Source organism: Arvicola amphibius, chromosome 9, assembly GCF_903992535.2.
Source record: "Arvicola amphibius chromosome 9, mArvAmp1.2, whole genome shotgun sequence".
Lineage (NCBI taxonomy): Eukaryota > Metazoa > Chordata > Mammalia > Rodentia > Cricetidae > Arvicola > Arvicola amphibius.
Window position 1 is genome coordinate 58357933 of NC_052055.2, and position 58173 is coordinate 58416105.

The 58173-nt window shown below is 46.1% G+C and overlaps 3 protein-coding genes and 1 pseudogene across 3 annotated transcripts; 2 read left to right on the forward strand and 2 right to left on the reverse strand.

The window, feature by feature from the left end:
- Positions 1-2805: 2805 nt before the first annotated feature.
- Gpd1 (glycerol-3-phosphate dehydrogenase 1) lies at positions 2806-10393 on the forward strand. Its single transcript, XM_038343564.1, has 8 exons — positions 2806-2945; positions 3441-3618; positions 4437-4577; positions 5306-5444; positions 5980-6092; positions 7215-7448; positions 7698-7804; positions 8602-10393. The coding sequence occupies exons 1-8, from the start codon at positions 2905-2907 to the stop codon at positions 8696-8698; spliced, it is 1050 nt and encodes a 349-aa protein (XP_038199492.1). The 5' UTR covers positions 2806-2904; the 3' UTR covers positions 8699-10393.
- A 605-nt stretch (positions 10394-10998) lies between these two features.
- On the forward strand, positions 10999-13582 carry LOC119823361 (cytochrome c oxidase assembly protein COX14). Its single transcript, XM_038343326.2, has 2 exons — positions 10999-11155; positions 13169-13582. The coding sequence occupies exon 2, from the start codon at positions 13177-13179 to the stop codon at positions 13348-13350; it is 174 nt and encodes a 57-aa protein (XP_038199254.1). The 5' UTR covers positions 10999-11155; positions 13169-13176; the 3' UTR covers positions 13351-13582.
- Positions 13583-16288: 2706 nt separating this feature from the next.
- Positions 16289-24773, reverse strand: LOC119822690 (annotated as a pseudogene).
- A 1697-nt stretch (positions 24774-26470) lies between these two features.
- Cers5 (ceramide synthase 5) lies at positions 26471-55492 on the reverse strand. Its single transcript, XM_038343268.1, has 10 exons — positions 55220-55492; positions 38458-38563; positions 36770-36900; positions 36510-36567; positions 33028-33078; positions 32344-32436; positions 31006-31134; positions 30642-30748; positions 29510-29666; positions 26471-27315 (listed from the first exon to the last, which is right to left on the reverse strand). The coding sequence occupies exons 1-10, from the start codon at positions 55414-55416 to the stop codon at positions 27100-27102; spliced, it is 1245 nt and encodes a 414-aa protein (XP_038199196.1). The 5' UTR covers positions 55417-55492; the 3' UTR covers positions 26471-27099.
- Between the last annotated feature and the right edge of the window lie 2681 nt (positions 55493-58173).

Genomic DNA, 58173 nt, shown 5'->3' on the forward strand with positions numbered 1-58173 from the left:
GATAGGGATGGTCTCTGTATGTGACCAAGGTCGACCTTAAACTCACTGTCCACCTGCCTCAGCCCCCGAGTGGAGATGACAGATGTGTATTACGATGTCCAGTGTAAGAAATCTGTTCATAGCCCAGTGTGGAATGGCTGCTTTAGCCTTGTGCTGAGTAGAGGGTTGCCTGGCTGCTGCTCAGGAATCTATAGTTCTGCCTACTTTCACCTGGGGGCTCACTGCTTCCTCACTGCCCTCGTCCAGGAAGGGTGGGGAACAAATTTTACCCATTGGTGCAGCACATTGGCACACTCCTCTAATCTCAGCACTAAGGTGGGAGGATCTCTGAGTCTGAGGTCAGCCAGGACTCCATAGATCCTGTCTCACAAAAATAAAATCTTAGCCATTGAGTAGGTGGGTGGAAATGTGCCAGCCTTGTCTGTCTACTCAATCTAGAACATACTGGTTTCTCAGAGTTGAGAAGGGAAAGAGGTATAATAACTTGGGATAGAGAAATTGATGTCAAGGGCACAGAAATAACATCTTTTCTCACTCAGGCTAATTGCATGTTTAATGAGTGACTAATAAATCATGAATTTCTTTTTTATTTATTTTTATGTTCACTGGTGTTTTGCCATGGGTGTCAAGTTCCCTGGAACTGGAGTTACAGACAGTGGTAACCAGCCCATGTGGTTGCTGGGAATTGAACCTGGGTCCTCTGGAAGAGCAGTCAGTGCTCTTAACCGCTGAGCCATCACTCCAGCTCCTGAATCATGAATTTCAAGCAGGTACTCTAGAGCTGGCTCTTGGAGAAGCTTTGGCGGCACAGATAACTTCCTGTAATGAGTATCCCCTTTATTCCTGGGTAAATGGCCACGTGCTTTCTTTCTCTCCACTACCTAACAGGACTGGAGGGACAAAAAGACGGGAGCATTTAGGCCAAAGCAAGTCATTCATTTCATGCATAAATGCCCAATTCTTTAGGGTTCTGATCATATGTGCCAGGGACAGGAACATCCTTTCTTCCACCACTCATAATCAGTGCTCCCAGCTGGCAGCCTGGCACCGGAGCCTTTGTCGCGGTGCCAGTGTGATAAAGGAGTGCTCTGTGGGAGGGTAGCTCTGCATGAGAGGAACTTGTTAGAAGAAAAACAACCAACCGATTTCATGTTTCATAGGGATTGCCTGGCCATAATAATACGGTGGGCTTTTTCTGTGGAATCCCGAACTGAGAAAAGACATGCTTCCAGCCTTGACCTCCTACTCACTTATTCCTACCCCGGCTCCACCGAGACTCCCCTCTAACCTAGTGCTGATTACTGGCCAGTGGTAGCCTGGAGGATGGCAACACCCGCTTACTGGCTTGCCAAGCCAGGAGGTCTGCACATGAGCATACAGTGGTGTCTGCCCTGTGGGTCAAGGTGCAGCACTGCTCTCCAGAGTGGCTTGGAAACCCAAGCTCCTCCCCTTGGTCAAACAGCCATGGATATCATGGAGCCTAAACTGCAAGATGTGGGTTGACATCTCCCCTCCCCCAAAGTCACTTATGGGCATCGGAGGCCACAGAGCTGGAGACACGGGTACCCCTGAGCCTTAGACGGTGCTGCTCTAAGCTTGGCTTCTCTTCCCCTTTCTGGTTCTGTAAACAGCTATTTAACTTAAGGCTCCCAGTGGGCTAGGCAGAAGCAGAGAAAAGAAACTGAAGGAAACGTCAAGGCTCTCTGGGACAGCACACATACTGGCCACCACCTCTCTGCCCTTTCCTGAAGCCTGGAAGAACTGTGGGCCACGTGGCAGTGGAGGCCTACCTTTGACCTTTCTTGCCTTCCCTCTATAGACCTTCAAATGGGGATTATCTGAGGTGAAATGACTCACTGGGAGTCTCTGACGTGAACCAAGATGACTTTGTTCTCTTCGGTGTTTTCAGGACAGGGTTTCTCTGTGTAGCCCTGGCTGTCCCAGAATTCACTCTGTAGACCAGAATGGCCACAAACTCACAGAGATCCACCTGCCTCTGCTTCCCAAGGGCTGGGATTAAAAGTGTGCACCACCACTGCCAGCTTCTCCTGGAATAGTTTATACCTGGTCCGGAGTACCTAAGCCACAGCATCCCCTTATCTTGTAGGTGGAATACCCCTAGAAGTGGCTTCACATTCCCTGACCTCACCCAGTCACCACCAGGGGAATGAATGAATGCTAGAGAACAAAATTGGAGCCATGAGGATCAGGGGGAGGTGTGTGCTAGTGTGTTAGTGCTAGTGTGAGAGGTGGAGTTGCTTTTGAATAGCCCCACGGTTGTCACTAATGCTAGTTCCTTTTTTTGTTCTTGTCTTTGTTTTTTCGAGACAGGGTTTCTCTGTAGCTTTGGAGCCTGTCCTGGAACTAGCTCTTGTAGACCAGGTTGGCCTCGAACTCACAAAGATCCGCCTGCCTCTGCCTCCCGAGTGCTGGGATTAAAGGTGTGCGCCACCACCGCCCGGCTCCTTTTCTCCCCTTTCTTCCTTACTTTTTTTGAGACGGGGGTCTCACTCTGTAGACCAGGTTGGACTTGAACACACAGAGTGCATCACCATGCCCAAGTCTGCTAGTTGTGATTTATTTCAGTGCTGGGGACCAAGGATAAAGTGGGGACTGGTTCTTGGCCAGTCTCAAGATTGGCCCATAGCAAGTAGGTGGGACACTAAAGCCGAGGCAAAAGGGAAGAAACTGGCCAGCACCGTCTGCTGCAAACCCGAGAGGAAAAGCTGGTCCTGTTCCCCACCTGTCTCTACCCTTTACTCCCCTTTTTCTGGGCCAAACTCCCTATCCCTAGGCGCCAGCGTCTGGGCCACCTCAGAGGCGGAGCTTGGCTGCACCCACGTGTGGTGGAGTTAAATACTCAGAGCCTACACCCGCTGGGGCATAGAAGCTAGAAGCGGCACCATGGCTGGCAAAAAAGTCTGCATTGTCGGCTCCGGGAACTGGTAAGCGATTCTCTGAAGGGCATGGGTGAAGGGCAGGCTCCTCCAAAGGCAGAGGGGCTCCCCAGAGGGAGGCTGGGTGGGCGGGAAGCAGGCAGAAGGTAGGAAATGTGCTCCGGAGCCTGCTGGACTCCTGCTGCGATCTCCGGTGACTACGGTGCACTGTGCCCAGCCCTCCCTCGCTGTGCCTGCCTGGGCAGCTGCACCTGTTCACCATAGGAAGGTGAGCAGACAGCTCTCTGCTCCTATCCCTGCCTGAAAAGCTGCTAGAGTTTGGGGTGGGGTCAGAAAGTTGGCCCACCTCCCCAAAGGCAAAGACTAGGGTAGACTGAATCTCCTCTCTATTGCCAGTCGTGGGAGGCACGTTTGCCACAGATGGGGGCGGGGGGAGGGGTGACAAGAGGTAGGTCATAAAAAATCCAACAAGCTTTTTGAAGTCCTACCTAGAAGACTCTTTCCTCCCTTCCCCCCTACTCCCTGTGTTTCCCCTCCCAATAGGGGCTCAGCCATTGCCAAGATCGTGGGTAGCAATGCAGCTCGCCTGGCACACTTTGACCCACGGGTGACCATGTGGGTGTTTGAGGAAGACATCGGGGGCAGAAAGCTAACTGAGATCATCAACACGCAGCATGAGAATGTTAAATACCTGCCAGGGCACAAGCTGCCCGCCAATGTGGTGAGCCTCCAACTCGCTGTGAGGAAAGAGGGAGGCAAGGGAGAGTGTGAAACAGTCGACACTCACATCTGTCTTTGAGGTGTCTCCTCCGGAGAGGAGGCCACTTTAGGTGCCAGCTGGCCTGGGGGAGTATCTCAGGTGGGATGGGATGCTCTAGACCTGGAGTGCCCTCACCTCGCACAGCCTCTAAGCTGTCCCTTTGGGCTCTTTCTGGATCTGAATGTACATCCCCTTATAGATGCTTAGAATGAAAAGGAGGGGAGAGGGAGAAGTTGGTCTCCATGGCAACCAAAGGCTGGTTCTCAGGCTCCTAGACTTGGGTTCAGTCTCTCATGTCTGCCCTGAACCCTAATCCTGTTACTCATTCACTGACTATTAGCAGATTTGAAGGCCGATCATTGGACTTTCTGTCTTTGGTCAAATCTATATGGTTCTTTCCTTGCCTAGAAAAGGGGAGCAGAGAATAGGCACAAAGATGTGGGTTCTCCCTGCCAAGTTAGGGCCCCTAAGAAGCAGTGGTGAAATCTTACTTGGCCTCTTCCTCCTGCCAAGCCTAGGCTGCCTTTGGCAATCTTCACTGACCCATAGCCAAGGGCTAAGAGTAGCTGTAGCCAGGAGGGCTCCCAGAGGCCTTAAGGACCCAGGAGAGCTGGAGCGAAGGAGTCATGACAGCTGGGGACAGGGAACACAAGAAGTTCTGAGTGCCCTCCCTCCCCCAACACCATTCTTTGGCTTGAAGACTGGCTCAGCATTGAATGGAGTCCCCCTAGGGACAAGGAGAGTTCTTCTAGACACATGAGCATCTGGTGTTCCCACAGGTGGCTATCCCAGATGTGGTCCAGGCTGCAACAGGTGCTGACATCCTGATCTTCGTGGTGCCCCATCAGTTCATTGGCAAGATCTGTGACCAGCTCAAAGGTCACTTGAAGGCTAATACAATTGGCATATCTCTTATTAAGGTACCAGGGACCCCTACTGGGGATGGGGGTGGAATGCAGCTAACTGTTGTGGGGTTTGGCCAGTAAGTGAAGTAAGCAGAAAAGAATATACAGAAAGAATCCAGAGATGGGAGCGACCGGCTTTGGAGAGAGTAAAGAAAGCATTTGGGGCTGGGAGCGTGGCTTAGTGGTGGAGAATTTACCTAGCATGCATGAGGTCCTGGGTTCAATCCCCAGCACAGGAAAAAGAAGGAAGGGAGGGAGAGAGGGAGGGAGAGAAAGAAGGAGGGAGGGAAGGAGGGAGGGAGGGAGGGAGGGAGGGAGGGAGGGAGGGAGGGAGGGAGGGAGGGGAAAGAGTCAGATGCCAGGTTGCTTGAGGAAAACAACCCAGCTTTGGAGGCAGATGTGTTAGAGTTTAGCTGAGAGAGAGAGAGAAGTGAGCTGGCTTGGGAGATGAAGGAGCAGCTGGTTTGGAACAGTCCTTGGGCTGGAAGTGGGCTGGGGCATCTAGAGAGTTCTTTGGGGATGTGAGAAGTACACTACTTTGGAGAGAAAGGTTGGTTGAGAGTGTGTGGGGAGAGTCTGATGGGACTGGTTGGTCACTGCTATCTAGTGTCCTCATAGCAAGTCTGGGCTGGGTGGGGTTGGGCAGCATCTCTGGAGAGGGACACAGATAAGCAGTGGGCTTGGGAGGGAAACACTTAGCTGGGTATAAAAGACAGCTGGCCTGACCCTCATCCTATGCCCAGGGGGTAGACGAGGGCCCCAAAGGGCTGAAACTCATCTCTGAAGTGATTGGGGAGCGCCTTGGCATCCCCATGAGCGTGCTGATGGGGGCCAACATTGCCAGCGAGGTGGCCGAGGAGAAGTTCTGTGAGACCACCATTGGTGAGAACCCCTGTCCACACCACAAAGCTCTAGCTGCTTCCCAAGCTCTTCCGCTAATCCCACTGGGCAGGGAAAGAAGAAAGCAACAGAGCTGGGGGGGGAGGACGGGGATGGACACCCGGGGGGAGGGGTGCCTCTTGCTTTTGACTGGTGTGTGAGGGACATTCAAGTTTCCCTTTGCCTGGTACTTGTGCAGTGGTGTGCACCTATAGACCCAGCTACTCAGGAGACTGAAGCAGGAGGACTTCTCGAGCCCAGGAGTTCCAGGCCAGCCTGGGCAACACAGCAAGAGCCCACTTTAAAGATAAAAATAAAAAGCCTTGGGGCTGGTGAGATGGCTCAGTGGTTAAGAGCACTGACTGCTCCTCCAGAGGACCTGGGTTCAATTCCCAGCACACACATGGCAGCTTGCAGCTATCTGTAGCTCCAATTCAAGAGAATCTGACATCATTATACCAATGCGCATGAAATAAAGTTAAATAAAGTTTAAATAAAATAAAATAAAAAGCCTTAAATTACCCCCTCTCCATTTTAGGATGCAAGGATGTGGCCCAGGGACAGCTGCTGAAGGAGCTGATGCAGACGCCGAACTTCCGCATCACTGTGGTACAAGAAGTGGACACAGTGGAGATTTGTGGGGCCTTGAAGGTGAGAGGGTACAGAGGCGGTTTTGGAGTGGGGAGCTGAGGGCATAATGAAGTCCATGGCAGCCTGGAATAAAGGATAACAAATATTTATTTGGGGGGAAAACTCCCAATAAGGGTAGAGAGCCACGATTTTCTCCTCTGTGGGCGCTGGAAGCTGTGAACAAAACTCCGACCACCACCCAAGTGAACAAGCACGCCTCCATCAGTCTACATGTGGCACCTCAGACCACGCCCTAATGGGCGGTACCCAAAAGGCTATTGGCTAAAAGCCTTCCATCTACAGGGAGCCGTCCCCAGAGGGCCCAGCTCAGCTCTTCAAGGTTGCTGGGACCAACTCTTGCTCCTGGTCAATATTTCCATTTCCACATCACATCTTCCCTTACACACAGAACACCCGTAAGCAAAGCCAGGGTAACCGGGCCTACTGACCCTTCTCCAGTGGGTCTTCCTGCATTCTTATTAGTGCACCTTGAGACATACCTAGTCCTGGGTCCCTGTGATAGTCCAAGTCGAAGAGATGCCCAGGTTAATGGGAGACAAGATGTCCAGGGTACCCAAAAAGTTGATAGCCAGAACTGTGGTGGCATGTATCTTTAACCCCAGCACTTGGGAGCAGTAGGCAATTATCTGTGAGTTTGAGGCCAATAAAGGCTACATAGTGAGACACTGTCTAAAAAGAAAACAAAATAAAACAAAGCCTGGTGGTGGTGGTGGTGGTGGCGCACGCCTTTAATCCCAGCACTCGGGAGACTGAGACAGGCAGATCTCTGTGAGTTTGAGGCCAGCCTGGTCTACATAGAGAGTTCTAGGCCAGCTCATGTTCATAATGAGGCCTTGTCTGGCAAAATAATAATAAAGGTGAAAAGTGTTTGAGGAAAAGCATGTCAATCTTTGGCTTCTACACACAGACACAGATATATCTGCACAGACACACACATATACACATATATAGAGAGAGAGTGAGAGGAAAAGGCATGCTTTAGACGGGGAATCAGGAGGCAGAGGACACAGTTTAAGAAGCCACGTCATACTTCACTTTGTGGGCGTGTCGTGATTGATATGATAGCACCATGGAGCCTCTGGAGAGGAAACTTTCTCACCCCTGCCCTTCTACTCCTCAAAGAATATAGTGGCCGTCGGGGCTGGCTTCTGTGATGGGCTCGGCTTTGGTGACAACACCAAAGCAGCAGTGATCCGGCTGGGGCTCATGGAGATGATCGCCTTTGCCAGACTCTTCTGCAGTGGCTCTGTGTCCTCGGCCACCTTCCTGGAGAGCTGTGGTGTTGCTGACCTCATCACTACCTGCTATGGAGGGCGGAACCGCAAGGTGGCAGAGGCCTTTGCTCGCACTGGAAAGGTAGGCATGCGGGTATCAAGGTGTGGGTGATCAACAGGGAGGTTGAGGCAGGAGAGTGACGCCCACGAGGCCAGCCTGAGCAATGACTCAAAAGCAGGCAGGCAAGCAGAAACGGACATGGCCATAGCAGCGGTAGAGGACTTGCCCACACAGCACTGCTCGAGGGAAGGGGATCCCCGCAAGACCCCCGGACCTTCCTGCTCAGACAGACTTGCTTTCCCTTCCATCCACGTGTCATTTTCTTCACAGTCCATTGAGCAGCTGGAGAAAGAGATGCTGAATGGGCAGAAGCTCCAGGGGCCCCAGACAGCCCGGGAGCTACACAGCATCCTTCAACACAAGGGCCTTGTGGACAAGTGAGTGTTTGCCATGGCCCCTAGGGGTGGGAGCTAGAGGTTGACTGCCACTCCTCTTGGGGCATCTTCTTGAACCCCACATGACCTGTGTGAAGGACAGAGTCTGGGGCATCCTCGGCCAGCTCACCTTTTTGGAGATCATTCTGTGTTGTGTTTTTTTACAGTAGCTGTTTGAGCCCTTCTGCTCAGTCCCCACTCTCTGCGCTGTCCTCCCTGTCCCCTGCTCTAGGACAGGAAAACCCACTTGACTGTCTTACCCCTTTGTCCATTCCCCGAAAACCACCATTTCTGTCCCCCGACACCTGTCCTGGGTGCTGATTGAGGACAGGCTCTGCCTCAGAGTGCTCCTTTCCAGGGAACACAGAGAAAATCCCAGATGAAGAGGGTATGGCGCAGGTTCAGAAGGACAGCTCGTGACTTTGAGTGTAGGAAATAGCCACTCGAGGATGACAGGAAGTAATGGGCACAGTCTACTGTCACATCAAATATAAATAACTACATAGTTGCTACTTTATCATACTGGACCTATTGAACAGCCAATGGCACTGAGGTCCAGAGAGTTAAAGGGTTACTCAGTCAAACACAAAAATCTCTTAAAGCCTGGGACTCAGATAAGCAAGTACAGTATGGTAAGGATCAGGGCAGAGAGCACCCCAAATCCTATGGTTTGGAATTCAGATTCCTGGCAGGTGGTAACTGAGAGAGGGCATCTGCCTTCTGCCTGAACTCCCAGAGGCTAGGGAAGAGGTGGACTGGATGTTTGTGGAGGACTAAGCTGAGTCCCCTTCTCACTCTAGGTTTCCCTTGTTCACGGCTGTGTACAAAGTGTGCTACGAAGGTCAACCAGTGGGTGAATTCATTCACTGCCTGCAGAACCACCCAGAACACATGTGAGTGGAGCCAGGGCACAGGACAGGCAGCTCCTTTGCCCCATCGCAGACAAGCAGAAGCTTGTGACAGCTGTCGTAAGACTGAGCTCCGGGACTCCCAGCCAGCAGGGTCCTCACTGCTGACCGACACCGAGGCTGTGGGCCTCAGCTATGCACCTGGAGATACCGGATTGCTGCAGAGCCTGCGGCCCCTTCAGGATCGGTGCTTCCTCGCTGCCCTCTGGGAAGTGTAGATTCAAGCCCCAGTGCAGCCTGCTCCAGGGGTGGGATGGGGGGAAGGGAAGGTTCAGGGCAAGGGCTGCCGGTTGCTGCCTCACACACACTGGGACTTTGTCCCCAGCCCATTAAGTAACAGGAAGAACGAGGCAAAGGCTGCCAAGGGAAGGGTCTGGACACCTGAGCTGACAGAGACCCCAGAGACCCCATGGCTGACCTCGGCTAGGCCACATGCAGCATCAATGATCTCAGTGTTAGCTAGCAAAATACAAAGATCTCCAACAACTTCCTTCTAACTTCTCCTAGCAACAATTGCATTCTCAGAAGCCTCTGCTCATTCTCCTTCCCCCTCCCCAGGCTACTCTGGCACAAGAGTTGCTCCAGACTGGCATCTCTGGCCCGGGGGCTTGCCATGCTTCCCAATGACTTCCTGGTTCCTAGAGCTTTGCCAGCGCCTCCCCACCCTGTGTGACCTTTCAAAGCTTTTCCTTGCCAGTACCAGGTCACCAGCACCCTCTTTGGGGAGCAGGGATTGAATCTGCTGACCGAGCTAGCTACACTGTTTCATAGCAGGCTCAGATCACCCAGGCTCCCCTGACCTTCTTATTTGTCCCGCCCTCTTAGTCAGTAGCTCTGGCTGGGGGAAGTGTCAGCTAGCCTCTCCTACTGCTGACAAGACACCCCAACCCTATCTTTCTTCTCAGGGTCTGCCCCACAAGGCCACTTCTCTTTGGCGTCATCACTACCTTCTTGTTTAACACAACACAGAATTCATACTCAGCTCCTTCATCCATCCCATATTCTTGACTCTTTGCCTTCAGCTGTCCTCAGACTACCAGGAGCGCTAGTCAGCATCTGAAGTAGCTCAAAGGTTCAGTAGGTTTCCACAGTGGCTGGTAGCTCTTGAGTGTCCAGTGCCAGCTCTCCTTAGAAGGAGGTCCTCGTGAAGCACTGACCACACACCAGGAGCTGGGAAAGTCAAGGGAGGGACCACTGCAAACAGCTTGCCCTGGGGTGAGGGAATAACAGGATGGGGGATGGGAAGTGTGCTCTGCCAGGGCAGCCGGAGAATGTCACAGATCAGCAGCCTGGAGCCCTAGCTATAAATAGCCTCTGAGAGAGGTTTCTTCCTCCAGCAGGGGTCTCTATTTCGTGTCTGGCAGCAACTGGCACACTGTGGCTCTCGCCAGCTTTATGTTAAACTAACACACTAAAGTGCCAAGCGCTTCTCTGCTCCTAGCCCTTAAGAATTCGGTCTTACCAACGAAGGTCGGGTAAGGTGAAGAGGGGGAGCCCTTTCATCCATCGTGCTGGGCTGGAAACCTCCCACGCATTGACTGAATTCAGAGCTGCCTCCCAGGAGGCTAGGGTAGAATGTAGACATAGATTCCAACACCTGTACTCGGATCAGTCAGTCAACTGTGAATCTGAGGCCTTCTGTCAGGCCACTTGTCCACCCATTAAAGTGTGTTTTTTCCAGAAACTGGAAGAGTTGGCGAGGTTTTTGCGCCGGTGCATGTGGCAGGGTGCGGGGTCATGTATCACTGCATGCATGTTTTACTCAATGTGAAAGAAAGACCATTCTTGGATAACAGCAGGCACTCTCGGGCATCTATCAGCATTGGCATCCAGCTCTACCCCCTCCTTCTCCCGTCGCCCCCGCTTGCGCGTCCTATCCCCTCCTCCATCCAAGCTGTCACCCAGTCTTCCCCCAGAACTTCTTAGGGGCTCTGCAACGCAGCCTGCATACGAGGAGGCTGCGCACAAGGCAGAAACACTAGCGAGTCACTCCTCGTGCTGTGGCCCCATAGTGCAGGTCCGGTAGGGATCAACATGTAAAGGGCCGCTCTAAGCACTAGGGGGCGCACGGTCCGTCTCTGGAGGAGTCCGAGAGAATCTCCCTAGCTACAGTTTACGTCACAGCACCGTAAACTGGGGATTGGCTAAAAATGTTCCGGTTTTCCAAGTTTGGGGTACCAAGAAGCGCTTTTGATGGAGCAGAACCACAACCCCCAGAATTCAATGGGCCTTTCGGAAAGGAAGACGAGTCTGAGCGTGCGGAGCCAGGAAGAGAGAGACGGAAACGGAAGTTTGAAGCCGGCTCCCGCCCCAGTGGGCGGGTTTTCGCAGGGGTGCGGGGGTCACGGCCAGGGCTTCGCACCAGTTACTGAGGCGCTCGGGTGGTTTCTGCTGCCCGACTCTGACTGCAAGTGGCGGACTGACGCGGCCCAGCTGCAGCATCCAGGTAGGCCGCGGACCGGGAGGCTCCGTTCTCCCGCTCTCCCCGCTTCTTTCCCAAGCTCCCCGGCTCGCCCGCCCCCCGAATCTTCGGCCTGTGCCCTTGAGAGCGCGCGGCCCGGGTCCGCTGCACTTGCCGGGTGGCCGCGACCGCGACCGACGGGTCCCCTGACTGCCTTGGCCATACCGTTTTCCTGGCGTGACCGCGACTTGACTGCCCTCCTTCTGCTAAATCTGCCCGTCTTCCTATAAATGCAGCCCAACCCAGAGCTTCCGCCAGCTTCTCACGCAAAGCCGCGTCTCTGCGGTCTTCACCACCTGCCGATCTGACACACTATGGGGTCCCCTGCTTTCCTTTTCTGATCCGTTAGTCGCAAGCTCTTTTCTGTGGACTCCAAGTGATTTTTATTTTTGTTTGTGTTTAATTCAATTGGGCAGTGTTTCGTACCAAACCCAGAACTAGAGCGAAGGGTCTATGATGAGGGGCTCTGAACTTTCCAGAAACATGAGCCTTGAGCTCTATCACGTTTGAGCGCAGAAAGTCAGAGTCTCACAACCCTTGTGATTGCACCCTTGTGGCATTTATCATGATTATTCTTCCCGTATTTTTTTCTGTAACCTGCAGTTCATTCCTACATTTCCTAACAGCTTTTGGAAAAAAAAAATGCGCATCAGATGTCCAACAAAACGTTTTACCAATCTCAAAAGTTTCTCTTATTTCCAAAGTTGACCATTGTACCTGAGCTTCTAATTTCAGTTTTTCTGAGTTTATCCTGGATTTGCTTCTGTTTGTAGCAGCCCCTCCCCGCTTTTTTGGACAGGGTCTCATGCAGCCCATACTGGCCTGGGATTCATTAAGTAGCTAAGGCTGATCTCGAATTTAGGATCCTCCTGCCTCCACATCCTGGGAGCTGGGATTTCCTCCATTGAATTCAGTGCTGGGGATTGAACCCCCGGCTTTGTGCATGCTAGGCAGGTACTCTCCCAACTGAGCTCCATCCCATTTTAGAACATACTCAGATCTTTATCAGTGAACAAGATGGAACCAGCATGTCAGCATGGCTAGGTGACTGGTACCCCGTGATTCCAGCACTACGTGGGCAGAGAAAGGAGGATCCAGCGGCTAGCCAAGGCTACAGAGCAAGACTGTCTCGAAAAAGCCCAAGCACCTAGAATTTTCTTGATTTCGTTACCTTCCCATTCTCTTAACCCCACCATCTAAATTCTAAGAATTTTAATTCTTATCTTTGGGGTGAGGTGGCTGTGATGCTCTTAGTAACCAGTTTTTCTCTGACCTGAAAGAATACTAGACACATGGATCTTGCAGGATTTAAAGCCTGCTGGAGCCCAGTGTTTACCTAATGCCTAGAGCCCCTCTTCCAGTTCAGTGCACTAAATTGACTTCAGCCCTGGACCTGACTAGAAATAGTCTCCTGTTTATCAGGTGGTCCTAACCGACTGTCCCCTGAGGGTCGGAGCCTGTGTCCTGAAAGTCCTAATAAGTCTCAGGAAACTGAAAGAACCAGATCAATAGTGAAAAACAGAAAAAGGAGATTTATTCTGTATCACTAAACTGAGACTAGGACCCACCCTCTCCCCGCATACTTGAGTCTACCCTCGGGTCCTAACATGAGGGTAGAATCTGACTACCACAATTAAGCGGTTTGATTAAAATGTTCCGAGGATGGAGAGAGGGCTCAGCAGTTAAGAGCACTTACTGTTCTTCTCGAGGACCTGGGTTTTATTCCGAGCACAGTCTGGGTGTCTGGGTGGGCTAATCATTTTTTAAAGCACAGACAAGGAGGGCTGAGTGTTGGTTGTGACGGCATTCAGATGCACCTGCTCCTGGCCTTCTGTGTACCTCATGTGTAGCCTTTATTCACCCTCTAAGTCCGAGAGCTACACATGGGGTCACTGTCGCAGGATGCATCAATGAAGTAAAGATGTAGACGATAAAGAATGGCTCTAAGGAGGGAGATGAGGCCTGTCCTAGAAACCAACTCCAGTCTGTTTTTTGTAGGGGAAGACATGCCAACTGCCAAGCAGTTAGCTGACATTGGCTACAAGACCTTCTCTGCCTCCATGATGCTGCTCACTGTGTACGGGGGTTACCTCTGCAGTGTCCGAGCCTACCGGTATTTCCAGCTGCGCAGTGCCAGGCGCCAGGCCGCAGAAGAACAGAAGACATCGGGAGTCCTGTAGAGCTCAGTCTTTCCTTCTGAGCAGCAGGCTTGAGGCACGAGATGGAAAGACCTCCCCTGCACATCTTCCACGGCAAGAGCTAGGGCCACGATGGCTCTCCAGCCTGCTGGACTAAAGTGCTGTGGTGTGTGTGGTCCTCCCGGCTTGTGCCGTTCTGACAGGTCGCGGAGGCTGTCAGATAAATGGCGGTGTGAGGCTGAGGCTCATTACAGAGATTAAATATTTTGCCATGTTTGTGTCTTAGTGTTTTTGTGTAGCCAAAGAAAGTTTGGAGCTGGGTGCTATGGTGCACACCTTTAATCTTAGCATTTGGGAGGCAGAGATAGGTGGATCTCTGTGAGTTTGAGAACAGCCGTGGCTATACAGAGAGACTCTGTCTCAAAAAGAAATAAAAACAATGAGAAAAGAATGTTTGGATTGGAGGTAGAGCCTTGACCTTCAATTTTCTAATCATAGTCTGGTGTCTTAGTTACTTCAGTTACTTCACCTTTATTGTTGTTTAAGGCAGGGTCTCTATGCAGCCTTGGCTGTCCTGAAACTCTGTAGACCAGGCTAACTTTGAACTCAGAGATCCTCTTGCCTCTGCCTTCCAAGTGCTGGGGTTAAAGGAGTGCACCACCAAACCTGGCAGTATCTTTTCTATTGCTGTGAAGACGCCAAGGCAACTCAGAGGAGAGTTCATTTGGGCCTTACAGTTCCAGAGGGTGAGTCCATGACCATTGTGGTGGGGCGTATGGCAGCAGGCCGATAGGCATGGCGCCGAAGAAGAAGCTGAAGGCTTAACATGGGATCCACAGGCACAAGGCAGAGAAGCACCCCAGTGACACACCTCCTGAAATGGCCACACCTCCTAATCCTTTCCAAACAGTTCAGCAGTTGGGGGGTGGGTCAAGGATTCAAATATACATGTCTGTAGGGGCCGTTCTCATTCAAACCACTACACCTGGGTTGCTGGAACTCAATTGTCATCATCCATGGATTGAAAGACTCAGTTTTATCAGTATTATAGGGCTGTAGCATCTCAGAAAAAGCTGTTCCAGAATTTGTTGATTTGCTTAACTCTGGTTTTCCGAGACAGGGTTTCTCTGTGCAACGGTTCTAGCTGTCCTGAAACTAGCTCTGTAGACCAGGCTGGCCTAGAACTCAGAGATCCGCCTGCCTCTGCCTCCCAACTGCTGGGATTAAAGACGTGCGCCACCACTGCCTGGATTATTTGCTTACCTCTTGGTGAAGGGCCTTGTGCATACCGTAAGTAAACGTGCATGCTGCCTCTGAGACATAACTCCAGCCTCTGGGCAAGTGAGCAATTACTACGTCTAAGGAATGGGGCTGTTTGTCTGGACCAGGAAAGGCAGGCCCTTATCATGTAGGTCTGATGCAGCAATGTGGAAGAGCGCTAGATCATAAAGGAAGGATTGTTGGCTAGCATGTAGTAAAGCAGATCACGTGATAAGGCCAACATGGAAGAGTAGATCTTGAACCCTGCTACTTAGTGCCTCTCAGTCTGCATGTAGCTCTTGCAGAGATGGAAAGAGGATCTGAAAGAAAAGTGTACTCAAGGGAGGTGAAATAGCTTAATGGGAGCCTGCGGCCAAGCCTGATGACCTGAATTTGATCCTGGAGACCCACATGGTGGATGTGAGAACTTACCTCACAAGTCTTCTGGCCACATAGGCACCATGGCATGTGTACCCACCCCCACCACATGTCATGTGTGCCCACCCCCACCACGTGTGTACCCTGTCATGTGTGTCCACCCCCACCACGTGTGCACTGTGGCATGTGTGCCCACCCACCACATGCGCACCGTGGCATGTGTACCCACCCACCACATGTATACCGTGGCATGTATGCCCACCCCCACCACATGTACATCATGGCATGTGTGCCCACCCCCACCACATGTGCACCATAGCATGTGTGCCCCTACACCATATGTGCACCATGGCATGTGTGCCCCTGCTCCACCACATGTGCACCATGGTATGTGTGCCCCTATTCTACCACATGTATACCATGGCATGAGTGCCCCTGCTCCACCATATGTGCACCATGGTATGTGTGCCCACCCACCACATGTGCACCATGGCATGTGTGCCCTCCCCCACCACATGTGCACTATGGGATGTGTGCCCTCCCCTACCACATGTGCACCATGCATGGCATGAGTGCCCCTACTCCACCACATGTGCACCATGACATGTGTGCCCATGCCCACCACATGTGTACCATTGCACGTGTGCCCCTACTCCACACCATATGCACCATGCCATGTGTGCCCTCCCCCACCACCACATACACACCATGCCATGTTGCCCCATCCCCCACCAAGTAAAATATAAAAAGGTACATTCCAGAAAACGCTCACCAAAAGGAGAGATTCCTGCCCCCATTCCTTTTAGAACTGTGCTTAGATTGAACCATATGTTTACTTTTTGTTACTTAGTTTTTGAGACAGGTTCTCACTTAGCTGTGTGGGCCCAGCTGACCTTTCTGCCTCTGCTCCTCAGGTGTGGAGATTATAGCCTGCATCTCCACATCTCCATGCCTGCCATATATTTCTAAGTTTCTACATTACAAAAACATACCATAGTGATATTTATGTCTTTTTTTAAGTTATGAACTGATTGGCCCATTAGCTCAGGCCTCTCTCTCTCTCTCTCTCTCTCTCTCTCTCTCTCTCTATATATATATATATATATATATATATATATATATATATATATATATATATATGGCATTGCTTTGTATTTGTATTTAAACACTGAATAACGGTAGTGGTACAGAATATGCTCTTGACTGTGGGTGAAGACTATGGGCCTCCTCAACAGATGTCATTACTGTAAACACCAGAAGGACCTCTGTCTCTGACATAATCAGAACTGGATAAAGGACAACGGGCATGTTCCAGTGAAGAGTTTACCAAGTGTCTGTCCAGCTACTGAGCAAATGGGTTGGCATGAATAGTTATGTCCTTGATGTGCACATCATTGAGAGGTCTGTATGTCTTCTCATTCACTGGTAACTTCTCTAGTTCATCCAAAGTCTCCAGACCATCTATGACCTTTCCAAACACTGTGTACTTCATGTCCACATGCAGCTGCTTGCCATAGGTGATGAAGAACTGAGATCCGTTGGTATTTGGTATTTGGGCCATCATTAGCCATAGATACAACACCTCTAACATTGTGCTTCAGATACTTGCTGTACTCGTCCTCAAACTCCCTGCTTCAGATACTGCTGCCTCCCCATCCAGTGCCTGTTGGGTCTCCTGTCTGACCATGAAGCCCTTGATGTTCCTATGAAATACACAGCCATTGTAGTAATTATTGGCACAAAGAGCCAAGAAATTCTCACACGTCTTGGGTGTCCTCTCACAGAAGACTTCTATTTTGATATCTCCCACACCTGTATGCAACATCACAGACACCCTCTCTCTTGATAGCTCCAGGAAGACCTGCACAGAAAATCTGAAGATGAGTTCCTAATCCTGACATCATATTTAAAAGCGCTCAGCCGGGCGGTGGTGGCGCACTCCTTTAATCCCAGCACTCGGGAGGCAGAGGCAGGCGGACCTCTGTGAGTTCGAGGCCAGCCTGGTCTACAAGAGCTGGTTCCAGGACAGGCTCTAAAAAAGCTGCAGAGAAACCCTGTCTCGAAAAACCAAAAAAAGAAAAAAGAAAAAACAAAGCACTCTTCCCGTAGTAGCGGACACTAGTACTAGCATGCATTCTCCAGTTAAGTCCCTCTCCCGCCTGAGAGTTCGCCAAGAGCGTCCCAGAAAATAAAACGTGGGCACAGCGGGCAGTGAGTGCACGAATCAAAGGAGAAATGCTGTTACCTCACACTCGCCCACTTCGCTCAGAGCCGCCTCTGCAGAAACAGAAAAGCCTGGGATTAAAGGCGTGTGCCACTACACCCGACTACTCTCTTTTTTCTTTTCAGGACTTTAACCTTTAGCTTGCATATGTTTTTAACACACTGAAAACCATTTAGAGGTTTTCTTCGTCTTTGAATCTCTCTTTACTGTATATCTCTCTTTATCTGACCACATAGGTCTTTAATTTGCTAGGCAATATGGCTAGGATTAAAGCTGTGGCTTTGATGGCTGGATCCAGTCCATTCTTTAGCTTTCTGAGATTCCAGACTCATGGCAGAGGTACTGGCTGTAGCCATATAAATTGCCACAACTCTATGGTGTTTCAAGGTCCCTGCCAGCAAGCAAACTTCAGCAGTCTGCTTACAAACCACACTCAAATGCTCTGTACCTGGACCTCCTGTCTGAAAGAGTTCCAGGGACAAGCTTGCCAAGTGTCTGTCCAGGTATGCTGTAGCTACTGATCAAATGGGTTGGCATGAATAGTTGTCCTTGATGTGCACATCATTGAGAGGTCTGTATGTCTTCTCATTCACTGGTAACTTCTCCAGTTCATCCAAAGTCTCCAGACCATCTATGACCTTTCCAAACAGAGTTTGTGCTGGCAGGATGGCCCAGAAAGCTGGCATTTTAAAGCAGCATGGCTTTTTTTCCTGCTACAGCTGAAAACCAAAAAGCATGCGGTCAGCTTTTCATCAACACCCTTTAAGTGTTTTGTGGCAGGATCTCTTAAAAGAGCTGCAAGGTAGCCGGGCGGTAGTGGCGCACGCCTTTAATCCCAGCACTCGGGAGGCAGAGGCAGGCGGATCTCTGTGAGTTCGAGGCCAGCCTGGTCTACAAGAGCTAGTTCCAGGCCAGGCTCTAAAAAAGCTGCAGAGAAACCCTGTCTCGAAAAACCAAAAAAAAAAAAAAGAGAAAAAAAAGAAAAAGAAAAAAAAAAGATCTACAAGGTTTTACAGCTAAAGCTGAGTCAGGAAGCCTCTCTTAAATGAGAGCACTTGCCCCTAGCAAGCAGAGCCCACCTGAGAAAATGCTGTTATCAGTAAGTCATGCTTAACTCTATTTTCTGTCTAGAATTACTTCCCAAGTTCTCTCAGGCTTTATGTAGATACAGTTGTCCATGTGGGAGCCATTTGTTGACTGAGTTTTCTATCCTGCCTTGTTCCCGCAATTGCTAAGTCCCAAAGAAATCACACAGAGGTCTACATTAGTTACAAACGGGTTGGCACATTAGCTCAGGCTTCTTATTAACTCTTATATTAGCCCATCATTCTTGTCTGTGTTAGTCATGTGGCTGGATACCTTATTCAATGAGGCAGTCACATCTTGCTTCTTCTGTGGCTGGGCCAGGACTGTGGTATTTATGTCTTAATAAATAAAGCTTGCCTGAAGATCAGAGGGTAAAACTAAGTCATAGAGGCCAGGCAGTGGTGTCATACACCTTTAATGCCAGGATTTGGGAAACAGGGGCAGATGGATCTCTTGATCAAGGCCACCCAGGCTACACAAGATCAATGCAGAAACAGATCCAGATGGTGGTGGCTCACACCTTTATCTCAGTACTAAGGAGTCACATGCCTTTAATCCCAGCACTAAAGGGGAATATAAAACGGGAGGAGACAGGCTCAGGACTCAGTCTGCAGCCTTGCCCAACCTTGGTAGAGGTTAAGACTTCTCTAAGGCTTGGCTGTTTTGCTTTTCTGATCTTCATCTTGATCCCCAATATCTGTCTCTGGGTTTTTTAAATTATTATTTGTGCTACAGCACACCCCAACAATTCAAAGAAAGAGTTCTTTTTCTAGCAGAGGACCTAGGTTCAGTTCCCAGTGTTTGTGTCAATAATGAACCATCTGTAATCCAGTTATAAAGGATCTGACTTCCTCTTCTGACTATCATGGGCACTGCATGCACATGGTGCAAATATACATGCAGGCAAAAGACACACACATAAAAATAAATCTTTAGCTGGGCAATGGTGGCACACACCTTTAATCCCAGCACTTGGGAGGCAGCAGCAGGTGGAACTCTGAGTTCGAGGCCATCCTGGTCTACAGAGTGAGTTCCAGGACAGCCAGGGCTACATAGAGAAACCCTGTCTCAACACACCCAACCATACATCTTTTAAAAATTTTTAATTAGCTGGTGGTGGCATACACCTTTAATCCCAGCACTCAATAGGGAAAGGCAGGCAGATCAATCACCTTCTCTGCAGAGAATGTTCCAGTACAACCAGAGCTAAAAAAAAAAAAAAGTACAAATAAAAAAGTACAACTTTCTAAAAGTTTCGTTTTATTTGATGTTTATATGTGCAATGCCTAACCCATCAGGAAGAGGCAGGAAAAACCAGTTAGAGAGCAAATATATTAGGACCAAGGTACAGTTTGTACAGAGAACAGATGTATCAGGATGTCCTGGACCAAGGTATAAACTTGTGCATATCTAAATAGTGACATTTGCCAGGCATGGTGGCACCTGATTTTAATTCCTGTACTGAAGGAGGCAGAGATAGGGGGATCTCTGAGAGTTCCAGGCCAGCTTGGCTACACAGACTGTCTCAAAAGAAAAAAAAAAGTGACCCTATCCAGTCCTAACAATAAAGATCATGTGTGTTGACCAGGGTGAAGTAGGGCTGTCTACCAGAGGACGCAAGCAGTAAGTCATATTCATGGTTTAAACAGCAGCTTTCTGCTGTCTTCAGAATGACCATCTCAAGGAGTAAAAGATTAGTAGGATTTTAAATATGTATTTTAACATACAAAGTGACTAGGATGTGTTTATATTTCAGAGTGAAAGAAATATGATCATAATATAGAAAAGACTATATAATCTGTATATAATGTAGAGAAGTCAGAATGACCATCTTAAGGAGTAAAAGATTAGTAGGATTTTAAATACGTATTTTAACATACAAAGTGACTAGGATGTGTTTATATTTTAGAGTGAAAGAAATATGATCAAAATATAGAAAAGACTATATAATCTGTATATAAAGTAGAGAAGTTGACCTGTATCAAAGATATCTAAATTCTAAGCTTATAAAAATATGTCAAGGGACAGCAAGATGGCTCAGTGGGTAAATGTGCTTGCTGCCATTAGGTCTGACATGAGCTCAAGGACTCACATAGTGAAACGTGGATACTAATACCCACAGTTATCCTCTGGCTGCTACATGTGTGCTGTGACATGCACACACATGCAAATTTTTTAAAGCAGTATCTCAGCTAGGAAGTAGTGGTGCACTGCTTTAATCCCAACACTTGGGAGGCAGAGGCAAGTGGCCCTCTGTGAGTTCGAGGCCAACCTGGTCTACGTAGAAAGTTTCAGAACAGCCAGGGCTACACAGAAATCCTGTCTCAAAAATAAATAAATGAATAAAACTTTAAAAAGAAAAATAAGGGCCGGGCAGTGGTGGCGCACGCCTTTAATCCCAGCACTCGGAAGGCAGAGGCAGGCGGATCTCTGTGAGTTCGAGACCAGTCTGGTCTACAAGAGCTAGCTCCAGGACAGGCTCCAAAGCCACAGAGAAACCCTGTCTCGAAAAACCAAAAAAAAAAAAAAAAAAAAAAAAAAAAAAAAGAAAGAAAAGAAAAAAAAGGGACTGGAAAGAATGAATCAGTGGTTAGGAACATTGGGTTGCTTTTTCAGAGGACTGGGGTTTGAGTCCCAGCGCCCACATGGCTGCTCACAACCATTTGTAACTCCAGTTCCAGGGAATCTGATGGCCTCTTCTGGCCTCCACCAACATCAGGCAAGCACACAGTACATAGACATACATGCAAGCAAAACACCCATACATATAAATAAAATATTTAAAAAATATAAAGAGAATGTGAAGGTGGGATGTGGACGGATATACTGGGGAGTGTCCGGAGTGTTGGGAAGGGGTTCACAGAGCTCTATAAAGATGCCATATCCAAACAGCCGTCAAATACGTTTTTTAAAAATATTTATTTATTATGTATACAATATTCTGTCTGTGTGTATGTCTGCAGGCCAGAAGAGGACACCAGACCTCATTACAGAGCCACCATGTGTTTGCCGGGAATTGAACTCAGGACCTTTGGAAGAGAAGGCAATGCTCTTAATCACTGAGCCATCTCTCCAGCCCCCGTCAAATACATTTTGACAGTAAGGTCAGACAAACCACTTGGAAGAACAATGTGAGGACCAACATGAGGTTTTTAAAAATGTTTTACCAAACTTACTTATTCGTGTGGAAGTCAGAATACTCAAGAGGTTGAGGCCAGCCTAGACTACATAGTTCCATGAGAGCCAGGGCCACAGAGTGAGACCTTATCTCTGAAGACTTAATAAACAAATACTTTTCATTTATTTGTTTATAGTGTATATGTATATGCTTGCATTAGTTTATGTGTACCATGTGCATGCAGGACCTTACAGAGGCCAGAGGAGGGCATAGGATCCCCTGGGGTTAGAGTTACAGAGGTTTGTGAGCTGCCATGTGGGTGCTGAGAACCAAACCCGGTTCCTCTGCCAGAGCAGTAATTGGTCTAGCCACTTAGCCATCTCTCCAGCACCCTAAATTAAATTTAAAATAATGAAAAACAAAACAGCACTAGGACTCTGCTGGGCAGAAAAGGGGTGGAATTATGCTTAGAGTGATGTGGGAGTGTATGAAAGAAACATGTGCTGGCTTAACGCAGACTAAAGTATCCTGAGACCAGCATCCACAAACAGATGAGCTTCCAAGAAAGAGACATAAAAGACAGAATGGAAACTAAAAATAATACAGTATGACTTAACACAGCTCCTGGGGGAGGTGAGGCAAAGTAACTTAAGGGCTTTGGTTTAAGTTCAATAGACAATGGGAGATGGCTCAGTGATTAAGAGCACTGGCTGCTCTTCCAGAGGATCTGAGTTCAGTTCACAGCACCCACATAACAGCTGTTTGTAACTCCAGTTCCAGGGGACCTATTGCCCTTTTCTGGCCTCTCTGGATATCAGGCACACATGCACAAAGACATACATACAGGTAAAACACTTATACATATACAATAAAAGTAAATAAATCCAGTCAGGCATGGTGGCACTCGAGAAGCAGAGAGGAAAGCTGATCTCTGTATTCCAGGACAGCCAGGACTACACAGAGAAAACCTTCCTCCAAAAACAAAAAAATAAGTTAATTTTTAAAAAGGAAATATAATAAACAAGACTAGCTACATGAGTCGGATGGTGGTGGCTCATGCCTTTAATCCCAGCACTTGGGAGGCAGAGGCAGGCGGATCTCTGGGAGTTCGAGGCCAGCCTGGTCTACAAGAGCTAGTTCCAGGACAGGCATCAAAGCTACTAAGAAACCCTGTCTCGAAAAACCACACACACACACACACACACACACACACACACACGACTAGCTACATGGAGGGAGCTGATTACAGAGCTCTGCCAGTTAAAGTAGAGACCCTGGAAGAAAACAGTCCACTCATTCAGCAAAGAAAAAGCAAGGATGTTTGTGTACTGGGGCTGTGGAACCAGAGGCTGGAGAATTCTACACCCTGTCCCCACTTCATGTGAATTTGAAAGCTTACATGTGTTTCATGTGTAGTCTGGGAAACACCAGCTTGCCCTCTTCTGCAGACAAGTTGTACTCTCAGGGCTGGAGATGGCTCAACAGGTAAGAGCATTGGCTTCTCTTTCAGAGGACCTGCATTTGATTCCCAGCACCCACATGGTGGCTCACAACTGTCTGTAACTCCAATTCCAGGGGATCCAGCACTTTCTTCTGGCATCAGACATACATGCAGGCAAAATACCATACATCGTACGCACACACACAAAACTAATTTCAGATTACCATCTGGGATTTCTCTGGAGAAATGTGCCTGATACTGCACACAACACTGAATCTTAACCACCACTAAATTCCAAATGGCTCAGAAGGTGAAGGTGCTGGCTGATACTTGGGACCTCAGTTCAATCCCAGGGCCACACAAAAGCAGGTGAGGACCGACTCCACAAAGTTGTCCTTTGACATCTGCATACCATGCATACAAGTATGTATATACAAACATAGTAATGATAAAGCAAAGCAAACACTGGTGCCCAGAATATAGAAAACACTCTCTACCGAGGAACATTAATAACTCCGCAGGCTGGTGGGGTGGCTCAACAGGAAAGAGAACACTCGCTGTGCAAGCCTGATGACTTGAGTTCATCCCTCACACCCATGGTAGAAGGAATTGGCTCCTACAGATTGTCCTCTGACTTCTACACAAGAACGTGGCTCACTTGCATACACAGTAATAAACAGTTTTAAAAATCAATCCAATAAAAGGGGAAGGGGTGGAGTCAGGGAACAAAGGCAATTCTAATAGGCGCCTGTTTCAGTCCATTACACTTGGCTCTGCTGTTGAGGTACAGCAGAGATTCTCTTATTGCAGTGTCTGGGAAGCAAAGATGAAGGGGATAGGGATACAATAGACCCTCCTTCAATGACACAGCTTCAGTTCAGGGCCTGCTCTCATCACACACACCCAGCATAGATTAAAAAATACAGCTAAAAAATACAAATGGTATGTGGTGGTTCTAGACAATCTTACTGTGACCCTAGATGGCCGGGCCTCGAATTCACAGAATGCTGGGATTAAAGGCATGCACCAGCACCGCCTGGCTTCTCAGCTTCAGAAGCCCTGCCAGCCTTCCTGATTAGCTCTGACAAAGTGACTGCTCAGAAACTCCTTTTCCCCACCCTCTGTATTTGAAAACCAGCATCTTGTATGTTTAGTGCCACTGCCTCTACCTTAGTAAGTTAGAATGCCCATTTCTTTGTGTGTGTGTGTGGGGGGGGGGTCTGATGACATCTTGTAGGACTTGGTTCTCTCCTACCATGTGGGGCCCAGGAAAAACTCATGTCATGAGGCTTTTATCCACTGAATTATCCACTGAGAATCTTCCTGTTTCCTTTAAAAATCAATAAATAGGCCGGGCGGTGGTGATACACATCTTTAATCCCACCACTCAGGAGGCAGAGGCAGGCAGATCTCTGGGAGTTCGAGGCCAGCCTGGTCTACAAGAGCTAGTTCCAGGACAGGCTCCAAAGCTACAGAGAAACCCTGTCTCGAAAAACCAACGCACCCCTCCCAAAACAAAACAAAACAAAACAAAACAAAAAAAAGCTAGTGTCTTATTGTCTCGCTTTGGCTGGCCTCAAATTTACGTAAGTCTGCCTGCCTCTGTGTCCTGAGTGCTAGAACTAGAAGTGTGTGCCACAGACAAAGCCCTATTCTGTTATTTTTAATCATATGTATATGGGTGTATGCAAACACGCGTGTGCCCAGAAGTCAAATATCCCTGGAGCTGGAACCCTAGATGTTTGTGAGCCACCTGTGGGTCGTCTGGAAGAGCAGCAGTACATGCTCTGAACCACTAAACTCCCCGGCTCCACTTCACTTCCTTTTTATTGTGATAAAGTCTCTACTGTGTAGCTCAGGCTGGCCTCGAATTCATGTTTCAGCCTCCAAGTGCTTGATTACTCGATTACAAGCACTAAAGCTGATACAGCACTTTCAACCTTCTTCACCATCACCATGTACATAAAGCCTCTAGAGATTTTTTTAAAAAGATTTTATGTATACAGTGTTCTGCCTGCATGTATGTCTGCAGGCCAGAAGAGGGCACCAGATCTCATTATAGATGGTTATGAACCACCATGTGGTTGCTGGGAATTAGGACCTCTGGAAGAGCAACCAGTGCTCTTAACCACTGAGCCATCTCTCGGGCACTCTCTAGAGATATTTTTATAATTTAAATGACCATCAAGCAGAAAATGATTCTGGAATATAATTACTCCATGAGAAAAATCTGGATTAGGACTACTTTCTCCATGGGTTAAAGCACAAAAGACTCTCCTTTGGTTGTTACATTTATCTGCTGAACAATGCTGCTGTGCTCAAACACTACAACCAAAAGCAACTTGGGGAGAAAAGGAAATCAGGTTAGGAACTCACACAGGGCAGGAACCTGGAGGCAAGAGCTGATGCAGTAGCCATGAGGGGAGCTGCTTGTTGGCTTTGTCTTCATGGTTTGCTCACCTTGCTTTATCATGTCAAATATCCGTGGAGCTGGAGCCTGTCCTGGAACTCACTTTGTAGACCAGGCTGGCCTTGAGCTCAGAGATCCTCCCGCCTCTCCTCCTGACTGCTGGATTAAAGGCGAGCGCCACCAATGCCAGGCTTCACCTTGCTTTCCTACAGCACCCAGGGCCATCAGCTCAAGGCTGTGATTGTGTCCTCCCCTCCCCCATTTATCAGTCAAGTTAAGAAAATGCACCATTAGGCTTGCCCACAGGCCAATACAGTTGGGGTACTTTCTCAGCTGAGGTTCCCTTTTCCAAAATGACTATATAATTAGTGTCAAGCTGACATAAAAGTAGCCAGCACACCAATTAAACATGCCACTTTTTAAAAATTATTTATTATGTATACAATATTCTGTCGGCGTGTATGCCTGCAGGCCAGAAGAGGGCACCAGACCTCATTACAGATGGTTGTGAGCCACCATGTGGTTGCTGGGAATTGAACTCAGGACCTTTGGAAGAGCTGGTAATGCTCTTAACTGCTGAGCCATCTCTCCAGCCCCTCACTTTTTTCTTAAAACACAAAACTCAAAGATGTAGCCATTTTGGCTAATTCTTCTTAGCATGCAGAGAAAGAAAATTTTGATGTCCAAATTTTTCTTGAATTAGAAATAATTATTTTTAAAAACTTACTTTATGTGTATGTATACACCCATACAGGTGACGATGAAGCCCACATCAAATCCTCAGAACTGGAGTTATGGGCAGTTTTGAGCTACCCTATATGGCTGGGTGCTAGAAACCAAACCCCTGCAAAAGCAGTCTGTGCTCTTTTTTTTTTTTTTTTTTTTTTTTTTTGGTTTTTCGAGACAGGGTTTCTCTGTGGCTTTGGAGCCTGTCCTGGAACTAGCTCTTGTAGACCAGGCTGGTCTCGAACTCACAGAGATCCGCCTGCCTCTGCCTCCCGAGTGCTGGGATTAAAGGCGTGCGCCACCACCGCCCGGCCAGTCTGTGCTCTTAACAGCTAAACCATCTTTCCAGCCCTAGTGGAAAAAAATCTTATGGTGTATGTCTGTAAGCCCAGCACCGAGGAGGTTCAGGCAGCAGGTTGTCAGGTCTGAGGCCAGTCTTGCAGACCCTGTCTCCAAACAAATAACCCCAAATTTAACCAGGATATTAATGACAGTCACCAAAGAGATGAGGACAGTAGAGAAGAGTCGAAACACTTTAATCACAGAAGAGTAAACAATAGTATAAAACCGTTAACAGCACACCTAGTGGCTGCTGCTCTCCATATCTCAGCTCATCCTTTCCACCCCCTCCCTGCGTACCAGTGAGTAAAAAGCAGGGCATGAGTAGTTGTCCCTGTCACTATCAGATGGTAGGAAGGAGATGTAGCTAGAGGCCACAGTGGTCCTGGGTATCTAGCCAAAGTTCTTCATCAGGTGAAACACTGCGTCCTGCTCCAGAAGAACTGTTCCCAAGGTCTGGAGCTGGATCTGGTGGCACCATTTATTTATATGGACCAGGAACTTAGAGCCTCAAGAGCCGTGGGACAAGGACGCAGATGGTCTGGAGACAAACAGCGTAATTCAAGACGCAGCCGACGCTGGTTTGAGGTGGGTTCAGAAGTGACTAGGCCACGCCTAGTGGCCCAGAATTGTGCCCCAAACCTGTCGATGAAACTCATCCACATGCACAATGCACAAACACACAAACACACACAAACACAGAGCAAATAACATTACTGAAAGGACCAGGGGCATTAAATACAAAACAGCAGAGTTTCTTTAAAACATGAAACTGTTTCTTTGCTCCTCCTCAGTGCCTTGCAGTCCATCTAGTCGCAGGCCTGCAGATGTGGGGAGGCCCCAAAGAGTGGGCTGCCAACAGCCGTACAAGTCCCATGCTCTCCAGCCCAGTGGCTGCCTCCCATGTGGCCATTCACACAGTTGGCACCATTGCTGGAGCTGCGGCCAGAGAGGTTGTTTGTGTGGCTGGTCTCATCTTCTTCCTCTGAGCTGCTCTCTACGTCACTGCGATCATCCTTAGACACCTGAGTGGGGCAGGACCGAAGGCAGTAATTATGCTACTCTTCATAAAATCACAGGACCAATCTCAGAAAAGTCACTTTTGCACAGTTTCTGATCTAGCCTATATTCGGGTGACAGCTGATTCAAGATATTATCTAAACCATTGGGTGCCACTGTGAGTACATTTTGCCTGCTTTTCGTGAGGAAAGCTCCAGCCCCTTTCCCCTCTTCCACCACAAAGAACTGGAAGGCCAATACAAACGACTGCTGTCATGGTTTTATCTCTGATGACCGTGGGCACTGCATTTATCCATCCTGGTTATCCCGAGTTCCGCTTTATTCCTCATACGGATCCATGACACTTTTTTTTTTTTTTTTGGTTTTTCGAGACAGGGTTTCCCTGTAGTTTCTAGAGCCTGTCCTGGAACTAGCTCTTGTAGACCAGGCTGGCCTCGAACTCAGAGATCCAACTGCCTCTGCCTCCCGAGTGCTGGGATTAAAGGCGTGCGCCACCACCGCCCGGCTCCATGACACTTTTTCAGTAGTTCTGCTGTTACTGGGCATCCCTAGACGCTGTAAAGTCAAGACTGGGTGGAGAGACAGTGCTCTCGGAGAGCTTTCCCAATGCTGACTTTGCCTTTTACATGTGCTCTTTGTTTTGTTATTTTCAAATGAAAGGTTTAGATTATGGGTGCATTTTCCAATTAGTCGCCCTGCACAAAGGGTTTCAAATTCTCTATACTGGGCCATAAAATAAAAGGAGAGGAAACCAGTGAAACCTGTGTTAGGACGATGACCCTTTCAACACACAAGCAGCAATGTAGCACTGTTTACAAAGCTCTGTGGTGAAGGGACACAGTTCTAGCTGTTGTTACAAAGGAAAGACATTTGTTTTAGATGAGTTCTGTGACCGCAGTAACTGCAGCTGCTGACTCTGAACTCTGATCAGGAGCTGTGGTCACCTGATGTCTAGGGGATTCCCACCAGAGGGCAGAACATCTCCAGACCTGAGGTGGAAAAGCTCAAAAGCAAAACACATTAAAGACTAGACTTAGTCCTTGACTTTGGTAACTTCAGCTCCAGTCAACAACAGTCACATAGGTTAAGCTGGGCAAGTGAGCACATTCTGAGACAGATGGGACCAGGAAGGACAGCGGGAAGGAGACCGAGACAGATGGGACCAGGAAGGACAGCGGGAAGGAGGACCCATTCAGACAGGTACTTCTCTCAACACTAGAAGCACAGATGCACTTACATGCAAAGGATGAAACTGTGCAGATCCCAGCAGGCATAGAAAAGAGGGAGGAGCTGAAAGGAGAGCAGAAGGCAGAGTCTGGGTCTAGTCCTCCCTGGGTAGGTCACCTAGTCAGGAAAGAACGGCGGAGGAGAAGAGAGATGTCCAGGAGCTACAAGATGCACAGGCACACCACACAAGTCCTGAAACCAACCACAGCCATCAGGAACAATGACGAGACATAATAAATACCAAGGTTACATCATCTGTGCAGTCTGGAACTAACATCTCTAGCAGAGCTTGACCCACTTGGAATTCTGCATAACTGACAGCGTTCTGGCTTGACAGTCTGTCTGCTTTAAAACTTGCAGATTTCAATTATGTCCTGTCATTAAATGGTGCCTCCTGGGGTTGGAGTTAGCTAGGTGTACTGTCCTAAAAGGCAGGGGTATCTTTCTTTGTGTTCTGTGCACTAAAAACCAAACACGTGTTCACTGAAGACTTTTCCTCCAGACAGTGAGCAAGGCAGATGTTTAGTTCCAAATATAAACCAATCTTGTGTATTGCAGCATGGTCACCTCAGAACAGCTAGTGAGCTACCACACAGTTCCTAGACATCCCAAGCATCTGGCTTTCCAGTTTCTATCTGCAGTTCTCCATTGATAGCCATTCTTTTTTTGTTTATTTTTGAGACAGGGTGTCAAGTATTCCAGTTGGGCCTCAAACTCACTATGTAGCAAAGGTAGACCTGAACTTCTGATTTTCCTGCATCACCTCCCTAGCAATGGGATTGCTGGCATGCACATGGCACCAGGCCTGGTTTCTGTGGTATTGGAACCAAAGCCAGGTTTTTACACGGCACGCTAATGACTGAGCTGCATCCCCAGCCTGACTGTGGGCTGCTCCTGTAACTGCGGGTCCCTAGGTTTGCTGCGTAATACCCATGCTCCTACACGGTCCAAAGAAGGGCACTCCAGTCTTACCTTTCCTCGGATCAAGGCTTTAAAAGCAATTCGTGCAATTAAGTAGGACCAGATGACATGCAGAACCTGTAGGATCAGGAGAAGGCCATTGAAGAGCCACCAGGAGGGGTAGGGCCCAATCATTTCCCAACTCTCAAAGAGGGTTGTGTTCAGAATCCTAGGAAGAAGAGACAACAGTCAGACTCTAGAGGCTAGTTAGACAGAGGGAAGCTGAATCCTCTGGACAGTCTTCTGGGTTTCTTCTGCACACTTTACATTAGTGCAATAACAGGAATATTCTTTCATAGGGAATAAAAGTAAACACAGGAGCCTAAGTGTTTTTACCTTCTGAGATAAGAGGAAGAAATGGGGGGCTGGAGAGATGGCTCAGAGGTTAAGAGCATTGCCTGCTCTTCCAAAGGTCCTGAGTTCAATTCCCAGCAACCACATGGTGGCTCACAACCATCTGTAATGGGGTCTGGTGCCCTCTTCTGGCCTACAGGCATACACACAGGCAGAATACCAATAAATAAATAAATAAATATTAAAAAAAAAGAGGAAGAAATGGAATCTTAGGAAGTGATGAGGTAACTTACTATCAATCACTTCAAATATGCAGCTTCCCAATACTGGGACAGCAATAGGCCTATAACCAAACCCTAGGAATGGTTTAGATTCTTAGGGACAGAGAGCAGTAAGTGGTTGATTTGCTGAGACTAAGCCAAATTTCCAGCACAGTCACTAAGTTTGTAGTCTAGGTAATGAGTATAGAAGAGAAATGCGTGCACAAGTCTGTGCTGGTCAGGAGGAGGAAGGGGGCATACAGCACGATCAAAGCAAGAAAAGCAGGAATCCCTGTAGCCAATGCAAAAGAGGGCAAAGAAGCGATAGTGACTTAAGCACAGACTGAAGACTGCCAGTAGAAACAGCAAGAGAAGCCAGGAGTAAACAACGTACACACCCGACTCACTAGAAACACTGCATAAGGCAGCCAAGGTCCTGTGAGAGTCCACAAAAAGGGTCAATCTAGGTCAAGAAAAAGGCAGGGCACTAGGGTTCTTAGTGCTTGACTGGCAAGAAGAGAATAGAAAAACTAAGCTGGCAAAAAGTTATCATTAGATACCTGCCAGAGTTCACCACTTTGAGCACTTACCACATTGGATAGATTCCTAGACGTGTAACCATAAAAACCGCACTAAAGATTACAAAGAGGGTGTCACAGAGCCGCTGATATTTGGCATAATTGGCCAGCTTTGCAGCCTGGATAAAAGAAAAAAAACTGAGTTGGGGAAAAAGTCAGTTCTCACAGGTCAAGAAAGGGAGAGTGGAAAGATGAAGCAGCCTCTCTTCCTGCTGTTCCTTGGCGTGTGCACGCGTCCCCCTGTCTCTCTGTCCCTTTCTCTCCTTTCTCTTCTTCTCTCTCCCTCTCTCTCCCTCCCCTCTAAATAATAAAGGTTTAGTTTTATGTCAAAAAAAAAAAAAAAAAAAAAAGATGAAGCAGCAAGTCAGGCTCTTACTTCCAGCAAGAAGTCTGAGGAATCATGGAGGCACATGACCAGAGTTCCCACTCGAACCATGTTGTTGATGTAAGAGAAGGTGATAAGCCCAATGGTGGCCAAGTGATGCACAAACATGATCAGGAAGTCCTAGGAAGAAATGGCAGCAAAGGAGAGGCTGGACGAACGCCTGCTACCCAAAGCTCCCTTGGTTCAGCAGTTAAAATCACTTTGGTCTCCAGCACCCATGTGAGGTAGCTCTCAAGTGCTTGCTACTGTAGCTAGTGCCAAGGGATCCGACACCCTCTTCCAGCCTCTGTGGGCACCTGAACTCACACATGGACACATAACCAAATTAACCCTAAAAGTCCCAGAGAACTGCTTATTAGCTAAAAAGTTCATCTAATTGCAAAGACTTCCAGCTTTTGGGTTTAAGTTCTTTTTCCTTGGGTTCATATGTCAAATTAAAACTGAAAAAAACTTAAGTCTTATAAATAAAATAAGTAGTTATTATGTTATTTACATATCACATATATTATACATTATATAAGTTATATATATTTTATATCATGTAAATAATTATTAGATGTTGTGGTTTAAGTGTGAAGTGTCCTCCCCGACAGGCTCATATTCTAGGTGACTTCTGCACAGCTGCTGAGCTACCTTGGGAGGCTGTAGAGCCTTTAGGAATGGTGGGCCCCAGTTAGCAGCAGGTTAGGGGATGACTTCTGAAGGCTACACCAGGCCAGTGTCTCCTAGGGCCCTTTCCCTGCTCCTGGTAGTTGTCCCACCACTCCTCCTGTGGCCATGAACTGAGCTATTGCCACACCTTCCCTGCTAAGATGAAGGAAACTCTCAAACTGTGAGCCAAAACCAACGTTTCATCTTTAGAGAGCTCCTGTCAGGGGCTATAGTCACAGTGAAACAAAAGTACCTGGAATAATTAATAAAAACTCCTCTGCCAGTGAAACAGAGTGGGAGAAGGAAGTAAACATAAAGACTCTGTCCTTGTTGGGTTTTGTAGTATATGTCATATTCACTCTTCTGAATTTTTGTTTTCTAAAATCAAGCCTTTTTCTGAATTGGACCTTGGTACCCCAAGTTCTGTCTAATTACCCAAGCTCTGATACAGAGGAACAGGAGAGCAAAGAAAGAAAGAACATGCTTATTGATCCACGGCCTTGCTGTTTTCCTCACTGCCCTGACCACCTTAAACAATGTCCATCATTAGTTAGGTCTCATTTCTGGAAACACCACAGAAAGCTAGTGACAGTTCTGTCACAGCCACTCTCATGAGGCAGAGTGCATCGTGATGATGGTAGTGACCGACAGAAAGCAACTGAGGGGCTGACAACTTACCTTCCTTTTAACGTCTATAAACTGAGAGAACATAAGAGACCAGTAGAAAGCCAGTTCCATGATGTAATAGTAATAAAGCTCTCTTGAGAGCGGCTGGAAGAGAAAAGAGCAGCTAGAACAGCAGCTAGGCAGGTGCACCCCCGTCTCAGCAGCACCCACACTATTTCTTTTCCTCTTCACTGTTTCCCAAGATCTGCAACAGCTGAGACTGGATCAGTATGAGATGTCGACCTTTTCCTTTGCGTCCCTGTACACTCATCTTCCTTCTCACTTCTAGAGATGAGGTAAGGTTAACACAGACACCACAATCTCATCATTATCTGAAATTCTGGACAGAACTGCCTTAATCCAGTTCTTTCATTTCCCTGAAACTTTTAAGGTACACACACAGATGTCCTTATGAGGATTCTAATAGCTCCTGGTTTAAAAAGGAATCTGAGTCAGGAAGGAACTTAGTAACACTAGGGAACTGCTTTTCTTTCCAGGATACTAGAAGACATGCAGAAGCATAACCTGGACAAAAGCTCACTAAGGTATTTCTGCTCTGGACCCCAGATATAGACACCTGGAATATGCGACCCACAGTGTCAGGGAGCCACACCCTGGCTACCTCACCTGGACTGACAGTGTACTCTCACCACCTTACCTTACACACATGAAGTCTTGAAACAACCTAGATTTTACCTGATATGGATAATTCTGCCAGCACTGTCGGGTGTCCCAGAACCAAGGCGTCTAAGAAAGAAACAGAGAATCCAGGTTGTCCTCTAGTCCCACCCCTCACTGTCACAGGATCATCCTATATAGACCTTCTCTCTAAGCCAGAGGTACAAGAATGAGAAGAGTGAGGAGTGGTGGTCCAGTGATCCCAGCACTTGGGAGGCTGGTGCATCAATACCAACTCTGAGACCAGTCTGAACCAAAAGGCAGGTTAGCAGCCAGCCAGGGTTACCTAGCGAGGCATTGTCTCAAAAACAACAACAACAACAACAACAACAACAAAAAAAAAAAACCACCAAAGCAAACCATCACAACAAATGAGGCAGAAAAGAAAAAAAATCTATCTGGTTTATTATTATTATTAATTGATTTTTTTTTTTTTTTTTTTTTTTTTTTTTTTTTTTTTTTTTTTTTTTTTTTGGTTTTTCAACACAGGGTTTTTCTGTGTAGCTTTGGAACCTGTCCTGGAACTAGTTCTTATAGACCAGGCTGGCCTCGAACTCAACAGAGATCCACCTGTCTCTGCCTGGATCCTCTCTGTTTCTGAGACTCAGGTTGGCCTTAAACTCACAGAAATTCTCCTGCCTTGGCCTCCCAAGTATTAGATTTTGAGCTGGAGATTAGTCTGGGCTACACAGTGAGTTCTGGACCAGCTTGAACTACATAGTGAGGCCTTGTGTCAACAAACCAAAGACTGGCTGGGTCTGGGGGTATATACAAAGGCACTGGGGATCCCAAGTCAGACCTTCATGGTTTCATGGGGAGCACCTGACCAACTCAGTTATCTTCCTAGCCCAAAATTTAAAAAAAGACTCAATATTTATTTATTTAAATGATGGGTACACTTGTGAGTTTGTGCATGTGGATAGGTACCCAGAAGCCAGGAAAGGACATCAAATCCCCTGGAGCTAGGGCTACAGGTGATTATGCGTCACCCAATGTGGGTGGCTAGGAATGGAATTCAGATCTACAAGAACAGCATGCATCTTAACCTATGTGCTACCTCTCAATCTGAGTCCTTGCATTTTTATGTGTGTATTTGTCTGTGTACAGAGTGCAGTTGCCTGAAGAGGCCAGAGGTAATGAGTATGTGATATATGTGGGTGTATGTTTGTGTGCGCATGCATGCACATGTACCATGGCACTTATGTAGACATCAGAGGCCAACTTTATGCAATTTGTTCTTTCCTTCTATCTTTATTCCTTCCCATCCCCTACCTGTCCTAGAACTTGCTCTGTGTACCAGGCTGCCTTGCCTCCTGAGTGCTGGGATTAAAGGTGTGTGCTACCAGGCTCAGCAAATGTTTATTTATTTATTTTTACTGTTGCTTAATTTTTTAAATTGCTCACAAAACTATCTTTATACCTTTCAGTAGTATCCAGAGTCTATAGTGACACTCTGCATATTAGTAATTCATATTCCCTCCCAGGTAGTTTATCTTTTTTTTCTTTTTGAGATGGGGTCTTATTATGTAGCCCAAAATGGCCTTAAACTCCCAAACCTCATGTATTAGTTGACTGAATACTGGATCATGGGCAGACGCCACCACACCTGGTATGGAGTTACTAATTTTAACAGAACCTTTTGGAGAACTGACTTTTGGCTTTATCAATTTTATCCATTATTTACCTAATGACTATTTCATTCATTTCTGTCCCCTTAAACCACAGTCCTAGCCTAGGTATCATATCCAGGACCTCACTAAGTGAGCTACATTTCCAGTTTTTACTGTTTTTTTTTTTTTTAAATTTGCTTTAGATTTACTCTGTTCTTCTTTTTCTACATCTTTTTTTCCCCCCCAAGATTTACATTCTGCCTCAATGTATCCCTGCAGGCCAGAAGAGGACACTAGATCTTATTATACATGGTTGTGAGCTACCATGTGGTTGCTGGGAATTGAACTCTTGAAGAGCAGTCAGTGCTCTTAACCTTTGAGCCGTCTCTCCTGCCCCACTTTTCCTATATCTTATACCTTTAACATTTATTCATGAGTATGTGTCTGCCACACGTGTCAGCACCCAGAAATGGGTGTTGATTCCCCTACGCTGGATTCACAGGCAGCTGTGAGTCAAATGACACAGGTGCTGGGGACTGAACTCAGTCCTCTGGAAAAGAAGCAGTCCTTCTTAACCACTGACCGTTGCTCCAGTTCCTTTGTTCTTTCTTTCCTTCTGTCTTTCTTTTAAATATATTTTTCCCTTTTCTTTGTTCTTCCTTTTAAAATTTTACATTTACACACAACTTTAATCCCAGCAGAGGCAGGTGGAACTCTGTGAGTGAGGCCAGCCTGGTCTATAAGAGCTAGTTTCAGGATAGGCTCCAAAGCTACAGAGAAATTCTGTCTCGAAAAAGCAAAAAACAAGCAAACAAAATTAAAATATATAAGCCAGGAAGTGGTGGCACACACCTTTAACCCTTTAACCCCAGCACTTGGGAGACAGAGTAGGGTGGATCTCTTGTGAGTTTGAGGTCAGCTGGTCAACAGAGAGAGATCCAGGACAGCAAAGGCTACACAGAGAACCCTGTCTCAAAAAAAAAAAAAAAAAAAAAATTCCAGGCACGATAGTATCTTGCCTCTAAATCCAGTATTTGAGAGGCTGAGGCAGGAGGATTGTCATGAGTTCAAGGCAAGCCTGGAATTCATAATGAGAGCTGCTGCTGCTGCTTCTTCTTCTTCTTTTTTTTTGTTTTTTGTTTTTTGTTTTTTGTTTTTTGTTTTTCAAGACAGGGTTTCCATACCACTCTTGATCGACAGCTTGTCTTAAAACAGAAACATTTTGGGAGCTAGGGCCAGAGCTCAGTTGGTAAAGTGCTTCCTATCCAAGCCTGATAATGTGTTAGAATCCTCAGCTACTACATAAAACACCAGAACTGTGCAACTCTAGCAGTGCACAAGGGCAGGTGAGGGGCAGGGAAAGTCAGGTGAGCCATGGGCTTAGTGAGAGAGAGAACCTGTCTCAAAAATTAAGGTGAGGCGGGCGTGATAGCACAAGCTTTTAATCCTAGAACTTTGGAGGGAGAAGCAGTTCCAGGTCAGCCTAATCTAACTTGCAAGTTCCAAAGCCAGCCAGGGCTACATAGGAGACCGAATTTCAAAACAAAACAAATAAATAATTATCAATTCCATTTCCTCTTGGAAGAAGAAGAATTTAAGGAAGGGCTCTGCAAATCACTATGTATGGCTCTGACTTAATTACTAACATTATTTAGAGGAAATAGTAGGCCTTGAGGTTAGTGACGTCAAACCCAAGGTAGACGATAGTCTGTTAGTATATATCCTACATATAATCTGCATATAAACTGGATATACACTGAGGCTATGCATCACAACAGAAAAATCTAAGAAACATAAGCAACTGAAAGTATTTAATGTTTACTTCTAGAAACCAGGGCATCTAGACATATTTAGATGCACAATAAGAGGACAGAAAAAGTTTAGACTCACCAACCAGAGAAATCTAATTCCATAGCAGAATACACATAAATAAAAAGTGAGTCTCCACCTGGGTGAGCAAAGAGTACAGTTTAGATAAATGAATCTAAACAAGGGAAATCAGGACAACAGCATTGGGACAAAACTGATCTCTAAAAATCCAGACTCAGCTGGCATTAGAGTCTGTTTTATTATTCTAATAATGAATTTCCACCCCCCAAAAGTCCAGCTGTACCCCCGCCCTTCTCATTATCTACCCCCTGCACACATACATGCTTTCACAGAATTTAGTCAGCGTTGGAGGCTTGTCCTGATTCCTCCGATGGCGAAACCAGCACTGGATTTTTCGGACATCCCAGTCCAGTTGCTTTGATAGGCCCTCCAGCCTCTTCTCATCAGGATACTGTAGACATGTGACCAAAGTTAGAGCACTCCTTTCTGCACAAAACTCCCAGTTTACTAGTTGAGTGGCGAAGGTGTCAACCACAGTGACTCAAGTGGTTTTATCTTTTCCAGATTTCATCCCCAAATGTAAATATAGAGTGAGCTGGTACTGTTTCTATCACAGGAGCAGGAGGGTACATACCTACCTATACAAGTGCAGGGTTTTGTTTTGCTTTTCAAGACGGGATCTCTGCAGCCCTGGCTGTCCTGGAACTCGATCTGTAGACCAAGCTGGCCTCACAGAGACCCACCTGCCTCTGCCTCTCAAGTGCTGGGATATTGGGGTTTAAGGTGTGTGCCACCATGCCCAGCAGAATCACAGAGTCTTTAATTCTCTAGAAATAAATGTTAGTCACTGTCATGCAATTTAAAAATCAGGTCTCATGAAGGAATCTAATAGGAAAAGAAAATCAAGCTAGTGTGTTTCTGTGGGAATCTGTTTTAACAGGTGCTTCAAGCTGAGTTTGGATTTTTAGAGATCAGTTTTGTCTCAACACTGTTATCCTGATTTCCCTTGTTTAGATTCATTTATCTAACCTGTACTCTTTGCTCACAGAGATCTGTCAGCTTTTCCCTCCCAAGTGCTGGGATTAAAGGCGTACACCACTACCACTCGGCCTCAAATCATTTTTAAATAAACTCACTTTATTCTAATTAACTTACAAATAAAAACATCACACAGCTAGTTTAAGAAAGTTGAAGATTTGTCCAGTGACAAACTCTATACATCTTAATAAGCTTCTATACAGTTGCAATGGCAATTCTATTTTTCTTCTCCCCCTCCCCAACAGGGTTTCTCTTTGTAGCTTTGGAGTCTGTCCTGAAACTCGCTCTGTAGATCAGGCTGGCCCTGAATTCACGGCACTTGGGAGGCAGAGGCAGGCGGATGGATCTCTGTGAGTTTGAGGCCAGCCTGGTCTACAAGAGCTAGCTCCAGGACAGGCTCCAAAAGCTACAGAGAAACCCTGTCTCGAAAAACAAAAAAACAAATAAACAAGCAAAACAAATTAAAAAACAAAACAAAAAACTGAGGCTGGAGAGATGGCTCAGGGGTTAAGAGCACTTATTGCTCTTGCAGAGGACCCAAGTTCAATTCCCAACACCCACATGGTAGTTCACAACCACCTGTAACTCTAGTTTCCAGAAAATTCAAAATATATGTGTGTGTGTGTTCATACACACACATTCACACATACATATATAAAACATATATATGTTAAAACACAAACACAAATCACAAAGGCCACTAGAACTACCCTCATCTTGAATAGAAGTTGGTGCAAGAAAAGGGAAAATAAGACAGGATTTGAGTTTAGGGTGGAAGAATTCAGGAAGCGGTAGATGCTAAGGAGTAAATTAAGAGGTGTGTGAAGTACAGGAGTTCCAGCTGGAGAGGCTAAGGCTCTCCACTGAGCAGATCACCCAAACCTGAACCATCTCCTTTTCTCGCATGCTCTATTCCCACCTACAGAGCAACCTTCATGTGACTTCTGACTCTTGTTCTCTGCTTACTTACCTTAGTAATAGATATGAACACCTTCTCAAGGGTATCATTGGATTCAACACGATAGAGAACACTATCTTCAATGCCAACATGGAGTGCACAGGGTTTGGCAATAAACCTATAACAAAAAAATTGAAGATTCAACTCTAACTATGATTTGCTATGTCATGATCAGGGAGGGACTAATGTGAGAAAAAAATGGGAGCACAAGACTAGGAACTAGAAATTTGTTATTTGGTTTCATAATCTGTCATTGACACACTTGAAAAGGCTCATTTTAAAATGGTAGACTGGACCCTGTATGGTGGGGCACACATTTAATCTCAGCTAAGGCAAAATCAGGTGCCAACCATGGCTACAAAGAGAAACACTATCTCCAAAAATAACAAAAAAGCAAAAAAAAAAAAAAACACAAACAACAAAAAACAAAAAATAGCTGGACAGTGGTGGTGCAGGCCTTTAACCCCAGCGTTCTGGAAGAAAGAGGCAGGCAGATCTCTGTGAGTTCCAGAACAGCTGGGGCTATACAGAGAAATCCTATCTTGAAAAACTACAAGAAACAAAACGAAGAGTTTAGATTGCCAAGTGTGGTAATGCACTAAGTGGCTCACATCTTTAATTCCAGCACTGGGGAGGCAATCAGATCTCCAATTCCAAGCCAGCAATAGTTACAAACTAAGATCCTGTCCCCTAGACACAAATAATAATAATAATAATAATAATAATAATAATAATGACGACAATGTATGTAAAATACTCTGTAGCAAGTGAAGTGTTAATAAGATAATTTTCCTCACATCAGGAAAAAAAAGCCAGGTGTGGTGGCACATACATGTGGTTCCATACTTGGGAGGCTGAGGCAGGAAGATCGAACACTTGAGGCCAGCTCACAGTACAGAGAAAAACCCCACCTCAATTTAGTTCTTGAGGAGTCAGGGTAGTTTTCTTGATCTTTTATAGCTAGTCCCCTTAACCACTGGCCGTCTCTCCAGCTCCCAGGTCATTTTGTTCTGTAGCTGGGGACTGAATAGTCCTCAAATGTTTTCAAGTAACATCCTGGGCAAGATGTTCTTTTCAGATTTAGTGAAGTGTGTGAGTGCTTTAACTGCATGTACGTATGTGTACCATGGTGTGCCTGGTGCCTTCAGAGGTTAGAAGACAAGATCTAGTCTGATTCCCTGATACTGGAGTTATGGATAGTTGTGAGCCACCATGTGGGTGCTGGAAACCAAACCTAGGTTCCTCTTAAGTACTGAGCTATCTCTCCAGTACCCTGGTCCCCACTTTAGTTGTCAAAGACAGAATGGAGACTGTATTGTTCCTCCTTTTTCTGTTTGGTGTGTGTGTGATGCATATGTATAGGTGTGTACACTTGCAGAAGTCAAAGACAACCCCAGGTGTCGGTCTTCGCCTTCTGCTTGCTAGAGACAGTTCTCTTGGTTGTCTGCTACTGTGGATGCACACAGCGGGCCTGTGAGCTATTACACCCCACTGCAGGAACACTGGGATTGCAGAAGTGCTTGCTCTGTCCAGCTTTATGTGGACTCTGGGAAGACAACGAACACCTCAAGACACGTCCTTTACCCACCAATCTATCTCCTTGGCTCAGAATCAAGTCCCCAGTTCAGCATTTATTACCTCTGAGGATTGAGAATAAGAAACTTTATTACTGGGGCTGGAGAGAACAGTTAAGAGAACTGGCTGCTCTTCCAGATGATGCAGGTTCCATTCCCAGCACCCACATAGCAGCTCATTACTGTCTGTAACTACAGCTCCAGGGGATTTGATGCCCTCATACAGACGTATGCATTGGCAAAATACCAGTGCACATAAAATAAAATCACTAAAAAAAAATTTATTATTTTCTTCTGTAAAGGGAAACACTTATTCATAACACAGACTTAGCCACAGCTATAATCTGCTTTCTCTACCTAGGTGGTAAGTCACTCCCATTTCCATGGCTAGTGCTATACTACTATTTGCTAATATTTTAACTGCCAACTTATGTTCAAAGTCCTTGTTAACACAAATAATAGACAGTATTTTTATTTACTAAGGTTCTCCATGGCCTCTGCATCAGCTCCTGCCTCTGGACTCCTGCCCTGACTTTCCTCAGTTATGGTCTGTGAAGTGGAAATGGAACCTCCTCCCCAAGTTGCTATTGGTTATAGTGTTTTATCACAGCAATAGGAACCCTAACAATGACATTCAGTGACCATCAGGTGACTGACTGGTCTAGACTGTCTTGCTCTACTTGATCTCAGTTTGGATCTGGGGTTAAGCAGCATTCAAAAGGATACTCACGCTGGGCAGTGGTGACCCACGCCTTTAATCCCAGCACTTGGGAGGCAGAGGCAGGCGGATCTCTGAGTTCAAGGCCAGCCTGGTCTACAAGAGCTAGTTCCAGGACAGGCTCTAGAAACTACAGGGAAACCCTGTCTCGAAAAACCAAAAAAAAAAAAAAATAAAAAAAAAAATAAAAGTAAAAAAGGATACTCAAGGCAGTCATTTTGTTGTTGAAGCCATGCCATATCAGAGACTGAATTGTATGAAGATCCAAAAGCAGAGAGCATCTATGAATGGTTACTTTTTTTATTTACTTTTTTTCTTTTTCCTGAAACAAGGTTACTTTGTATAACAGTCCTAGCTGTCCTGGAACTTGCGTTGTAGACCAGGCTGGCCTCAAACTTGCAGAGATCTGCCTGCTTCTGCCTCCAAAGTGCTGGGATAAAAGGCGTGTGCCACCACCCCCGGCTACTTATTTTGAAGTATTTGTTAGTTGGACAGTGGTGGTGTACCCCTTTAATCCAGCACTCCAGAGACAGAGGCAGGAGGATCTCTGTGATTTTGAGGCCAGCCTGATCTACAGACCAAGTTCCAGGACAGTCAGGGCTACACTAAAAAAAACTTGTCTCAAAAAAACAAAAGAAAAAGCAGAAGCCAGATGTGTCAGATGCCCCTGGAACTGGAGTTACAAGAGTTTGTGAGTTGCCTCACACAGACACTGGGTACCCAACTGGTTCCTCTGGAAGAGCAGTTAATACTCTAAGTGCTCAGCCACCTCTCCATCCCAACACAGCCTTTGTGGTTGCTGTTTTTGTGGAAGAAGTAAGTCTCCCTGGCTGGCCTGAAATTATGTAGAGCAGGCTGGCCTCAAAATCTCAGATATCGGGCTGGAGAGATGGCTCAGAGGTTAAGAGCACTGACTGCTCTTCCAGAGGTCCTGAGTTCAATTCCCAGCAACCACATGGTGGCTCACAACCATCTGTAATGAGATCTGGTCCCCTCTTCTGGCCTGCAAGTATATATGCAAGCAGAACACTGTATATGTAATAAATAATAAATCTTAAAAGAAAAACCCTCAGAGATCCACCTGCCCCTGCCTCCCAAGTGTTGGTATTAAAGTCATTTATCCCCACCCCACAATCAGCTCAAAGGGCTTTTTAATTTTTTTTAAACATTTACTTGGTGTGCATGGTTTTTCTTCCCTCTCTCTCCCTCTGCATGTGTGTGTGTGTGTGTTGTGAGGGTAAATATCTTTGCTAGGTTACACATATGAAGGACAGAAGACAACTTGTGGGAATAGGGTTTTTTTTCTATGATGTAGGTTCTGGGGATTGACTTGAGTTGTCAAGCTTGGCAGCAAGTGCCCTTTCCCTATGAGTCACCTCTAGAGTTATTTTAAAGATGAAATGATGAGATGCACGCCTTGTTTCGTACCTGACAGTAAACATCCACTAGAAATAGCCTTTAGTAAATCAGGATATAGTTCAGTTGGTGAAATAATGTGCTTAAGTAGCAAATCCTGAGCTTGATCCTCAGAACTCCCTGTAATCCCAGTACACAGGACAGGGAGACAGAAGAATCAGGGGTTCAGTGTTCATCCTCAGTTACCTGGTAGGTTTGAGGACAGTCTGGGCTTACAGGAGACTCTGCAGTCTCATGAAGAACCTGTGTTCCAGGAACAGCTGTTATCATTTTCACTAGAAACAGATGATCTGTCTTGGTGTCCACTAATACGCTCAGCGGTGCCAAGCAAGAAGACTGTACCTTAAAAAGCTAAGATTAAAGCTAAGATTTTCATCATTATTGTTATCTGACCTTGGAATGGTCAATATCCTAGAGCTAGCAGAGATCATTTCTTGCCTTCATTAGTTCAGAGTTCAATGAAAAATTGTAAGGCCAGCCTGATTTACATAACAAGTTCCAGGCCAACCAGGATTACAAAGTGAGACCTTATCTTTAAGGGGGTGGGGGTGAGAGGAAGAGAAGGAAGGAAGAAAGAAAAAGTAAATTTGTGAGTGGGGAGATAATTTAATCGTTAAGTTGTGCCTTGCAAGTGAGAAGATCCTCTGACCTACATTAAAGGTGAAAAAAGCCAGGCACCGTGGTGGTGCATACTTGTAATCCCAGCACTGGGGAGGTGGAGACAGTCAGATCTCTAGGGCTTTCTGGCTGGCCAGACTAGCCTACTGGCCAATTTCCAAGTCAGTGAAACCCTCTACCAAAAAACAGGAAGAATGGAACTCCAGGAACAATACCTGAGATTGTCCTCTGGTGCACTCATGCGTGCGTGTGTGCGTGCGTCTGTGTGTTTGTGTATGCACACACATACAAAATCATTCCCAAATGCTTACCTTATTGTCTATTTGGTTGAGGTAACATAATTAACATAGTGATCCCAAGTTCTCCTGGCCACATAGACCATCCTGTGAGCCAAGATACATGTCTCAGTGTATTAGCCTATTTGTACGACTTGCCACAGAACATTGATTAAGAAACACAGTCTAGACTAATGCCTGTGAACAGTTCACATCCACCATTGATGGTGGCGCAAATCACAAGCGCAAGAGAACTGTTAATATTGAAGAGCAAAGCAGCAGGTGGTTTCGTATTGACTAACAAGGGAACAGAGAAAAGGCAGAATGAAATTACTTCCACAGCGCAGGTAAGTCACCTTCAGGCTGATCCATTAAACTTACATCTTGAAGTAGTGGGTGAGAAGAACAGCTTTCAGGCCAGGCATGATTGCTCATAGCTGTAATCCTAGCACTCAGGAGACCAAGAGAACTGCTGTTAATTCTAGGCCAGCAAGAGCTACACATCAAGATCCTCACTCAACCGCCTCACCCCCACTTAGTAATTTTCAGGCTGAGGAGATAGCTCAGCAGGTAGCGTACTTGCTGTCCCCAGAACCTAAGTAAGAACCAGATCCAGTGTCCCTGCATGCCAAGCATACAATTAGGAGACAGGAGGTGGAGCCAGAGAACCACGGAAAGCTGGTGGGACAGCCAACCCAGCTTACATCAGGGTGAGCCAAAGAAACCCTGTCTCAAACAAGGTGAAAGGCGAACTGCGTCCCGAGGCTATCCCTGACAGCCACACACATAGGCTTTCATAGACTGCCTACTCCTCTAGACCAATCAGCAGAGAAGTCTCTCACAAGTAACTTAAAACTTGGAGCAAATCCATCCAAACCAGCCTGTCTCAGCAACAGCAAAAAAAAAATCATTAATATCTCAAATAAGATTTTATTTATGTGAATAAGATCTATTAATGTATACTGCTACATATATTAAAATTTTTAAAATTAATAGTTATTAATTTACAATAATAATGAGCTTATTACATGGTAATTTGACATCTTGTAAAAAATAACTTTTCCTAACTAAAAAGAAAGAAGAGTATATAACTTGATAGTTTGATATATCTCCTTGCTTCCTGGCAGTTCTGGCCACATGTCAGCACTACATTCAGTCTGTCACAATACGGATATGCCAAGTAGCTGTGTAGTTTCAATGCATACTTATGAGAGAAAAGAATTCCTACAAAATCATGGAAGTATCATGAAGACAACCTGCTTTACAGAGCTTCTGAAAGAATGCAGGTTCTGGGTAAGATGGCTCACCAGGTAAAGGCACTTACTGTCTCTAACTCCAGCACTCTGAGTTTGATCTCTGGAACCCACAAAGGAGAAAACATCCACACACTAATGAAATAATAAAGTCACTTTTTAAAGGTTTTTGTTTTGTTTTTTGACACAGGGTCTTTTTATGCAGCTCTGGCTAGCCTCAAACTCAAATCCACCTGCTTCTATCTACCTACTGAGTACTGTGACTAAAGGCATGTACCACCACAGCTGAAAACAAATTATATGTACATATAAGTATACTGTGTGTGCTCATGGAGACCAAAAAACTATGTCAGATCCTCTGGAGCTGGAGTACCAGGTGTCTGCAAGCCACTCAATATGGGTGCTAGGAAACAAACCTGGGTCCTTTGTTAGAGCAAATGGCAAGTGCTCTTAACCACTGTGTTTAACCACTGTGTTATTTCTGTGGCCTCTCAAATTGTGTATGTGTGTGTATCTGACTCTATGTTGCTTTGACTGGCCTTGAACTCTCTATATAGACCAGGCCTTGAGCTCACAGACACCTGCTTGTCTTTGCCTCCAGATTTCTGAGGCTAAAGGTTTACACCACTGTGGGGCTGGAGAGATGGCTCACTGGTTAACTTCTACTGCAGAGGACTCGGGTTCAGTTCCTAGCATCCAGTGGCCCTTGTAACTCCAGTTCCAGAAGTTTCAATGCCCTCTTCTAGTCTCCACACGAGGGGCACATTCATACATGCAGGCCAAACACTCAGATACACAAATAAAGTAAATCTTAATGAAAAAAAAGTGTGCCTCACCCCCAGCTAGGTACAGGGATTTGAGTCTTGGGTCATCTGGCAGAACAGCCAGTGTTCTTAATTGCTGAGTCACCTCTGAAGCCCCCCCACTCCCTCACCCCCACCACACACACCTTATCTTTTAATGATTATACAACCTAGTACATTTGCTTCAAGTTGAAACATACACACCCACATGAGTAGATTATGGAAAAAGGCAACAATTAAGTTCTTTCTCAGGAAAGTCTTGGGGGCTGGAGAGATAGTGCAGTGTTTAAAAGCACTGACTGCTCTTCCAGAGGGTGGCAGGGGTGGGGGGGTTCAATTCCCAGCACCCACATGGCAGCTCACAACTGTAACTCCAGTTCCAGGGGACCTGAAACCCTCACACAGACTGACACGCAGATAAAACACCAACGCACATAAAATAAAAAAATATGTCTTTAAAAAAAAAACCTCTTACCATCCTTCATTTTTCAAGAAACAACTTTCAGTGAGTCTCCAAGCCTGTATTTTAGAACTAAATCCTACTTTTTCCAGACTCATCTAGTCCACCAACAGCCTATGTAACAGCAGACAGCCTCCTCCACCGGATCCTCTTGCCTCCATCTCCTAAATGCAGGGATTATTGGTACACATCACCAAGCTAGGCTAACCACATAACTACACTTTCACTGATGGCTTTTTGCTTGTTCCCCTAAATACTAAAATCATAGTTTAGCGGGGAGTTTTATTTGCTTGTGATCAAACTCAGGCCCTTTTTGGATACTAGGCAAATACTCTAAAGCCAGATTACTTACCATTTTATCCTTGGAACATATATCATAGCTGTTAACCTGTCAATAAATAGTTGCTGAAGAGTGAATAATTTGGGGGAAGACTTGATAGCACAAGCTCGTGTAATCTTAGTTACTTGAAGACTGAGGCAGGATGGTCACAAGTTCAAGGCCTACCTGAGCTACAGAGTGAGATCAAAGCCAACCTGGGCAACTTAATAAGACCTGTCTCAAAATAAGGAGTAAAAACAAAGGGGACATGGTCATAGCTCAGCAGTACAAAGACCCTAGGGTCAGCATCTAACACTGACCAGACAAGTCAAACCAAGTGCGGAGGCGTAATCTATCCAGTGAAGTGGAGGCCAATTTGGATTACAACAGCAAATTTTAAACCAGTTTTGTGGTGGATATTCACCCCACCCATAATAACCTTGGGCTGTCTAGCCTGACAGAGGTGGTACTTCTTGTCCACGTTACCTCTTATAAGGTGGTCCTCTCTCTCTTGGGTGGTGAAGACTGGTTCCCTGCTTTCCAAGGTCTCTATAACTGGATTTACCATATCCTGTATTCGTGAGTGTATTTCCCCCCTTTCATATCTTAATAAATCATTGATACTCCTTAAACAGGCACACATGGATTTCTCTGAACACAGCTTGGTCTGTACAATGAGACCATGTCTCAGTAAATGAGTGAGTAAATGAATACATAAATTCCTTTAAAAAAAAAAAATCCCTGTTAGGTGAAGTGCCACCTCAAAAGACAAAGACTTGCTGGGTCAGCTTTGTGCTTTATCAAGTGTAGAAGGTCACCGCCTTCTGAAGAATCAGAAATTCAAGTTAACCAACATTTTATTCTATGTGTATGTGTGTTTTGCCACCATGTATGTGCACCACGGGCATGCCTGATACCTGAGGAGGTGAGGAATGTGTTGGATGCCCTGGAAATGAAGTTAGGGATGGTTTTTTAACTCACCACGTGTGTGTTGGAAACTGAACCCAGGACCTCTGCAAGAATAGCAAGTACTCTAAACTGATGAGCATTTCTCTAGCCCTAAGTAAGCTAGTTTTCATCTATGATCAGGAAGAATTAAACAACCACAACAATCTGATTTAATTGAAGACACTCTGTGCCTATAATGGAAACTTCTAAGACAGCTGCTACCCAGAAGCTAAAATCTACAAGGAATATTTTTCTTTTTTCTTTTCTTTTTTTTTTTTTTTTTTTTTTTTTGGTTTTTCGAGACAGAGTTTCTCTGTGGCTTTTGAGCCTGTCCTGAAACTAGCTCTTGTAGACCAGGCTGGCCTTGAACTCACAGAGATCCGCCTGCCTCCGCCTCCCGAGTGCTGGGATTAAAGGCGTGCGCCACCACCACCCGGCAAGGAATATTTTTCTTAATCCCCCCACCCCCACCTCTAGTGTTTGTTATTTTTGTTTTTTTTTTTTTTTTTCTTTTTTTTTTTTTTTTTTTTTTTTGGTTTTTCGAGACAGGGTTTCTCTGCAGCTTTTTTTTTTTTTTTTTTTTTTTTTTTTTTTTTTTTTAGAGCCTGTCCTGGAACTAGCTCTTGTAGACCAGGCTGGCCTCGAACTCACAGAGATCCGCCTGCCTCTGCCTCCCGAGTGCTGGGATTAAAGGCGTGCGCCACCACCGCCCGGCTGTGTTTGCTAATTTTGGACACAAATTTGTGATCTTGCTTCAATCCTGTGAGTGCTGAATTATAGGCCTGGGTCACCACAGTCAACTAGAAACCCTGGATTCATAAGCCACAACACAGAATGTGATTACTCTCACTGCCCTCCTGGGCCCCACAGCTCCAGTGTACACATGACTACTTGACAAACTTGTTTGTTTGTTTACAGATCATTAACTACTGAGCAGATTTAGACAGTAAAAATACAGTGCAATGGTTAACCAGATGTTATTATCAATCAAATATCAGTAAAAATAGAATATCTGATTACTTAAATCACTCAGGGACTAATATTAGAAATTCTCCTAGCCCTTGAGGACCTCTACTCACTCTGCCCACTGTTAAGATTTTATCTTGTCACTGGGTGGTGGTGGCGCACACCTTTGATCTCAGCATTAGGGAGACAGAGCAGGCAGATCTTTTGAGTGCGAGGCCAGCCTGGTCTACAGAGTGAGTTCCAGGACACTCAAGGCTGTTACATGGAGAAATCCTGTCTCGAAAAACAAACATAAGTTTCCTTATGATTTTTTTGGCAGTGGTGGGGGAGGCCCCTCTTTTGATCCTTCTATCTCCATCCTGAATGATGGGATTACAAGTGTATGCCATCATGCCTAGTTTTTATTTATTTTTTTGTTTTTTTCAAAATGCAGTTTCTGTGTGTAGCCCTGGTTGCCCTGGTGAACTCTGTAGATGAAGCTGGTCTCACCAGTGCCTCCCAAGTGGTGGGATTAGAAGTGTGTATCACTGTACCCAGTCTGTGAGAATCTACTCTTAAAATATTATTCTCTGAGCTAGAGAGATGGATAAACAGTAAGAAACACTGCTGTTCTTTAAGACCCATTTTTGGCTCTCAGAATCCACCCAGCAGCTCACAACCTATTAGCTCTGGTTTCAATGCATTTCAATGGATCTACCTGATGCATTCTCTGTGGACCTAGTGTTCTTACAGGCCTCCACAGACACCAGGTCCACAGAGTGCACAGATTATATGTAGGCAAGACACTCATGCACATAAAATAATTTTTAAAACAATGTCCTCAGGGGCTGGAGAGATGGTTCAGAGGTTAAGAGCATTGCCTGCTCTTCCAAAGGTCCTGAGTTCAATTCCCAGCAACCACATGGTGGCTCACAACCATCCGTAATGGGGTCTGGTGCCCTCTTCTGGCCTGCAGACATACACACAGACAGAGTACTGTATACATAATAAATAAATAAATATTAAAAAAACAAACAAACAAAAAAAAAAAAACAATGTCCTCAGAACTAGATGGTGGTGGTGCACACCTTTAATCCCAGCACCCTGGAGGCAAAGGCAGGCAGATCTTTTGAGTTCGAGGCCAGCCTGGTCTACAGAGTGAGTCTAGAAGAGTCAAGGCTACAAAGAGAAACCCTGTCTTGAAAAACAAAAGTAAACAAAACAACAAAGTTATCCTCGGGTTTTACCAGTGGTGATACACACCTTTAAACCCAACACTTGGGAGGCAGAGACAAGTAGATCTCTGAGTTTGAGGCTGGCCTAGTCTACAGATGGGTTCCCCAGGACAGCAAGGGCTACACAGAGAAACCCTGTCTCAAAAAAACAAAACAAACAAAAAAGTTGTCCTCTAAACTGGATATAGTGGTGAAAGCTTTTAATCAAACCATCAAAACAGACAGACAAGCCCAAGCAAAATTAATTTTTACATTATTGATTTTATATGACAGATCCAAAATATTAAGCTTGGTATGGTAGTGTACACCTGTGATCCTAACATTCTGGATGTAGAAGCAGGAGGATGAAGAGCTCAAGGCCAGCCAGCTTCAGCTACCTAAGGAGTCGGAGGCCAGCCTAAGCTACAGGAGACTCTGCTTCAAACAAAACAAAACAAAACAAAACAGAAGTTGTACAAGGTACTGGCTTGTCAACATGTAAATGAGCAGAAAGTGAAGGCTAGGAATGTAGCTCATCAGTTACAATGCTCACCAAGGAAGCCCTTGGCTCTATAAACCAGATAAGCTTAGTCATCTGAAGCCAGCCTGGAATACACAAGACCCTGCCTCAATAAACGTAAAAACTGAGATGTCGTTTTTTAAAGCCAGTGTATACTTTTTATTAACTTTATATCTCAACTCTGAGTCCTCATATTTGAAATCCTAAGAGCCTTGTGCAGTGGTTACTATACTGGACAATATTATTCTAATTATTCTATCAAGGAAGCTGGTTTCTTTATTTGGTTTTGGAAAGTTATGAATAACTCCTTTTACAACAATATCTCAATTTCCCTAATGCTAAAATTGGAATAGATTCAAGTACAAATGGTCAAAACTTGGTATATTCTTTATAACTAAGATTTTATTTGTCTAAAAATATCTCTGGAGAGGAATTTAAAATAGGCACATCTCTTCGCACTATACAAGGAAGGTATAGATGTTATTTCTGCTCTTTCATTAACCTCTTTACTTATTTAGAAGACTTTATTACTTTGAATCAAGAGGTGGTACTAGCAAAAACTAAGTAACACGTTTCTTTTCAGTGACAGATACACTGTCTCCAGGATCTCGGGAACCTGATCTCAGTCATGACAATACTGTGTTGTCTGCAAAACACCAACACGGACTGTGCAGAAAAAGTTTTCCCGAGTGAGGAGGGACTCAGGCTTCTGATCATCTCAGAATGATCAGCTGGCTGAGAAGTGAGTTTTAGATAAGACAGAGCCATGTGACCATTTTCCCAACCAACTCAGCTGATTTGCAAATGTCATTTAATTCCATGTGATTTGCAATTCAACAATGCTCAACAGAATAAGCTTGGGTCACAGAGGAATGGGCTGTGTTCTTATAACCTAATCAGCATCTACGGCTATCGTCACAGGCTCTGACCTCTGGAAGGAGTGTTAATACTGGCTAAAGTGATGTGTTCCAGGACAGCCAGAGTTATACCGTGAAACCCTATCTGGGGTAGGGGAAAGAGAAAGACAGGCTAAGAAATGTGCCCAGCCAGGTGTGGTGGTGCCTGCTTTTAACCCCAGCACTCAGAAAGCAACGATAGGAGAGCTCTGGAGTTTGAGGCCAACCTCTTCATTCTACATATCAAGTTCCAAGCAAGCCAGGGCTATATAGCAAGGCCATGTCTCAAAGACATAACAGGCCAGCAAGTGAAATTATCCAGTTCTCAGTGACAGAAAATGCTATTAGGAAAATTCTTCAGGCACCCTAGGGAAGTTGCCTTTGAGTGACGAGAGAGAAGACTGAACTAAGCAGCAGGGAAAGTGCTTACCCTTGTCCTGCATGATTCACAAAATAATTGTCTTCCGGCAGCATGAACTCCTGTCGCAATAACATCCCAAATAAATTAGCCTACGCAGATGTGGTGATATCAGTATCTAGCCACTGGCTCCTGCTTGATCCCAAGGGACAAGTACTCAGGTTTCAAACAACTTTATATTAAAATTTAGCTTAAAAATCCAGAGAAGTTGTTCATGTCTGTAATCCCAACAATCAGGAGGAAGAGGGAGGGTGGCATGGGCAAGAGAGATCCTGTCAGTCTCAGAAACAAAACAGACAAAAATCAGATACAACAGATCGGCTTAGACCATTCTCTCAGGTTTCAATGAACAATACAATATTAGAGAAAAGAATAAACCTGGAAGAGTTAGCATCTCTGTGGGAGAGCATGGAGGCAGGCAGTGGGTATCACAAGTATGTATGTGAGAGGGAAGATAGTAGAGGCTGTACAAAATGCCAGGTGTGCATCTATAACATGGTGTAAGGTAACACAGAATCCGCACCCTCTGACTCAAAGTGTCTATTTCACATCGGACATCTCGGTAACCCTGAAAGCTCCTCTGAGCATCTGTGTAGATGAGCAGGCCCTTTCTAACCATCCCACAAATATTTACTGGTCACATGCTACACTGGGCACTAGATAGATCATCCCACTTTTGTTTGATAGGTAATAACTACTTCTGGGGTGAATTTGGTTTTGCCTGTGCTGGAGATTGAGCCCAGGGCAAACACTCCATCTCAGAGCTATATCCTGAAATCCACACTGTAGTTCTAGAAAAAAGTAGATAATAGTGCTAGGTGTGACGGCTCATGCTTGTAATCCTAGCCCTTGGGCAGTGGGGGTAGGAAGATCCAGGAGTTAAGGCCAGGCTGAGTGACGTGGTGAGCTGAAGCCAGTCTGAACTGCAGGAGATATATTTTATTTATGGTCAGATAGTTTTTCAGTAATTTCTATTAGAGGAGGCTGCGGTTCTCCAGAGAATATGGAAAGGAAAGAAAGGCACTATGGTTTATGAGAAGGAAAAGAAAGTAAACTCCAATTTTTGATAGACCTCTGAGAAACATTACCAGGCTTGGCCTGTTTGCATCTACCTGTGATCCTTGCAGTTGGGAGGCCAAAGCAGGAGGATTTTGAGTTCTGAGCTAGCCGAGAATACATGGCAAAACTTTATCAGGGGGAGAATAGCTTTTTATTAAGTAGGATAGGATTAAGATTCCTTAAAACATCCAGATGGTGGTGGCACACACCTTTAATCCCAGCATTCAGGAAGTAGAGGCAGGCAAATCTCTGAGTCTGAGGTCATCTTGGTCTAGTTCCAGAACAGGATTCAAAACTACAGGGAAACCTTGTCTCGAGAAAGAAAGAAAGAAAGAAAGAAAGAAAGAAAGAAAGAAAGAAAGAAAGAAAGAAAGAAAGAAAGAAAGAAAGAAAGGAAGGAAGGTTGGTTCCTTAAAACATAAAACATAGCTCTTAACCCCAATATTCGGGAGGCAGAGGTTGAGTTGGAGGCTACGTAGCAAATTCCAGAACAACCAGGGCTACATAGACAGACCCTTTCTTAAATATCTCTACATCTATCTATATCCATCTCAAGATATAGAGTAATAATTCAAGCTTCCCTCTCTTACAAACACATTAAATCAAGTACAGGAGTACCTTGGATTCCGCCCCCTGAAAAAAAGTTAAACCCTCCTCGCTCCCCCATTTTGATAGACAGCCTCAATACACGGTTTTGGCTGGCCTGGAACTCACTATATAGCCCAGACTGGCCCTCAAGTTCATGATCTTCCTGCCTCAGCTTCTTGGGTACTGGGGTAGAAGTTAAATCTTACAACTAATGTAACGGTGCACATTTGTAACCCCAGAATTGGTGAGGCTAAGGAAGAATTCCTGTGAGATCAAGTCCAGTTGGACTATAAAGTATCAGTCCAGCTAGCTACATAGTCAAGCTTCTGTCTCAAGCAAACAAAAACGCCTAAAAGGTAGCTTAAGGGAAATAGTCCTATCATATACTATCAAAGAACTCCAAACATGGGGAAAGGAGCTCAATACTGGGTGGAGCACCAATGAGTAAAACCTCCAGCTCGTGCTAGACTTAGTTTATTGTCTGCAAAAGGAGGTTGGCATCTACCATGTGCCAATCTATGATTTGCTACATCATTTGTTTCTAGAAACTAAATGAGAAAATGCAGAAAAAACCAACTTCCCAATTATTTTGGATAGGCTTTTTTTTTTTGTATTATTGAGACAGGGTCTCAATGGTTGTCCTGTAACTCACTTTGAGACTAAGAAGATGGCCTCGAATTCAGAGATCTGCCTTTCTCTGTGTCTTGAGTGCTGGGATTAATGTGTGTGCCACTATATCCTGCAAAAATCCCTAATTTATTATGTGTGTGTTGATGGCATGTATGTCTGTGCATCATGTGCATGCTTGATGCCCATGGAGTCAGAAGAGGGCCTCCAATCCCCTGGAACTGGAGTTGCAGAGGGTTGTGAGCTGGGAATCAAACTCTGGAAGGCACTTGATTGTCTGGCACAGTTCTGAAAGTCTGAGTCTTCTCTCCAGGCCCCAGGATAGGCTTTCACTGTGCTTTAGTGTAGCTGCTGCTCCCTCTTTGGAAGACCAGCGACCCAACAAAGCAGCTGAGGATTCTAAGCACTTTCTGTGAAAGCGAGTCTTAAAGGGAAACAAAATAGCAAGACTGTTTCTAGGGCCAACTTTTCCTAGGATCACAGGTGAGGAAACAAGGTGAGTGTCCCTACTAGACAAGAACACTAGACAGAGTGCCTGCTCACCCTGACACTGGTCACCATAGAAACGTGCAGCTAGAATTCCCAAAGGGAAAGGCTCTTTTCCAGCGACTCCTCCAGGAAGCAGTCTCCAGCCATCTGGGGAAACCCTTAGAATTGAAAACATAACTTTATGGAAAATGGTGTTTATAAACAAGGGATCTACATCACTAGCAGAGGGAACTCACAGAACTGGTATAGACCTATATGAAAAGCGAAGACTATATTCCTATGGCAATGAAAGAAGATTCTGTATTGGATTGTCTGTTTCCCTTGATAGTCATTATGTCTCGTATTACTCCTAAGCCTGCACCTCCACCTCAAGGATACTTAAAATAATGATTACCTTGGAAAACTCTAAGTTCCTGGGGCCCAGAAAAGGCACTGACTTTGAATTTCATTTACTTCATCTAAAAAACACATTTGTGTATTATATATTATTCACTTCTTCACTTGAGTATCTGGTACAGCACTTTTACAAGAAACAAACAGCAGTAATAAATGCAGATAAGTGACTAGCTACATGTAAGAAAAAAAGTTAGGCATAGGCAAATCAAAGAAGTAATCCAAAACAGATATTTCTCAGTACTGGATGATTTTGTCTAAACCACATCTCCACACTAGAAAAGGGCCTCTTGCAACACAGTCTTGCTTGTTCTAGACAAAGGTTTTTACAGACGATGCCTCTGCCTATGCAGAAAATGCTTTCTTGGCGTTTGAGTAAGCTTTATCAAAAACACACACTGCTATAATAAATCCACATTATAAAATCATAAAACCCTCGTTGAGTAATATCTTTTTGGCAGCAGATAAGACCCACCATTCAAAAAAAGGGGGAAACCAACTCAGAGCATATGGTTAAGGCAAATACTACAGCCTTAGAAGCTGGTTCACAAAACTGTTTTCCAATAACCCCCCAGCTCCGAGGCCTTCAAAATGACCACTCCTCCTCCCGTGCAGGCCTTCAAGGCCCGCTGGGCAGTTCCTCTTGACACCTTCCCCAAACTTTGGAAGCCTCAGGCTTCACCACACCCTATCCAAGCGAGACGTCGACTGTCACACTAACAGGCGTCCACGCGCTAACAAATCCGGGCTTGGGGCCTAACTGATCCGGTTTCCTTCACCTCTCAGAAGCTAAAGTAATTTTGGAAAGCATCACATCCCATGCATGCCCCTATGTCGCTCAGAAAGTCTGGTGCCTGCACTGAGCCCACAAACTTTCAAGAGCCCAACTAATTCTGGTTCTCCTGGGCCCTTCCTGGTCCTCGCGCAGGGCTCTGCGGGAGCGCGACTCACTCCCGGGCTCTCGGAGGTGGAAAGGCAGCCTTTAAGAACCCCACGCAAGTCCCGGGTCTGCACTTCGGGGGACCCGGCGCCCCCCTCGGCCCTCTTTCACTCGCCCACACCCCGGACTCGCGGGATGCACGCAGGCTCCGAGAGCGCGTCCACGGGCTGCGCGCATCCCCACGGCGGCCTCGGCTCCCCCGGTCGCTTCCGGGCCTCGGTCTCCGGCTCGCCCGCCGGCCCCCGCTCGCCCGCCGGCCCCCGCTCGCCCGCCGCCCCCGGCCTTGCACAGCAGCTCTCACCGCTCGAAGAGCAGCCTCACGGAGAAGATGCCTGCCGCCAGCGGGAACACCGACAGCATGTGCCGGGCGCGCGGGTAGCCGTAGCCGTCGGCCGGGCCCTCCAGGTCGGCCCAGCTCACGTTCTGCGGCAGCCAGAAGCGCTCGCTCCACAGCCAGCCCCACAGGAGGCCCAGGGCTCCCGCCGCCGCAGTCGCCATCTTACGCCCGCCCGGCGGCCACCGCCGCCACAGCCTCCGCTGCAGCCACGGCCAACGGAACCCGCTGGGAAGCAGCCCCGGGGCGGGGCCCGGCCTACGGCCACCCTCTTCCGTCCCCGGGTCCTCCCAGCAGCCCAGCCCGCCTCTCCGGCAGGCCTGGCCTCCTCCCCGCCCATCTCGCCTTCCCGCCCACTCCGCCGCCGCAGGAACCCGGGCACCCTCAGGTGGGGCCTCGCTTTGGCTCGTCCCGCTCGCCTTGGCCACGCCCACACGTTCTGCCACGCCCTCTCACCTGCAGCCTGAGCCCCGCCCAGCTTCTTGCAGCAGGTTTGACACAGCCACGGCCACACCCCTACTTCGGGCTAGTTTCTCCCTTCTGGAAACATTCCTCCTAGTCCAGTAGATTCAAATCCTGGCTCCCAGCCAGTTGATACAGTTCTGATCTTCACTCCCCGCCTGTGTCCCAGTCGATCTGCTGTGCCTTTCGTCCGAACTGATTCTAACTACAACCCATTTCACCATAAACAGATTTGTTAATCCCAATCTCTTTTTTGATGCACCTCCACGGTCTCCATCCTTCTTCTTAGCTTTAGGTCTTAAAGTCACTTTCACTTTTTCTCAGAGAAAATGTGGGGCCTTAAGATATCCTTAAATTACAACTCTGTAATTCCAGCACAGGAAGGTGGAGGCTGAAGGTTTAGGTCGTCCTCTGCTGCCAGGAAGTTCAAGGCCAACCTGAGCCACGTGAGACCCCACTCACCCCCAGTCTCTTTTGAATAGGACTGTGGGAGAGGGGAGCTGGTATTTCATAACTGTAATCTCAGCCAGCACTTGGGTGGTTGAAACAAGAGAATTGTTAGTTTTAAAACCAGTTTGAACACGGTATCAAACCAAGAAGTTCCCCTTTTTCCCCCATGGGGAAAAGGGGAAAAAATAAAAATAAATAAATGCCATTTTCTAATGAGATCTGTCTTGTAGCAAGCATTGCCAAGAATGTGTTCCACAGGTTCTTTTGCTCCTGCCTCCTATGAAATCAGTAGCATTATGTCATTTTATGGAGGGATAAACTGAAGTCCAAAGAGGCAGAATAGTTTGCCCAAAGTTATATAGATAAGCAGCTGAAACTAGAAACTCTTTAGCCTCCAGAGTCCTGATTTCCTTATCCCACAAGGGAGACTCTTTAGCCTCCAGAGCTCTGATTTCCTTATCCTACAAGCCACCTCAATTGTAAATGCTCCAAGTGAACATTGAACTCTTGTGCGTCTCCACAAACAAGGAAGCAAACCATAGACCAGGCACTCTCAGAAAACTAAATTATCCTTCAGTTGCCAGAGAACCCTGAACCCTATCAGTTAAAACCTAGCTACAAGGTTAATTGCCAGAAACTAGGGACGGGTGGTGATGGGAATTCCAAGAAGTAAATCTCAACTTTAGGTCTGAGGACAACAAAGTAACTTTCCAACCAGTAAGCTAAGCTTAAGGGTCAAGGTGAGGGGGCGTCACGGAAGAGCAACTGCAATGAGCACCTCCGTGCTTTTCAAACCTTAATTCAGCCCGTGCGCCATAGGAAGTGTGTGTTTTAAGTTTTCTGGGCCCAGCCAGAGATACTCTGGTTGAAGGATGCTAGAGGACAGAACCCATCCCACATAGTTGTATTTACTTTTTTGGTGTTGGGCATTCAGCCTGGGGCCTTGCACAAATGAAGTATATGCTCTCCAGCTGCGCCATACCCTCAGCTCTGCATTTTTTCTAACATTTTTCTTTTCTTTTCTTTTCTTTCTTTTTTTTTTGTTTTTTTTTTTTTGTTTTTTTTTGTTTTTCAAAACAGGTTTTCTCTCTAGCTTTGGAGCCAGTCCTGGAACTAGCTCTTGTAGACCAGGCTGGCCTTGAACTCACAAAGATCCGCCTGCCTCTGCCTCCTGGGATTAAAGGTGTGCACCACCACCGCCCGGCTCTAACAAATTCATAAGTGACATCACTGCCACCTGAATTGCTTAAAGCCATGTCCATCTAAACTCAGAATTAGTATTATGGCAACTACTCATGTGTGTGTGTGTGTGTGTGTGTGTGTGTGTGTGTTAATTATATAAATGTTTTGCTCAAATGTATATGTACTGCAGATGTGCCTGGTGCCTGTGGATGTCAAAAACGGGCACCAGATCCCTTGGAATTGAAGTTACAGATAGTTGTGAGCCACCATGTGGGTGCTGGAAACCAAGCCTGGGTACTCTGTAAGAACAACAAGTATCCACTGTACCATCTCTCCATTCCCAGCTATCTTGTAATTTTTATAGACTTTAGAAGAAACAATTATTAATCTTCTCTTTCCAACACCAATGTGGGATGTCTCTCTGTATGCTGTGAATATGTTTTATTACCATTGGTTAATAAAGAACCTGATTTGGCCAATAGACAGGCAGGATATAACCAGGTGGGAAATTCAAACAGACATACAGGGAGAAAGAAGGTAGAATTGGGGAGATGCCAGCAGCCAGCCGCTGGAGAAGCAAGATGTGAGGTAACAAGTCATGAGCCTTGAGGTAAAATATAGAATAATAGAAATGGGATAATTTAAGTTGTAAGAGCTAGTAATAATAATTCTGAGCTAATAGGCCAGACAGTCTATATTAAAATTAAGCCTCAGAGTAGTTAATTTGGGAACTGGCAGGTAGGAGAGAAATCACCAGTTACACAATACCAATAAAACCTTATTTCTAACAAGAAATTCAGGTCTTTTATTTGTTCAAATTCTTTCTT

Excerpts from the sequence above, each read along its gene's own strand:
- Gpd1 (XM_038343564.1), top strand. The coding sequence starts at position 2,905 with ATGGCTGGCAAAAAAGTCTGCATTGTCGGCTCCGGGAACTG. Across the intron at positions 5,445-5,979 it reads GTTCTGTGAGACCACCATTG|GATGCAAGGATGTGGCCCAG; the intron begins GTGAGAACCCCT and ends TCTCCATTTTAG. Across the intron at positions 6,093-7,214 it reads AGATTTGTGGGGCCTTGAAG|AATATAGTGGCCGTCGGGGC; the intron begins GTGAGAGGGTAC and ends TACTCCTCAAAG.
- LOC119823361 (XM_038343326.2), top strand. The coding sequence starts at position 13,177 with ATGCCAACTGCCAAGCAGTTAGCTGACATTGGCTACAAGACCTTCTCT.
- Cers5 (XM_038343268.1), bottom strand. The coding sequence starts at position 55,416 with ATGGCGACTGCGGCGGCGGGAGCCCTGGGCCTCCTGTGGGGCTGGCTG. Across the intron at positions 38,564-55,219 it reads GTGAGGCTGCTCTTCGAGCG|GTTTATTGCCAAACCCTGTG; the intron begins GTGAGAGCTGCT and ends TTTTTGTTATAG. Across the intron at positions 36,568-36,769 it reads ACTAAATTCTGTGAAAGCAT|GTGGAGACTCACTTTTTATT; the intron begins GTATGTGTGCAG and ends TTGCTCACCCAG.